Here is a 72,089-nt window from a genome sequence, read left to right as displayed (position 1 = left end):
CAACCCACTCCATCCCATGATCCACTTCCTCTTTTTTCACAGCTTTAATGAGGTATAATTGTTATACAAAGAACTACATGTACTTAATGTGTACAATTTGATGAACTTGGACACATGTGGACACGTGTGGTACCATCACCACAGCTGAGAGAACAGATGTCTCTAACACCTCCCAAGTGTCCTTGTGGCTCTTTGGTTTTTGTGGTAAGAACACAACATGAGATCTCCCCTCTTAACAAATATTGAAGTTCACAACACTGTATTGTTAACTGCAGGCCCTGCGCTGTACAGCAGGTCCCTGGAACATGTCCATCTTACATGAGTGAAACTTCACACCAACTGAGCGACAGCTCTCGACACCCCTCCCTCCTCCACATTGACACACTCCTTAGACCACATGTACCAAATCCTCATGGTTTAGCTGAACGGAGAGCTCTAAAAATTCTCTGCTGCTTATTTACTCTTAACCAGGATTATCCAGAGCCAGATATATTAACCAGCAAGGCACTGAAGGTCCCAGAGAACCTAGGGAAGAGTCTCATGGACAAGGAACAAATGAGTCTCACTTGTTACACCACCAAGTAAAACGCTACCTCTTACCTCGCACTCCCCCTTTCGAGGGTAAGTAAAAAAATGCATGTCAAGTTCATCCACCCCAGAAATCCTTAGTGAATGAATAGATTGGAAGGTGACTCTGTGGGGTGGGGGCTGGAGCAGTGATCAACAGTGAGGACAGGCTGTGTTTCCAGAAGATGCTATGTGGATGGCTTAGGCTGCCCTACCTGTCAGAAAGGTCATAGGGGGTCTTACAGTCTCCTCTGAAACTGGATTACTGAAGGTCTTGTGAAATGTGAGAACATTGGGAGGCTGAGAGGCAAAAGTATGTGAGGCCACATCTCTGACTTCACACAAACCCAATACCAATAGGAGATGATACTGAGTAAGACATCCTCTCCTGCCAGATTGAACCCTACTCCCTTGGCCTTGGAGTTCATTCAGTCTACAGGAATTTGCTAAATACTTGCTATACGCCAGGTGACCAATCAAGGCTCAGGGAGTGCCTTCCGGGGTGGGGTGGCAGAGGAGGGACAGTGATGTCAGGCTACTGGGATGAGGAGGAATATAGGGAAGGATGAAGAACAAAGAGCCCAAGGCCACTTCTCTGGTCAGTCCTAAACCCCTCTCCAGGCCAGCTTCAAATCCATAAGGACCCAGAGGAGACAGTACTTTCCAAGCTGTCCTTACTCCCAAACTCATTCCTGACCCTAAACACGGAAAATGAGGCTAGAAGCTGTGTAGGCAAGAACAAGGAGGACAAGAGAGTGTTGGCCAAGGATAGCTAGAAATTAAAGTCCTGACGACTATAATCCCTGCATTATCCTAGCCTCTTTTCCATCCCTTTGGAAGTGACCCTTGGATCCAAGGGATTCATCAGTTTTGTTCTCCTCCCAAAGGAAGGGAAAAAGAAAATTCAGTGACAGTGCAACAAATACAAACAATATGAGGCAATGTCATTTAGTCTAACAGCAAATCTATGAGACAGGATTGTTATTCCCATTTGGTTACTGAGGGGACTGAGGAGATGTGAAATAATTTGTCCAAGATCATGCAGCTAGTAAATGACAGAGTCAAGACTTAAACCTGGGTCTTCCTAAATAGGAGATGCAAAGGAGATGCTGTTGCTGCTTTGGAATGGGCCTGCATTCCTAGGGATTTGGGGTGGGGAGACCGTGTACTTTCTGTGGTCCAGATTTCAGTCTCACACAGGAGTCCTTTTGGTCTTGTTGAAGAGGGACACTGTTGAGGCCATGAGACACCAGTGACAACTTGCTTTAGATGTCACCAGAAAACGAGTGGCTTAGGAAGGAGTATGCCATGAGCTGGAGTGGAGCTGCGTTCTCCTGCCAGCTGACTCCAAAACACAAAGTCAGCTTATAACAGAACAAATCAATAAGAAACTCTGCTCTCCGTACTCATCGTCCTCCCTCCTCTATTATAAGGCTAAGAGGTGTCAGAAAGCTCAGTAATCCAGGCAAGGGAAGAAGAGTATAAATTTCAAGGAACACAGCCTGTTGTTGACCACATTCCATGCCCTGCCTGCAGCAGCACTGAGCAGTGAACTTCAGGGAAGTTGTGTGAGCTTCCTGGGGCTCTGTCATTGTGTCTTTACAACATAAGGGTTAGCTCGTACAAAGGAAAAAGAAGAGTGATAGAATTGTTCTCATTCACATATCTTTGTAAGTATGTATGTATGGGTGTGTGTGGGGGGTGGTTAGTTAACAGGGATGTTTCCTGGAGCTGCAGGAGGGAAAAGGTGGAGGAACCAAGGCTGGTGCTACAGGAGGATGCTGTTGGCAAAATCACCAAGCACAGGGAAGGGAGAAGGCATGTGAGCCATAAAGAGAGGCATGACACAGAGACAATTGCCTTGGAGATTGACCTTGAATGTTCTCAAGATGGTCCATTGATTGTGACCCACCTGCTGGACATTCTGGACCACACAATTTCTGTGTTTCCTTCACGCTCTGCCTGAGTCTCTACATCAGCATGAAAGCTTGTGGGAAATGTAAACCTCAGCAGAGAATAAGGTCCAAGAGAGCAGGGGTCAACTGCTATGTTCACTGTGCAAAGTCAGAAATCTAGAACAAGACTTAACATATTATAGGTCCTCAATAATGATGTCTTGAGTGAATGATCAGATAAATTGGTTTTGCTTAATGAGAAAATTGTGCAATGGACAATATTTTTTTATGAACTTTATTGTCTTTATCGCAACATGAAATTCATAACATTAGATCATTATGTCTTATGAGTTACTGTGCCAATCCATATGACTAAGACATTATCACAAGTAATAATGATAATAATAATAATAATAATAATATTTATACACAGCTCACTTTGTGCTTGTCTGTTCTAAATGTTTGCCATAAATTCATTTAATCTTCACAATAGCCTTCGGAGGTAAATACTATTAATATCCCCACTTTGCAGATGAGTAAATAAAGAAGGCTCATGGACTTTCTCCAGGTGATGAGAGAGCTAGTTAAAAGCTAGGCCAGCCAAATGGTCTCCAAAGACTCTACAGTCTTTCTTTTTATTGTTCTTACTGACTTGCTAGAAGATTCTAGGGACAGAGACTTCTAAGACCCAAGTATGTCCCAACCAATTTAATTGTTACAATAATTATTGGCATATAATAAACACCTACTGTGTGCAGGTACTTTGCTAGACATCATACAAATGTAGAGCATGGGTTTTATCATCTCTACTTGACGATCAAGGAGTGCACAGATCCTTGAAGAACAGCCTTCTCTAAATCACACACCACCTAAATAGCAGAAAAACTGTTTGAATTCAGAATTATTTTCCTCTAGAGCCTATAATATAACCCCCTCTCATTTCAATTCATGGTACCAATTTTATTAATTGTTTAGAATTAAGTTTAGTGGCTAGAGATGCAGATTGACAGGGGCTCGAGGGAAAATCCTGGTTTGGACTATGTGTAGCTGCAATAAGAATGGTCTCCTTTTGTTGGTGGAAAGTATATGTTCATTTCTGTTTCCCATTGGAAGAGGCCTAGATAGGAAACCAGAAAATTATGAAAATCTATGTTAAAATAACTTTAAAACAAGTGAAATATGTAATCATGAGACAGGAATACTTAGGGGGACACATAACTCCCTTAAAACACTTAAGAGCCATTCCTTAGTCAACAAGCAGGAAGACTAAGCAAAACCAGACAGTTTATAAAGAAGTTTTGAATACTAACAAAAAAAGGATTCTTAACAATGATTGTTTTACAACTTTGGCACAGGATGACTAGAAAAATGTGAAAGTTATTAACAGTGTTTAGATGATTTTGGGTTCATCTGCCAGAGATGGCATAGAGGAAATAATTCCTGCATCATGTTGGGGATTTAACTAGACAGCTAATAGGCCTGAATAAAGAATCACTCTCTTGGAAGAAGCAGAGCTATACATATGGAGTTGATTTTATAGATTTTAACATGAAACTCTGAATCATATGAGATTTCTAAAATAATCAAAGGTATAGGGGTAGAAAATAGAATGGTGTTTCTAGGGGATAAGTGGTGGGGGAAATAAATGCGGAGTTGTTGTTCAATAAGTATACAGTTTCAGTTCTGCTACATTAATAAATTCTAGAGGTCTGCTGTAAGATATGGTGCCTATAGTTAACAATGTGGTATTGTGCATTTAAAAATTTGTTAAGAGAGTAGATCTTATGTTAAGTATTCTCACCATAAGAAAAGCAAAAACAAAATGAAACAGAAAAAAAACAAAGAGATGAAAGGAAATTTTTGGAGGTGATAGATATGTTTATTACCTTGATTGTGGTGATAGTATCATGGTAGTATGCATATCATGGGGGTATATAATCAAACTGTATACATTAAATATGCTCTGTCTTCTGTATATTAAAAGGTCAAGACTATTGGTCAGAGATGCAGAGATAAGAAAATAATTTTGGGTGAAAAAATATTAGGAAGAAGGCCATGTGTTTTCTCATTTAACTTGTCTGAAGATAAATCTCAAGTCAGTGACAAAGCCTATGATAATCAGAGCATCCTTGGCATGGTGTTCTATCAGAAGTCTTCCTCAGCCAGACAGTTATCACTAATTCTCTGATATCATGTCTCTGCTTGCATTGTGTTTTTCTTTTTTTTCTTTTTTTAATGCTTGCCCCTTTCCATTTTCTATCAATTGTTATCATAAGAAATGATTTAGGAGAATAATTAATGTTTAACAATTTCCTCTCTTGAACTCTAGAGAGAGAAACAATTTCACATTACTCAAATAACTTGGCACATGTTAAGACCCAAATCGTCTTCCAGGCACTCCCTCATAATGAAGGGGAAAAATAAATAATTTTAACTCTTTAGAACTCTACCCTCTGCTACCCTTTTTCATATGACCTGCCCTAGAGATCTTAACTACTCTCCAGCAATGGCTCAATCCACCACCTCAGAGGACCACTGCACTTCAGTACACATTTGTTGGAGACATATCACTTCCCAGTTTATCTTAGAGAGTACTTATCTGTCCCCTTACACAATGTTCCAAATTACTTTAAGTGAAAAATTTGTATCATGACGCATCCATCACCATTTCATTTCCTAATTGTCTCTAAATTAAGAGTTCATTTCTCAGGGAAAGGGAAGTGACCTTTAAGTCAAAATCACGGGTCTGATTTTTATACCATAAGATGGTTGCATGGAAACATTAGAGATCACATACAAAAGAAACCTGTTTCCTATCCATTGGCATCGCCCACCATATCCCTTCAGGTAAACTGACCACTGTTTGATTCTGGAGATGACCTTAAGAGGCTAATGTTGGATATTTCTTTATACAGAACCTGAACCAGATTTCAAAATTGTCAACTGCAGGAGGAGTGAAGGCTACTGTCAGGAATACTGTAATTATATGGAAGTACAAGTAGGCTACTGCTCTAAGAGAAAAGACGCTTGCTGTTTACATCAGAACTAAGGTTGCTGACACTGGAGCCACAGCTTTGCCCACCTGCCTCTTCTCTTGGGCTGTATCATCAATCCAGATGCAAGTTGTTGATAGAAAGGGCCAAGCAGAGAGGAGCTCAGGCATTGTCATCTATGTCAGAGAATCTCAACACTTTATTATAGCCAAAGAAAAGAAGAAAACTGGCTACACATGATCTTAGAGCAAGTGATTTAGCTTGACGTGTACAAAATCTTCAAAATCACATGATTTTGCTGGTAGAAGTGATAAACTTTCATAGGAAAACGTTGAATTAATTTGTTCTTTTATTTTAAAAATATTCTTTGTGTAGCTACTTTTGTTCTAGGCACTGAGGAATGTAATGCATTGGAAACATGAATATATAGGGAGATGGACATCGAAAAAAAATAAAAACAATAAAATGCTACATATTTTATAATGTGGATATATCCAAAGCAATATGTGGAGAAGATAAATATAAAAGAATTAAGAAATGATTCCTGGGGAAAGTTGAACAGGATTTTGGAGTGACTAGGAGTTTGTTAAGTGAATGAGAGGCAGAGATTTCCAGGCAAAGGGTACAATTTATAGAAATTGTATGAATGAATAGTTTTCTAAGTACATGGGGAGAAATTCATCATAACTACAAAAGAGAAGGACTAATTATAAGTATGAAATAACACTGGTGTAGGAAAATGAGGGGAAATTGTTGAATAAAATAAATATTGTGCTAAAGACCTTAGACTGCTAAACAAGAGAAGCTTATCATGTGCTCTAGGGGAGTGACATAAAAATATTTTCAATTTTAGAACATTCGTTCTAACAAAAGAATTGGGGAGAGACTGGAAATGTGTGAGACTGAAGGCAGGAACACCAGTTAACAGATGATGACAATGGGGAAAGCCCAAGTGACTAAGGTGGAGATGATGCCTATGAAGCAGGAACAATTAAGGGGGTTCTAAAGACCCCCTTAATTGAGTTTATAGGGTTGGTGATGAAGAAGAAAGGAGAGCATGGGGTAGATGAGTCAGGTTAACCAAGGCAATGCCCTCAGGATGAGAGGGAGCAGGAGGAGCACGGAGAGGAGTAGATTGGCCTTGGATACGTTGGATTTGAAGGCTGTCATCCTGAATGGGAGGTAAATGGACTTATGTGGATTCCAGGAGAGAGGGAGAGACAAGAAACAAAAAGGTAGAAGTTATTTGCTTGAGGTGGTAACTGAAATCTTGAAAAAGTCTCATAATTTGTCACCCAAGGACAGCTTTCTGGGGGAGCAGAGGGACAACACTAAAGAAGGCTAATGTTTAAGTGAGGCATGGAAAATGAGGAGTCATTGAGGGAGATGATGAGGGATCTGAAAGATGAGGAAGAAGGAGGTTTGATGTAATAGAAGGTAGTCCAGGAAAGAAAGTGGAGCCTGAGACAACAGGATGAGATACTGGGAAAAAGTGAAGAATGCCATCTGTCTCCATGTTATCTCAGCTATGTCTAGCTGAGGGATTGGGCATCAGGGCACCTGGGTCCTAGATCGAGTCCTGTTGGCATGTAGCCTGGGATATTTAGCCTTAGGATGTCAGTGTCTCCTTCTAAGTGTTGAGAATAAAAATTTACTCAAGGAAGCTTTTCGTTTGTTTCTGGTGTAAGAGTTAAAATAGTGATTGAGTATGAGAGTGAAGTGGGTGGAACGTATGTTTATGTGAGGAGATGTTTTTAAAGAAAGCATAAAGTTGAGTGACTGAGAAGGAGATGGAGAAAACTAGAGCCCGCCCCTGCCAAAAGCACATCTAAATATATCACCATTCTCCTCAAATCTCTCTAATGGTGTCCCTGCCCTCTTGACTCGTTCATTCATTCAACAAACATTTAGTAAGCATCTACAATGCCCCAGGTATTGTTATAGATACAGGAGATCCAATAATGAGCAAAATCCCCCATCTTCTTTTAGCTCACCTTCTAAATCCAGAGACAGACAATAAGCAAGATAAGTAAGTAAAATACGTGATATATTAGAAAGTGATAAATGATATGGAATAAGAAAAAGCAGGAAGGGAATACTAATGGTCAGGCAAGGGTGTAGGAGTTAGAGAAGGCCTCGCTGAGTAAAGATTTAATGGAAGTGAGGGAGTGGGCCCTCCATATGCTGTGTTTGGTGGGCAGTGCACCCATCTCCAAGGAGAGGAAACCTCTCCTCCAAGGAGAGGAAACGACAAATGTCCTGAGGAAGGCACGTGCTTGGCATATTTGAGGACCAGAAAGAGGTTGCCAGCCTGGCTGCAGTGAAGGAAACTAGGAGCAGCGTCAGCTTTGAGGCCAGAGGGGTAGCAGGGTCAGGTAATGAACTCAGAGGTCAGAGTAAGATTTGGATTTTCACTTTAGGGAAGATAGGAAGCCATCTGGAGTTTGTTTGTTTCTTTGTTTTCCTGTGCTTATAAGGAGCATTTTATAGACAATATTGGGAGTACAGGGTCAAGATCAGACCTGGGCTTTCCCAGGGAAATGACCTTACAACTCTCTTCAGGTTTGTGAGATGAAAACACTGTGCATGTCTTATCTTCTGTCCCTTTAAACCAAGTAAAAGTCACACTGGACAAAGGCCTATTGTGTCATGTGACTCTGATTGCCAATGTGAGCCTGTGACCACTGCTGGTGACTTAGACGTATATTTATTATGATAATTCTAAATTTTCATTTTTCATGTGAACACTGTAAATATCAGCAACTCCCACACTCATTCTTTATCCTTAGTTCCTCACTGGAATCCCATCTGAGTATTTCTAATCATCTCTTGAATAGTTTCTCGTGGGAGCCCACACAGACAACTGCACTTCAACATCCTCAGCCTCATCCTCATTCATATTTGCCCCTAGGTTCCTGATTGTAGTTAACACCACCCAATCGCACAAGTGCCCCTCCTAGTTCAGATCCTCCTCACTCTCTTTTGGCCACTGCACAACCATGCCCCATGGCATTCCTCTCTTCGTTCCACTGCATCCCCTTCACTGCCTCCATTGTCAGGTCCCATTGTGGGTTCAGGAGGATACTTTGCTGCTAGGTGGAGGGTAGAGGAGCAGGAAAGGCAGAAGCAGAACACTCATTATGAAGTTTTTGCAATAAGTCAAGTGAGAGATGATAGTGGCTGGGCCATGGAGGTGATAAGGGGTTAAATTTTGAATGAGAAAAAGTAAGAGCCAAGCAGATTTGCTGACACACTGGACATGGGGTGTGAGAGCAAGAGATGAGTCAAGAATGACTACTGCTCCTACATCCCTAGCATCACTTCTAAAGCCTAATGACACCTCCTCTCCTCCTGACTCCCTGAGTTCCAGGCATGAGGGCCTTTTGTTCCTCAAGTGTCACGTGACCCTTCTCCCTGACATTCTTTGGCACGAACTGATCTTTTGTTTTGAATTCTTCTAGGCTGCCATGCCCCTTCATTTGACCTTCTAACCTTCAGAGGGAGGTTAAATGCCCTTGCGAAACCACAGTTAAGTAATGCAGGATTGTCAAATGTCTAATTCCCCACACTACAAGGTAACTTCAGTGCAGGGAGCACATCTGTACCCTTCTCTGCCATACTGCAGTGCCCAGCATGTTTTATACATCATATTCGTTCAATGAGTATTTGTGAATGAATGAAGGGACGGAGACAGAAGGGCCTTTGGGGCAGAGGGAACTTCACGAGAGATCTCCAGGCCCTTCCCTGTCCTGTGTCACTCTCCCCATAGGCTGGCCTGATTCCCCGTCTATGGTCCTCATGAGTGCTCTTAACTTTGCTAATCTGACTGAGGGAATTTTTTTTCATAGAGAGAAGTTAGATGCCATATTAACATACCCTGCCACCTCCAAACCACTGTACCGTGCTTTGCCTGTGTATTTCAAATGCAGTCCTGGGCAGGAATGCAGTGGGAGCACTTTCTGTGGTGGACAGATCATGAGGTTACTATGATGTAGTAACCGTCCCAAGGATGTTAGGAGTAAAAAGCATGGCTGGAGTCACAGTTTGTAATAAGGGGCAACTAGACAGGCCTCACTTCCCCCTTCTATCCTATGGCTAATAATCGTAAAACATACCCCAGATTTTACTCAGATCTTGAAGGACAGGGAAGATCCACAGCAACATCTGCTTTTCAAAGTAACCCACCAACAAAAACAAATCTGGGTAAACAGGCGCCGGGTCTTCCTGTTGTTAGATAGAATATTGTAAGCAGTGAGGTAATGGGAGGATGACCTCCATATGCAAACAGAAATATTTACTCCAAGTGACAGTATAGAATACTCTACTCCTCAATAGTAAGACAGTGATCCTGAAGGAGTTTGGAGTAGGATGACAGGAAAACCTTGGCTCTGCCGATGGAGACGACCCTAAACTCTGTGGAAAGGGGAATTCCTTCTCTTAAGGCATTGGGAAGAGGGACTGATGGTGCTCCTGTTGAAATGGACTTTCTTTGATGGACAGAACAGAAAATGGAGCCAGGACCATGAGCGCCCCTCTGGTCCACCCCTCTTCTCAAATGAGTAATCAATAATCCATCTATTCTTTCCTAACCAGCTCCCCCAAACCTCCTGAGCCATGAGAAATAGGGCAGTGGAGGTGGAATGGAAGGGGTTAGGATAGGCTAGGTGTCACCCGTTGCTTCACTGCTTCATTGTGTGTCTTTCTTTCAGAATTAGTCTTCCACTACCCACAGTTGATCACACTTCATTTCTGCTACTCATATTCCAAGGAGCAAACAGTAAACTTAAGGAAATTGTGCCTAGCTGTCACTAGGAAAATGGCATTTTCACTGTAACTTTCATTTTTTATTTAAAATGACATCTATGAGATCTCTATAAGCAAGTGTATATAATTTCACCCTTTTTCTTGAAATGGCTGTATAATATTTCTCTGTATGGATGCACCGTGCTTATTTTATCACTCCCCTGTTGACAAACACATTGCTACCATTTCTCTGACATTGTAAACAATAATGCAGTAAGCGTTTTAGTTCATCCATCTTTAAGAAAATGTATAAGGTACTGAGAGTTGGCATTGTTAAATTAGAGAGTATATCTGTTTAAAATCTTAATCTACACTAATTATCCTTAAAGAGAGTATATTTATTTGTACTCCCATCAGCAGTATATTAAAATATCTGCTTCTCCACACCCTTTTCAACCTCTGATATTATTAAATGCTAAGTAACTATCTTCACTCTGTTGGCTGAAAAATGATAACTCGTTTCTATAATCGGCATATCCTTGATCACTGTAGCTGAGGATTTTTTCATTCATTGATCATTTGTTCCCTTGTGTAAGCTTTAATAACCATATTGGGTTACAACTTCATTCTTATCTATGTATATCTGCTCTTTCTCTATATGGGTCATTTCATCTTACGTATTCTTTCCTTCATTGATTCTCTTCCTTCTTTCTGGAATGCCTATTGTTTAAAGCTTAGTTATCCTGGGAATAGTTTTCTTGTCTATTATCTTTAACCTGTAATTTCTACACCTTTCTCTTTTTGCTTTCTACTTTTCATATTTATTTTTTCTTTTAGATCACTAGTTTCTCCTTTAGTAGTGCCCTTTTCACTATTTTGGGATTTTCAAGTTCAGATATTAGATTTCTATTTATTTTTAAATATTCCTATTTTTACAAATAGTCTTTCTCTTCCTCAAAGTATACTTTTCTCATGTGATCCAGTTCTCATTTTATTGACCAACTGTATCTTCTCAAATTTCATTAAGAATAAATACATATTAAGTTAAAAAAATTCTCTGCATTTTCTCCTTTGAAATGACACCTATTCCAGTTCAGTTCAGTCTCTCCCACCTTTTTAAAGTGTTGATTCCTGTTAAACTTCTAGTAAGTTTATACTGACTGCTAACCCCTACTTTCTCAATTACCCCAGCTAGGGATATCTTCTTGTGGGGGAGGTAAGGAAGTGCTGAGGGGAAAGGATGAGTGTGTTCCAGGGACAGAACTGATCTGTTCTTATCTTAGAACTTTGTGTCAAGTGTCTCTTCTCAATGGAAGTTTCAGGGATATCTTAATAGTTCCATAGTGAGGAAATAGTAGATTTTAAATAAACTTGCCATAAAATATTTACACGTGGTGATTATTTTTAGGCTCAAGTTAATTATTAGTAAACTGTAACTCATGTTACAAAATTTTGAGCCCATCATTCTCTCTACATCTTTCTTTAGCTCTCATTAATTAAAAATCCTTTCTGCTCATAACAAGGAATAAACCATTTTTTTCTTTTTCTTTTTTATATCCATGTGAGATGATGGATGTTAGCTCAACTTACTGTGGAAATTGTTTCACAATATATGTAAGTCAAATAATCCATAAGCAATCTATAAATCAAAATTGGGGTGAATTTATCATGAGCCAGATTTGAAGACCATATAGCTCAGGGTCTTCCTTCCCAAGGAAGGAGGGGCATCAAAGAAGTGGGGTGTATACAGTGGTTATATACCATCTTGGAACAAAGAGCATACTTCACATGTGGTAGGAATGTCCCTTTTACAACTGTCACAAGATACTTAGCTGGCACAGGATTTCACACAGCAATTGATGAACACTGCATGTAGCAGGTCTGTGGTCTCAAGCTGGGTGGTCACAGCAGGTCAGCAATCAATTCCTAGCCTAGACATAGATGCTTATCCTTAAGGAAATGACAATGTGGGGGAAGTTACATCTTTCTTTATCTTAAAAGGCTTTGTTCTTGTCTTTGGGTTGTAGTGAATACTTAAAGCAGATATACAATGCATGCCCAATGGCCACATCAGGCTCTTTTGGGACAAAAAGTTCAGGCCAAATTAGTTTTACACCAAATGGCTTCCTCATACACTTCAGTATATCCTATTGCTTGCCATTTATTTATCAAATCATTATGTTGTAGGCCTTAAACTTATATAGTGCTACATGACAATTGTATCTCAATAAAACTGCAGAAAGGAAAAAAAAGAGAATCCTTTCTGATGTCAATTATATCTCAATAAAACCAGAAAAATAAAAAAGGAGATGCTATGAACGTAAAAAAAAAAAAAATCCTTTCTGATATTGTTATGTATGCATGTATGGGTTAAAATCAGGATTCCAGAGCTCAGAGTGACAAAACTAGGTACATAGACCTCTTTCCAGAATGCTGCCTTTCCAGTCTCCTTTCTGAATAAATATGTTCCATACTTAATTCACACATGGCACATTCACATGTGGCTCATACCCAGGGATGATGAAGATATGATGAAACTAGTACTTACATACAAAAGCAGAAGCATTGCCAACTTATAGAACCTCTTTCTGAATCAATTTTAAATGTGTGTGCAAGACAGCAAATACTTGTATTCATTTACTCAGTTATTCTGCTTCTCAGAAAATACTCTTCAATGGGTATAAAGTTCCAATTATATAAGATGAACAGATTCTATAGATCTGCTGTACAACATTGTGCCTATAGTTAACAATACTGTAAAGGTACATGCACCCCTGTGTTCATTGCAGCGTTATTCGCAATAGCCAAGACTTGGAAGCAACCTAAGTGCCCATCAAGGGACGAATGGATAAAGAAGCTGTGGTATATATACACAATGGAATACTACTCAGCCATAAGAAACGATGAAATCCAGCCATTTGTGACAACATGGATGGACATTGAGGGTATAATGCAAAGTGAAATAAGTCAGAGGGAGAAGGTCAAATACCGTATGATCTCCTTCATTAAGTAGTAGATAATAACAACAATAAACAAACACATAGGGACAGAGATTGGATTGGTGGTTACCAGAGGGGAAGGGGGGAGGGAGGAGGGTGAAAGGGATAATTCGGTACATGTGTGTGGTGATGGGTTGTAATTAGTATTTTGGTGGTGAACATGATGTAATCTATGCAGAAATAGAAGTACAATGATGTTCACCTGAAACTTTTACAATGTTATAAACCAATGTTACTGCAATAAACAAAAATTAAATACATAAAAAAATAAATAAATAAAATAAAACAAAATAAAATGAAAAAAAAAATTTGTGAAGAGGGGAAAACTCATGTTAAGTGTTCTTACCTTATATAAATTAAAAAGAAAAATGTAAAAACAAAATTATTCTCAGAAAAATAAAATTATCCTCAGTTTATAAAAATTAAAAACAAAATTCAATTTAAAAATTAAAGTAAAATTATCCTCAAGAAATAAAAATATTTGGAGAAACATTTTGAAAAAAAATCTAAATTTTCAAAATGGAGCAATACCTTAGAAAACTATGGTACACCTACTTAAAGGGGTGTTCCATATCACTTAGGTATAATAAACATAAAAGCAAATAAAAATATAAAAATGCATAATAAAAATTTCAAGATAATTTTCTATCTTAGAAATTATAGGTGAAAATTTTCATATATTTGATGTTAAGTTAATTGGGGAAAATATGTCCAAAGGGAAAAAAAATTATTTTCTAAACTTAAGATTATAGGTGATTTTTTAATTATTTAATCTTTAAAAATATCCTGTCAAGTTATTGCATTACTCTTAAGTTTTAGATATGCCTTTAAAAAGATGAAATTGATGTGCCTAAGGACAAATATACATGCATATACAAAGACATAATTCCATCCTAGGGAAAGACATTCTATAGTAGCCTTAAGTTGCCTCCAGGAAGTCACATATTTAACATAAGAACTTCCTGGGCATTAAGATTGTAAAACATTAAAGCATGTTACCCACAGAGATTTTGGAACTTACTTTGGGATTCATAAGCAAAGGTAAAAACTGATTTTTTCCTACCACTCTGTGGTAATTTTTGCAGTTCTGCTTGGATACAAAGGACTGAAGATGATGGCCTCTCGAGGTCAGTTCTGAGCCAGCAACTCTACTACTTATACCTGTGCTGTTGTTTTCACAGAAACCTGCTTAATGCAGGACCCTGAGTGATGATGAGCCTTTATGGACACCAGTTGTACCCGTGGTGGGAAGACATCCTTTAGCCAGTAGGTTGTTTCAGGTCATTACAGAGCCAGTCATAACACACCTGACTGCCTCCCTTTCTGCTCTCCACACCCACCATCCACACACAGTGTCCTGCCCTCCCACTGCACCCCTAGAAGCCTCCATGTGCTTTGATCTCTCTGACTCATCCATTCTCCAGAGATTCCCTTTCATCAGGAAGTTTACTTCCTCCTCAATGCCAAGGTCTGCTGGGGCAGGGAGGAGGCAGGGGGCAGGCTCAGTCAGTCATAACCCCATTTGTCTTTCTATGACTTTAATAATGGCCTCACCCAGTCATTTCTTCCTGTCCACACATGTGGCGGTCACCATAGCCCTGTAGTCTTGGCCTACTCTGACTTGCTTACCCTTATCTCTTTGGTCATAGAATTTGACCTTACTGGACCCAAGGAATCCCTTATAAATAAGAACGAAATTTAAAATTAATATGTCAAAACGAAGGGAAACTGAATGATTGTTAGCTGTACAGGGGGTCATAATATGGAGGATTATAGGAAGAACCTAAAGAATTGAGTCAGGACAATGGAAAGAAAGCCCCAAAGGAGTTTCCAGGGTGAGGAGGAAAGGAGGTTGGGTATGCTGATTAGTCACTTTTTGTCTTTATTTGAAACTACAGAATAAAGCAAAAGGAAGCCACTGGAGAAAGAAACTATGTGGATTCTAGGATGAGAGGAAGTCAGTGGGAAGATCAATCCAAAGGTATATTGTGGTAAGAACTCTTAGCCAAAGAATAAGAACAACTGCCCCCAGCCAGAGTCAGGTGATGGGGAACCCATTTTAGTATTTCACTTGGTCTAAACCCAAGGTCTGTGTTGATGTAATTCAGATGGTTGGGAACCAAGCACTGGATGTAAGCTTATGAAGAATAGAGAAACTGGTCTTATAGACAATGAAGACACTCCTCCATGGTTTTTTGGAGAATTTGAAATAATTCCACTGAAACAGTGAAGGCTGAAAATTCTGCTTATTTCTCCAGGAATGAAAATGAGGACATGAAATTCTGTATGTGGTGAAATGGACATATCATGAGGTAAGAAATGCTTCGGTCAAGGTGAAGAGCCAGTTTGGTCTGAGGAAATATAAGTGTGAATGTAAGTATGACTTTGAGATGGGAAAGAAGAATTTAACCAACCACCAGCTGCTTTTCACTGGCAGATGTAACTTCTGGAATCAACAGAATGGCAAAGCCATAGAGTTTTAATGCTGAAGGACACAATCATGCTTTTTGTCCACAGAATGATGAGTATCTTTTGCAACAAGGACACATGAAAATGGGTTTGAACATGGCCAATTTAAAAGAAGAAATTAGCATCTGACAATCCTTTTCTCAAAAAAAAAAAAAAAAAAGCAATGTGACATAAGAAAAAGTAAATTTTATGATATTTTTAAGAATGACACTTGGGTGAAATATTTTTTGATTCCTTGAATATTTCAGAATGATTTTCTCTTTTACCCACAAAAGATAATGAGTCATGGAACCAAGTCCTTGCAACACAATTTTCCTCTTAAAATCTCAAAGGCACTATTCCTCATAATGATGTAGTGTAAGAGACACAGAAGGCAGATCTACTTTTGTTCTTTCATAAGATGCTCAATTTTTTTTTTGAGAAAGATTTGTCCTGAATTAATATCTGTTTCCCATCTTCTTCCTTTTGATTGAGGAAGATTGTCCCTGAGCTAACATCTATGCCAGTCTTGATCCATTTTTTGTACGTGGGACGCCAGCATAGCATGGCTTGATGAACAGTGTGTAGGTCTGCACCTTGGATCCAAATCTGTGAACCCCAGGCAACCAAAGCAGAGATTGTGAACTTATCCACTAAGCCACCAGGCCAGCTCCAAGGATACTTGATTTTTCTAGGTTACTTTTTCCTTTTATTTATGCTTCAAACATTTCATTAAGGCATATTTAGCCACAATTCTCATTTTACTGGTTTTATCTGAAACCTAGAAAACCTATTAACTGGCTTATTCTGGTAATTTTATAATTCATAAATGATATTAAAATTGTATTTTAACATTATTTTAAAAAAATTTAATTATAATGTGATAAGAACACAGCATGATATCTAGCCTCTTAACAAAATTTAAGTATTGTTGACGATAAAGTACAATGTTGTACAGCAGATCTCTAAAGCTTATTCCTCTTACTTAACTGAAACTTTACACATATTAATAACTCCCCATTTCCCCTCCCTCCAGTCTTCAGTGACCACCATTCAACATTACTTCTTCTTTGAATATTTTCTATTTTCTTCTCAGGAATACCATGGACTTTAGGTTGACTCTCCTTCCTCTGACTTTTGTCTTACCTTCTCCAGTAGCTTTCATGTTTGTGTATTTTCCTCCTCAATCAGGAATGCCAGCTCAAGTTTGATCCTCACATCATTAATTCAACTTCCAAAGTATCAATTTTTCCTTGCTACCATAAATTTTTCTTTACTTTTCCTCTTAGCCTGCTATTGTTTTATTTCACCCTGTTTTGTCCTTATAGACTCTTGCTTATAATTAGTATAGGTTTTGATTTTTTAAATACATGAAAGAGAACTGTCTTCTGATTCCTGCAGTGCATCTCTTTCATAGGACAGCTCCTTTGCTGAGTCTTCTTAATAATATTCTCTTCCATTTATTTTGTGTTTTTATTTTCCATAAACTCTGTGTTCATTTGAGTTCTATCTCTTTTGGCAAATATGTGAATTCATTCAATACCTATTTATTGAGCTTCTATTATATGCAAGCACTGTTCTAGATGCTAAAGATACAGTAAAGATCCAAACATGGAACACTAAAGAACCAAACACAGAAAACACCTGCCTGCCTGGAGCTTACATTCTAGTGGGATAAATAAATTAGTGGAAAGAGTAAATGACTTCACTCACTATTTATTTGAGAGCAGTAGAACCCTATCTTGGAATCACCCTGATGGCAGGTGGGAGGGATTCCCAGCCCAATTCTATCTGTATCCAGTCACTTATTTAGTGAAATAGACTGAAATTGGTAATAAAAACTCTATAAAACATTGGGGAACAACAGCACAGCCTTGGGATTCTTCCAGCAGACCCTAATGGAAACTGGGCAAAGACATTCTCCCTCCTTGTGCCACAAAATGCTGCATAGGTTTGGCACCTGGAAGCTCCAATGCCCTTGTGTTCATGTCTGTCAGAACAAAAATAGCATCTTTCAGGAGACTGGAGTGGGGTTCTGGTTCACCACACTGTCTCCAATAGAAGGCTGTTGTTTAGCAGATAAACCTGATTGAAAACATGGTGCTTGGAATTTTACTTACCTTATTTATAGTCCCCAATTAATCCTTTGAGGCAACTCTTATTTGCGAAGGCGAAAATCAATGGCCAAATCAATGCTTGGCTTTTTAGTGAATGAGAATTCTCCTTACAGGCTCTAAAGTAATATCAAGATAACTGAATTAAGCTTATCAAAAAGGGGCAGTGAGGTGATTCACACTTTGTATAGTCTTTTATAGTGATTGTGGGTCACATCCTTAATGATATATAGATCATTGACATCAACCAACTAATGATATAGCTTCTCTTGCCAAGGAGTTCCAAGATGCTTGGCTACCAGTATTGAGGGTCTGTGAGTTAAGTGACAGACTAAAATAACTATAGTATGACAATGCATGATTAATGTTTATAAAGGAAGATAGATTTAAAATTGTGAACAAATATGAGGAGACAAAGAACATTACATCAGGAACCAAAAATCGCCAAGCTACAAGTCAGAGCTGTACAATCCTTATAACTTCCTACCTCCCTCGGCTTCCATTTTCTTAATTATTAAAACTGGGAAAATGATAAATGGCCTGTCTAGATTATGGAATTGATAAAGAAGAGTAAACCTTGTGAAAGTCAATTTTTTTTTTTTTTTTTTTGTGAGGGAGATCAGCCCTGAGGTAACATCTGTGCTAATCCTCCTCTATTTTGGCTGAGAAAGACCGGCTCTGAGTTAACATCTATTGCCAATCCTCCTCCTTTTTTTTCCCCAAAGCCCCCCAGTAGATAGTTGTACGTCATAGTTGCACATCCTTCTAGTTGCTGTATATGGGACACGGCCTCAGCATGGCCAGAGAAGCAGTGCGTTGGTGCGCGCCCAGGATCCGAACCTGGGCCACCAGTAGCGGAGTGCGCGCACTTAACCGCTAAGCCACCGGGCCGGCCCGTGAAAGTCAATTTTTAACTGTAAAAAATACACAAAAGCAAGATTTTATGATTAAATCAGTCTATAAAATAAGAAATAAAAAGTTTTCTATTTGGTCATCATCATCTAATTTCTAAGTTCTGTTGCCTCATATTTCTCACAAGGTCAAGTAAGAAGTGCAGAAATGTCATGGAAATATGTATCATTTCGGGTTCCACAGCACAATTTCATTATGATGGTCTTTTCCCAAAGAGAATTTTTCTGGCAGCTAAAGCATAGGTCAGTTTCATTTTTATTTACTATCATTTATTATTATTAATGAATTTTAGAGATAGAATTAAAGAATTGAATAACTTTCAGATTCTAAACGACTTAAAATCACAATGCTTTGCTCTACAGATAGAAGAATCAAACCCCCAGAGAAAGATGAAGAATCTGGCCTCAGAACCTATTGAAGTTTATTAAGATTTTAGAGATTATTGCACTGGTGATTATACAGTCTCTATTTTATAAGATTAGTGAAATATTTCTCATTTTGTTTGGAAATGTTGTGGCTTCACGCAGTCCTTTTTTCTCTTCATGGATTTCTAAATAGTTGTCTCAGATAGGCATGTGTCCCAAGGCTAATAAGAATCACGTATTGCCACCTACAGACATAAAGCTGAAGTTTTATCTTGGATTCCACAAGTAAAATCAGATTTTAGTCTATTTTACATGGTGGGTGTAGAATAGTTTGTGTGTGCATGTTAGTATTACCACTCGTCACATTGACAGAAACACCTCCTGGCTGTTCAAAGATCTGTTTCCTGGAACTGTAATTAACCATCCCTGTGTCCTCAGCTGAGTCAATTCCTCTAAAATGAAGGGGGAATTTTAACAACACAATCATTAATGGTTCCTTTCTGTATTGATACTATATGATTTCTAAAATCTTCAAGGTTTTCTTTTTCACTGTAGTAAAATATATGTAACACAAAATTTACCATTTTAACCATTTTAAAGTGTACAATTCAGTGGCACAAAGTACATTCACAGTGTTGTGCAAGCACCACCACTACCTAGTTCCAGAACTTTTTCATCACCCCAAAAAGAAACATCCATTAAGCAGACACTCCCCATCCTCCCTCTTCCCAGCCCCTGGCAAGCACTAATCTACCTTTTGTCCCTTTGAATTTGCCAGTTCTGTACATTTCATATAATGGCATCACACACTACGTGGCCCTTGGCGTCTGGCTTATTTCACTTAGCAGAATGTTTTGAAGGTTCATTCATGTGATACCATGTATCAGTACTTCATTCCTTTTTATAATTGAATGATACTTCATTATACAGCTATACCACCATTTCTTTACCCATTCATCAGTTGACGGACATTTGGGTTATTTCCACTTTTTGGCTAATGTGAATAGTGATGGTAGGAGCATTCATGTGCAAGTTTTTATTTGAATAAATAAAATACATATTTGCTAGGTCATATGATAACTCATTTAACTTATTGAGAACTACTAAACTTGTCTACAGTGGCTAAACCACTTCACATTCCCACCAGCAATGTATGAGTGTTCCAATTTCTCCACATCCTTACCAATACTTGGTATTTTCTATTTTGTTTCTGCTATAGTTTTGCCTTTTATGGCCATCCTAGTGCACGTGAAGTGATATCTGTTTGTGGTTTTGATTGCATTTCCCTAATGACTAATGCTGTTTAGTATCTTTTCATGTGCTTATTGGCCATTTTTATTTCTTCTTTAGAGAAACGTCTATTCAAATCCTTTTATCATTTTTAATGGGTTTTTAAATGGGATTGTCTAATTATTGTTGAATCATATCAAAGTTTTCTTTTAATATATTAAAATGTTTTGCTACTATCAAATGTTTGCAAACCCAAGGGCATCATTTGTCTCTCCTTATACTATCTTCTTTTCACAAAGTATAATGCACACCAGAATAATTATCTTCTGTATTGGGACAAACTAAGCTTTAGTTCCTTTCAATCTTATAATTATACAAACCTATGAACCTGTGACCACATTAATGAGATTATTCATTGGGCTTGATTTTCTAGTTGGTCTTCCTTTAGAATGGCATGCTTGACTTTCCAGAACTATTTATAAAATTCTTCTTTAGTCGTTATGTTCCAAGACTGTGACTCGGAAATAGATTCAGGTATGGAGGAAAATGTAGATTATAAATCCCAATACTGTTAATTTATTTCTCCCCGAAATGAACTTATTTTCCAACATAGCTCATAAAATTTCAAAACTATACAGAACACTATTTCCAAACTTTATTTTCACAACTATTGGTCAGCGGCTGTACTGCTAGAAAAAATATACCATCTAATTTTACCTTAAACCCTTTCTAAATCAGGTCAGTATAAATAGCAAGAATGAACACAAAGTATAAAACATACTTTTTTTTGTCTAATCTACCAAGGTGACTTTTAAAAAATGGCCCAAACACTTGGATATATACACTGTAGTGTTTTTATCAAACAATAATTCTTGTATCTTATAATTACACTTTCTCCATCCACAAAAGTGCATTCAGAATTACAATTATTCAATGAAACTCTTGACATTAGGATGCGTTCTTGATGTAGAAGTAGGTTTTCTCAAGGGTCTAATCAAACTTCTTTTGCATTTTTTTTTACAATGGGAAATTTCAGAGATGTGATCAGAACAAATGCTTCATAGAAAAGAATTTCAATTTTTAACAGATTTATTATTTACTGTTTCACCTTCACACATACACACACATCTTTATATCTATTTTATAATTACTTAGCTCATGGTTACCTGTAGGGTGACCTTTTTGTTGGCAAAGAGAGAAAATCACCTTTTAGTCCCCAAATAATTTCTCCCAAAGTCCTATTTTCATAAGTGTTTTAGAAGGTACAGAAAGGCAAGTGAATCAGGGTATCCTTTGCTAGGACTCACTGTCTGCTTAATATTTACAAACCTGCAATTTCCAAAATGAACACCTGGCCCTCACCTCTTCTGGTTGCCCACATCACTCATCTGGGCCTTTGCTCACCTCCAGAAGTCTGGGGCCACCACCTGGCTTCTCTTTGTCAAAGTCCATTTTCTAGGTTAAGACTCATGGTCAAATACATTTGTTGCAGACTGGTTAAATAAGGCAGGAGACCACCTACAAGAAATATTATGCAGTTGTTATAAACAATGAGAAAGCTTTCCATGAACCTACTTAAAAATCTTCAAGATATATCATATTAAAAAAAAAGTCTAGTCCAGAATAAGATGCGTAGTCTGTTATTATTTATACAAAAAGGGGGATATAAATTCCTATATGCTTATGTATACATAGAAAACTTCTGGAAGGACTGATAAGAAATTAGCAAGCTCTCATGAAGGCCTGGGGGACAGGATGGAAAGATTTGCTTTTCACTTCAAAGTGAATTTTAGAAGATATAAATCTAGTGATGCTGGGACTAAAATCAAACAGGGTAAAAATGTGTAGCTATGTCCACTGAGCACTTTTGCCTTACCATTGTATAAACCTACATGGAAAGCTGTCCTTCCACACCCTGCTCTATTGCCCCCTGTTATGAAGACTTGCCTTGTGTCCCCCTCAGGCGGCTCTCCATCCTGCACCCACAGCACCCTGTAGAGCTCTCCCAGCGCTCCCTCTGGTTGGGACTCCCTGTATCTCCACTGGACTGCCACCTCCTCAAATCAACAAAGATTTGGTTAGTGAGAGAAGAGTCCCTCTTCCCCCAAAGTAAACTCCCTGACCTTTAATACATAGATTAGACTTGACAAATTTTTGATATAGTGCTGTATGTCGTATCCAGCATTTTTTCCTCTTTTTTTTCATTCAGCATGTTTGTGAGGTGCATCCATGTTGTATGCATCTGTAGTTGTCCTTTTTGTTTTCATTGCTGTGGGGGAATACATTATTTCTTTCATTATTATGTTGTAATAAACTATTTGGGTTGTGTTGTATTGCCAGCTGTAATGAATGATACTACAATGAACATTCTTGTACACGTCTCTTGGTGCACATGGGCCTACATCTGTTGGGTATACACCTGGGCATGTATCCATGTGTTCAACTGGTAGATACTGCCCAAGTGAAAGCTGTTTTTTTTTGTGGGAAAGATTGTCCCTGAACTAACATCTGTGCCCATCTTCCTCTATTTTGTATATGGGGCACCGCCACAGCATGGCTTGATGAGCGATGTGTAGGTCTGTGTCCAGGATCTGAACCTGCTAACCCCGGGCTGCTGAAGTGGAGTGCATGAACTTAAGCACTACGCCCCCGGGCCAGCCCACTGAAAGCTTTTTGAAGGCAGGGAACACGTCTTTCACGTCTCTCTCTCTATCACCTAGCACAGCATTTGGTGCTAAGTACACGTTCACCACTGGTGGATCTGTTTTTTCCACTTCAACCTCAATATGCTGAGTTATTGGTCAAGCCCTACTTCTCTGAAAATCAAGACGCCTGTCTATTTTTAGGCAGAAAGGAAGAGTATCCAGTACCTTCTGCCCACAGCCTTACTCAGTAGACCAGATAAATGTGCTCATTTCTGATTAGTGTTCCCAAAAAAACTATAAATGTCCCATTTTTGCACCCTCTCCTCTCCACTCCACTTCACTCTTTGATCAGAATTGCTTTTCGGCACAGGAGGGCTGGGAGATCCAAGGGAACGTTGAAACATGAAGGTTCTCTTTCTTGTCACTGTTCTCTTCTGCTTGGTTCAAATGAACTCAGGTAAATGTCTCCCGTCCAGTGTAGGAAGCTGCTCCCAGCCAGTCGAGTTGAACTGGGAGAGACTGGGCAAGGTCGTGCAGGAATTTCATTGATGTGTGTGTCTGTGTGGCGGGGCTGGGGATGTGTCTGTGGGTAATTAGTGGGTGCAGTTGGGCTCAGCTCTGGGCCATTTTGATCTTCCCTGTGAAGAGTTTTTTAAAAGCTAAATATGAGTTCTCAGGGTCACAGCACAAGACACAGGGTCATCTTTGCTCTAATACAAATAGGAAGCATTCACTGAAGTCTGAGAAAAGTTTCTAAAAGAAATGACAGTCACACAAATGTCAGAGCTGGGAGGGAACTAGTGATCTTCTACGGCAGCCCCACACTCTACAGGGAAAGGAAGCCAAGCTCTGAAGAGAGCATAAGGTACTGCTGTGCAATTAACAATTACTGTCACAGGAGCTATCCACACTCCTCATGTATTCCTTCAGCTCCAAACATAGCCTATTTTACACGTGAGAAAATGAGGCATGACCAGTTAAACGAATTGTCCAAGGAGAAATATTTAGTTCTTGGAAGAAGTAAGACTAGAACCCAAGGTCTCCAGATCCCTAGGCTTGTGGTTCTTCTACTTCCATTGAATGGGGCACCCATCTCTTCACTTCACCGTCCTCTCCAGACCACAACAGAGCTGGAATGATAGAGGGTCACAGAGTAGGCCCCATTCATTGCTGAGATATTGTGTAAGGTTGTTCTTTCAATCGTGCAAGACCAATGCTGTGGGTGTTTTGTGTTTCTTTTTTTTTTTTTTACAAAGCAGATTCAGAAAGTTTATTTTTTTTAATGTCTTGTTTATTGCAGTAACATTGGTTTATAACATTGTATAAATTTCAAGTGTACATCATTATACTTCTATTTCTGCATAGATTACATCATGTTCACCACCCAAATACTAATTAGAATCCATCACCACACACATGTGCTGTATTATCCCTTTCACCATCCTCCCTCCCCTCTTCCCGTCTGGTAACCACCAATCCCATCTCTGTCTCTATGTGTTTGTTTATTGTTGTTATTATCTACTACTTAATGAAGGAAATCATACGGTATTTGACCTTCTCCCTCTGACTTATTTCACTTTGCATAATACCCTCAATGTCCATCCATGTTGTCACAAATGGCTGGATTTCATCATTTCTTATGGCTGAGTAGTATTCCATTGTGTATGTATACCACATCTTCTTTATCCATTCGTCCCTTGATGGGCACTTAGGTTGCTTCCAAGTCTTGGCTATTGTGAATAATGCTGCAATGAACACAGGGGTGCATGTTTCTTTATAGATCATTTTCACGTTTTCAAGTTCTTTGGATAAATACCCAGCAGTGGAATAGCTGGATCATATGGTAGTTCTATCCGTGATTTTTTGAAGAATCTCCATACTGTTTTCCATAGTGGCTGCACCAGTTTGCACTCCCACCAACAGTGTATGAGAGTTCCCTTCTCTCCACATCCTCTCCAACACATGTTTCCTGTCTTGTTAATTATAGCCATTCTGATGGGCATGAGGTGATATTTCATTGTACTTTTGATTTCCATTTCCCTGATAGTTAATGATTTTGAACATCTTTTCATGTGTCTGTTGCCCGTCTGTATATCTTCTTTGGAGAAATGTCTGTTCAGGTCTTTTGTCCATTTTTCAATTGGGTTGGTAGTTTTTTTGTTGTTGAGATTCATGAGTTCTTTATATATTTTGGAGATTAAGCCCTTATCAGATGTATGGTTTGCAAATATCTTCTTCCAATTGTTAGGCTGTCTTTTCCTTTTGTTGAGGGTTTCCTTTGCTGTGCAGAAGCTTTTAAGTTTGATGTAGTCCCATTTGTTTAATTTTTCTGTTGTTTCTCTTGTCCGGTCAGACACGATGCTTGAAAATACGTTGCTAAGACCAATGTTGAAGAGCGTACTGCTTATATTTTCTTCTAGAAGTTTCACAGTTTCAGGTCTTACATTCAAGTCTTTAATCCATTTGGAGTTAATTTTTGTGTAAGGTGTAAGGTAAGGGTCTACTTTCATTTTTTTGCATGTGGCTGTCCAGTTTTCCCAACACCATTTGTTGAAGAGACTTTCTTTTCCCCATTGTATGTTCTTGGCTCCTTTGTCAAAGATTAGCTGTCCATAAATGTGTGGGTTTATTTCTGGGCTTTCGATTCTATTCTATTGATCTGTGTGTCTGTTTTTGTACCAGTTCCATGCTGTTTTGGTTACTATAGCTTTGTAGTATATTTTCAAATCAGGGAGTGTGATACCTCCAGCTTTGATCTTTTTTCTCAGGATTCCTTTAGCTATTCGGGGTCTTTTGTTGTTCCATATAAATTTTAGGATTCTTTGTTCTATTTCTGTGAAAACTGTTGTTAGAACTTTGATAGGGATTGCATTGAATCTATAGATGGCTTTAGGAAGCATGGACATCTTAACGATGTTAATTCTTCCAATCCAAGAGCATGGAATATCTTTCCATTTCTTTGTGTCTTCTTCAATTTCTTTCACCAATGTTTTATTGTTTTCCATTTACAGCTCTTTCACCTCTTTGGTTAAGTTTATTCCCAGATATTTTATTCTTTTTGTTGCAATTGTAAATGGGATTGTATTCTTAATTTCTCTTTCTGTTACTTCATTGTTAGTGTATATAAATGGAACTGATTTTTGTATGTTGATTTTGTATCTTGCAACTTTACCATATTCGTTTATTACTTCTAAAAGTTTTCTGGTGGATTCTTTAGGGTTTTCTGTTTATAAAATCATGTCTTCTGCAAATAATGACAGTTTCACTTCTTCCTTTCCAATTTGGATCCCTTTTATTTCTTTCTCTTGCCTGATTGCTCTGGATAGGACTCCCAGTACTATGTTAAATAGGAGTGGTGACAGTGGGCATCCTTGTCTGGTTCCTGTTCTTAGAGGGATAGCTTTCAGTTTTTCACCATTGAGGATGATATTAGCTGTGGGTTTCTCATATATGGCCTTTATTATGTCGAGGTACTTTCCTTCTATACCCATTTCATTCAGAGTTTTTATCATAAATGGATGATGTATCTTGTCAAAAGCTTTCTCTGCAGCTATTGAGATGATCATGTGATTTTTATTCTTCATTTTATTAATGTGGTGTATTACGTTGATTGATTTGCGAATGTTGAACCATCTCTGCATACATGGAATAAATCCCACTTGATCATGGTGTATAATCTTTTTAACGTATTGTTGTATGCGATTTGCTAGTATTTCGTTGAGGATTTTTGCATCGATGTTCATCTGTGATATTGGCCTGTAATGTTCTTTTTTTGTGTTGTCCTTGTTTTGTTTTTGTATCAGGGTAATGTTGGCTTTGTAGAATGAGTTAGGGAGCTTCACCTCCTCTTCAATTTTTTGGAAGAGTTTGAGAAGGATATGTATTAAGTCTTCTTTGAATATTTGGTAGAATTCACCAGGGAAGCCATCTGGTCCTGGACTTTTATTTTTGGGGAGGTTTTTGATTACTGTTTCGATCTCCTTACTGGTGATTGGTCTATTCAAATTCTCTACTTCTTCTTGATCCAGTTTTGGAAAGTTGTATGATTCTAAGAATTTATCCCTTTCTTCCAGATTGTCGAATTCGTTGGCATATAGCTTTTCATAATATTCTCTTATAATCTTTTGTATTTCTGAGTTGTCTGTTGTAACTTCTCCTCTTTCATTTCTGATTTTACTTATTTGTGCCTTCTCTCTTTTTTTCTTGGTGAGTCTAGCTAAAGGTTTGTCAGTTTTGTTTATCTTTTCAAAGAACCAGCTCTTGGTTTTATTAATTTCTTCTATGATTCTTTTAGTGTCTATTTCATTTATTTTTGTTCTGATTTTCATTATTTCCCTTCTTCCACTGATTTGGGGCTTTGTTTGTTCTTCTTTTTCCAGTTCCTTTAGGTGCATTGTTAGATTGTTTATTTGAAATTTTTCTTGTTTGCTGAGATAGGCCTGTATTGCTATAAACTTCCCTCTCAGAGACACTTTCGCTGTATCCCATAAATTCTGGCATGTCGTATTTTCATTTTTCTCCAGGTATTTTTTGATTTCTTCTTTGATTTCTTCATTGACCCTGTCGTTGTTCAGTAGCATTTTGTTTAATCTCCACGTATTTGTGGTTTTTCTGATTTTCTTCCTATAGTTGATTTCCAGTTTCATACCGTTGTGGTCAGAAAAGATACTTGGTATTATTTCAATATTCTTAAATTTATGGAGACTTGTTTTCTGACCTTATATGTGACCAATCCTGGAGAATGTTCTCTGTGCATTTGAAAAGAACGTGTATGCCTCGGTTTTGGGATGGAACGCTCTGTATATGTCTACTAGGTCCATCTGTTCTAGTGTGTCATTTAAGGCCAATGTTTCCTAATTGATCTTCTGTTTGGATGATCTGTCCATTGGTGTAAGTGGAGTGTTAAAGTCCCCTACTATTATTGTGTTACTGTCTATTTCTCTTTTGATGTCTGTTAATAATTGCTTTATATATTTAGGTGCACCTACATTGGGTGCATAGATATTTACAAGTGTTATATCCTCTTATTGGATTTTTCCCTTGATCATTATGTAATGCCCTTCTTTGTCTCTTTTTACAGTTTTTGTTTTAAAGTCTATTTTGTCTGATATGAGTACTGCTACCCCAGCTTTCTTTTCATTGCCATTTGCGTGGAGTATCATTTTCCATCCCTTCACTTTCAGTTTGTGGGTGTCTTTAGGTCTGAAGTGTGTCTCTTGTATGCAGCATATATATGGGTCTTGTTGTTTTATCCAATCAGCCACCTTATGCCTTTTAATTGGAGCATTTAGTCCATTGACATTTAAAGTAGCTATTGATAAGTATGTAGTTACTGCCATTTTTTACTGTTTTCCCTGAGTGTTTTAGTAGTCCTTCTCTGTTCCTTTCTCCTTCTATACAGAATTAACGGTCTCTTTAGTTTGACCTCTGTCTGAAAGTTCTACTCTTTAACTCCCCTCTTCCCTCATTTTATGTTTTTGATACATATCAAAGCTCTTTTTTGTGCATTTGTGTCCATTACACTCTTATCATGGAAATAGATAATTCTTCCTATTTGTGGTCTTCTCTTTTCCCCTTAAATCAGTCCCTTTAACATTTCTTGTAGCACTGGTTTCTTGGTGACAAACTCCTTTAATTTTTGCTTGTCTGGTATATTTTTTATCTCTCCTTCCATTTTGAATGATAACCTTGCTGTGTAGAGTATTCTTGGATGTAAGTTTATTCCTTTTAGTACTTTAAATATATTGTGCCACTCTCTTCTAGCCTGTAAGGTTTCTGCTTAGAAGTCAGCTGATAGCCTTATGGAGCTTCCTTTATATGTAACTTGTCTTTCTCTTGTGGCTTTTAGGATTCTCTCTTTATCTTTAATTCTGGACATTTTGATTATGATGTGTCTTGGTGTGGGCCTCTTTGGGTTTATCTTGTTTGGGGCTCTCTGTGATTCCTGTACCTGCATGTCTGTTTCCTTCCTAAGGTTAGGGAAGTTTTCATCTATTATTTCTTGAAATAGATTCTCTGCCCCTTTGTCTTGCTCTTCTCCTTCTGGGACACCTATAACATGGATGTTAGTGTGCTTGATGTTGTCCCAGAGTTCCCTTAGACTGTCCTCACTCTTTTTAATTCTTTTCTCTTTTACCTGTTCAGCTTTGGTAATTTCTTTCGTCCAGCTTGCAGGTCCATTCTTCTGTATCCTCTACTCTGCTTTTGAGTCCCTCTAGTGAATTTTTCATTTCCAGTATTGTATTCTTCATTTCTGATTGGTTCTTTTTTATATCTTCCATTTCTTTTTTGACATTCTCACTGAGTTCATCTGTTCTTCTCCCCAGATCAGTGAGCGTCCTTAACACTCTTAGTTTGAACTCTCTGTTGGGTAGGTTGCTCATTTCTGTTTCACTTAGTTCCTTTTCTGGGGTTTTGCCCTTTTCCCTTACTTGGAATGCATTCCTTTGCCTCCTCATTTTGCATCTTTCCCTGTGCTTCTGTCTACATATTAGGTAGGTCAGGTACGTCTCCTGCTCTTGGATAGGTGACCTTATGTAAGTGATGCCTTAGGAGGCCTGCAGTGTGCTTCCCTCAGTTCTCAATGTTCCAGGGGTGACCCCTATGTAGGCTACGTGTGTCCTTCTGTTATGGCCTGTTTGCCTTTCCTGTAGGTGCCCAGGGAAGCCAAGTTTTGTTCCTGGCCAGCTGTTGTAATGCTCAGCTCCTTGTAGTTGTTGTGGGCCCTTCAGTCTCTTTATCAGGTGTGGGGAGCCCCAGCACAGTTGGCTGCAAGCTCTAATACCACATTTGTGTTGCAGTATTTCTTTTAAGTGAGTAGGTCCCCAGCGTAGCAGGTTCTTAGGCTCAGGGCCTTACAATTGCTATAAACCTCTAGCTTTTAGGTCTCTTGTCAACTCTCTGAGGATTGCAGCTGGGTGGGGCTGGCCTCAAGCACGGGAGCACCCAATTGTTTCAGGCTTTGGAAGGTGGGGCAAACCCCCTATGTGGGTCTTTGAGAAGCACAAGTCTTCTGCAGCTGACAAGTCCTGCTGCCCACAGGTCCACACACATAGTCAACACAGTCCTGCCTCGTGTGGGTGCCCAACCTCCCAAAGCGGACCCAGTCCCTCCACGGCCGGAGCCCCACACACTCCATCACTGCCCCACACTATCCACCTGCTCCTTGTGCACACCCTGCCCCGCTCAAGTCGGCTCAGTTGCCAGGCTGCAGAGAATCCGGTCACCAATCTATGCAGGCCCACAATTTGTCTGAGGGCTTGTTGTTGTGTGTGGCCAGTCTCTAGGGTGGGCTGCCTGCCCTCGCTGAGCTGGATTAAATCGATGCTCTAGTGGGTATGGCAAACCCTGGGCTAGCAGGCCTCAGGGAGGACTCCAATGGTGTCTGTGTCAGCACGCCCACACGAGGCCACAACAATGGCCGCCGCCAATGTCCCAGTCCCTGGAGAGGTCTCACCTCTCACCGAGACGCACTCAGGGCCTATCAGGTGAGTCTCTTTTCACCAAAGCACTGTGCACCTTTCTTTCTGGTGATTTTAGGTTGCTTTCTGAAACTGGTGAGTTTGCACGTGGGCCCTGGAAGAGCCGGTTTTAATGTCTTTGTGAACCAGCTTTTCTGGGGGTACTCGCCAATGTTTTAGTAGCAGGCAAAGTCAGATATTCTGCCACTCATCTCGATTGTGCTGGGTCCACAAAATGCCCACAGCGGGGATGCTCCCCGGCTCAGGGCCCCACTCCTCCAAGGAGAGCTGCATACCTTTGGGCTGCTCCCGGGCGGCCGTGAGGCACTGTGGCTTGTGAAGGCAGTGTTTTTACTCTCCAGAAGGGAGTTTCTGCCTCTTCCACCTCAGGACTGTCCGTTGTTGCAGGAGTTCCTCTTATCCAGTTTTCAGTTCTGTCTCAGGGGTAATTTTTCCACGAGTAGTTGTAAATTGGCTGTGTCCACGGGAGGAGGTGAGTTCAGAGTCTGCCTACGCAGCCATCTTGACTTCCTCTCCTGTTTTGTGTTTCTTTTGTTTTGTTTTTGTAGTCATGATAATGGCATTTGCAGACTTGACATATGAACTTTCTTTCAACCATCTCATTCCAAAATGGAAAACATTTTCTTTTTTTGTTGAGATATAATTGACATATAACATTATATTAGTTTCAGCTGTACAACATAAGGATTCCATATTTGTACATACTGCAAAACGATCACCACAATATGTCTAGTTAACGTCCCTCACCACACGTAGTTACATGTTTTTTTCCTTGTGACGGATAGAAAATGCTTTCCCTATGGGATCCTTAGGGGGTTGTGCTTGACCCACAAGTCCACAAGTCACGTTGAGGAGAAAGGCTTTATTTTCTTCTTTTCACTGTAGGATATAAGACTGAAAATTGGGCCACAAGCTGAGAATCAGCACTCTTTCCAATTTTCCTAGAGACAAGGACCCACCCCTCCACCATTCCACTCAGTTCTCCAACACTCTCTTCGCTTTCCCCAGTTTATTAATTCTCGTCTATCACCATGAAGCTTGAGAACTCCATTAGAATATAATAATATAGAAAAAAAAACATATATCCTCCTGGCAACATTTTGAGGTGGAGATTACTGCTTCTGTTTTTGTGTGTGTGTGTGCAAGGAAGATCAGCTCTGAGCTAACATCCCTGCCAATCCTCCTCTTTTGGCTGAGGAACACCAGTCCTGAGCTAATATCTATTGCCAATCCTCCTCCTTTTTTTCCTTTTTTCTCCCCAAAGCCCCAGTAGACAGTTGTATGTTGCAGTTGCACATCCTGATAGTTTCTGTACGTGGGACGTGGCCTCAGCATGGCCAGACAAGCGGTGCGTCGGTGTGCACCCGGGATCCAAACCCGGGCCGCCAGTAGCTGAGCACACGCACTTAACAGCTAAGCCACGGGGCCGGCCTTATTGTTTCTATTTCAAAGCTAAGAAACTGATGGTCAGTTAAACTGGAACTTGTTCAAACACAACTTTGTAAGAGTATAGTAAACATTTGGAGTTGGGCTGGGCTGGGGTCATCCTTTATACTCCATACTATATGAATTAAATGTCAACTCTATTCTATTGTATCAATAGGGGATATTCCGCCTGGAATTAGAAATATTATCTGCCTTATGCAACGTGGAACCTGCAGACTTTTCTTCTGCCATTCTGGGGAGAAAAAGGGTGAAATCTGCTCTGATCCCTGGAACAGGTGCTGCGTACCTAATGCAAAGGAAGAGAGAAAAGATAAACCAGAGATGGATGGCGAGTCTGGCACCTAAAACGTAAGATTTCGGAAGGCAGGCGGGATCCTGAAGTGTCCCAAGGGCTTAGAATAATGTGTGGCTGGAGCAGGTGCTTAATAAACACTTGTTGAATGAGTCTAGCACCAAGGGTGGAGGTCTGATGAAAGAATTTTCCTAAAAGCTTATTTACTTTATCTTTTTCTGTTTTTTTTTTTAAAGAGTCTCAGAATTCTGTAATATTCCATCTCCTTTTCCTGTTCCAAAGAGCATCACTTACCTACCCACAGACGGGGGTGGACCAGAAACCAGGCTTCAAACTGATCTCATCTGAGAGAGACAGAAATGCAGCCAATATACTGGCCTCTCTTCCACTAAATGACATCTTTCTTCTCATCAAATCTAACACCAGCCTCATCCTACTTATTCCCAGGCTGTAATAAGCCTTGTACCTTTTCCATGGCCTCCTCAAGTAAATCACAATAGGTCACATGTAATTAGGATTTGATTGTTTTTAAATATTTATGCTTAGGTTATCTCACCTGATTAACACCACAATCTTATGGCGTATGTAATAAGGTATAAGGAGTTCCGTTTTAGAGATGGGAGGAAAGTGAAAATCAGAAGGTTAAGCAAACTGCCTCAGGTCAACAATCCATAGTGGGAGTCTTGGTATGCCTAACCAGCTAAGTGCTCCTTGTTCTTTGTCACTTCTCAAGAACATATTTCCGAGCAACTAAAGCAAAGCGGGGCTCCTGTTCATGAAGATTCCCTGAGCTTACAACCCTTTGCTCTTTGCTTTTCTTTGGATCCTGTTCAAACATATTGTCCCCACCATATCTTTGAGCCAGTCATCCCAAGAGTAGTGAATATTAATTACAGGTGAGAAATGTAAAACAAAATAATAAAAGTAAAATGTGCTGATGTATGAGACCATATGCCAAGGTTTTTCGAGACTAATAGCTTGATAAGATACTTTGTTTCAGTATTTTTGTTCACTGCCTGAATCAAGTTTGCTCATGAATAGCTGAACTTACTCCAAGAGTCACCAAGAAAATAATGCTTCTGGGTCCTGTCTCTATTCCCAGCTCAAGTTTCAATGAACACTGCAGTAATGCCTTGGGCTTTTCCCCAGTCTTTTCTAAACTCACTCTTGTTTTTTATTTTCTAAATATAATCAAATAGACCCCTGGGATTTATGCAGTGGAGCATCTTTTAAGCACAGGAATCTCTATGGAGCCCTCTCTCATGCCCTCAGAGGGCAGAGGACCTGGTCCAGACCTGGTGTGAATGCCTGCCTGGGAAGGGGATTGGCCTTGGGGTTTTTTTTTGCTACCAAGTGAAACACAGCAAATCTTCATGCTTCAGGTCAGGGAGACACATACTCTGCCAGAAGTGTCATCACTCCATGTCCAGTGCCTCTGTCCACCAGACATGAAAGGATGGGCCAGTGCCCAGAACACTGCAGAACTACAGTCTGGTTCCACCTCCTTCAGTAAGCATGTGCCATTAGCCAACCAGTCCCTCTCTTGGCCTCACGTCCCTAAAAAACAAAAGGAGGTCCTGGTCTAGACCTCCGAGACCGCATCACAGCCTATCATGTGGGTGTACAATCAGTACCTCATCAGTGATCCCAAGTAGGGTCTCTATCAAGTGAAACAAGGATAGGGAACCCGTCCCACCTGCCTCCTCCCTGGCATTGTCAGGGGAGAGCCTGTTGGGAACCCACAGCAGAGTCCAGGGCAGGTCAGCAGGAGATTTGCACAAGGCCCCAAACTACACTGTTAACATTTTTCTAATGGAAACATTTTCTAGTAGAAATTGGGCCTGGTCTGGCCTTCATTGTGGAAAATGGGAAACTTCTCTGAAAGGAGTATTTGCATACCCCAGCCAGATATGGTAGAAAAGAGGGAGTCACAGCATTGTCTGGCACAAAACATGCTCCACAGTTTGCTGAGGCTGAGGAATGCAAATATGAAGGGAAGGGAAGGAAGACCAGGGTGAGGAGGGTGTCCAGGGTGTCTTTGGTGGCCAGTATTGGAGTTAATCTGATCCTTTATTGCATCCTATGAAAACCCCCCCTATGAGGCATGGGGAAGACGCCGACTGGGCCAGGCAGAGACCTGAAGGTCCCAGGGACCTGGATTCAGGTTCTTGCTCCGCCTTTCTGAAATATTGGGCAAGTTACTTCATCTCCATAGCACCCATTTCCCCATTTTTAAAATAATCTGGTCGAACATAGTCCTAAAAAGCGCCGGTATGGTTCTCAGATGATGTGCAGCGCCAAACGCTGACCGTTTTTGAAAGCCAGAAAAGACCTTGGCAAGGCGGGCAAATGTCAATACCAACACTTACCACCAGAGGGCGAGCCGCCACCCTCAATGCCTGCAAACTCGGTTTTGTTAAGGGATTGCGACGGGGCTAAAGAGAGCAGCAGCTGGGAATAAAAGCCAGGCGGAGAGCAAAGGGAGCCTGAATTTTCCACACTTGTAGCCTGCCTTTCTTGGCATTAATTAAATTATAGTGTCTCGTTCATCTCCGCCCTCCTCAGAGTACTACTATAGCTTTGTGGAAATGCACCGAATTGAATCCAGACAGAATCGACCAGCATATTTATTAAAGCATCCGTGTGCCTCTCTTCTTATTTGGGGGGAGGTCCGGGCCAGCAGCAGAGCTGTGGGTAATGAAAGCTGAGCCTGCCCGCTTCCTGCTGCTGCCTGTCTTCTGGAGTGGCACGGCGCCGAGCGCCCTCAGCTGTAGGGAGGCGGCTCTGAGCTGCAGAAACACAGCAGGCTCAGAGGAGGATCTGTGGGTTCTAACCCAGGTCTGCCACTCAGCTGTGCTCGGTGCACTGCCTCCCCCGGGGGCTTATGTGAGCGACTCAGACAGGATTGTAAGCGCACATACGAATAGAAAGCAGTGCCTGCGTTCACTCCATCCTGCCCTTGGATCCCAGATCTGTTTTCGACTTGGGGATTTACCTGCCCTTTCCTTGCTCTGAGATGCCTCCAGCAAGCGATCAGGGGCAGCTGAGAGGAGGCGCCGGCAGACCCAGGACTTTGGTAAGCTTCTTTTCTCGGTGGAACTGGCACTAGGAGCATGAACCCTCCACTGACCCAAGGAGGGGTTGGTGGTGGTTTGAGGCCCAGGGCAGCCAGTGGGAGCAGAGGGACCAGGCTGGGTCCAACAAGGGTCCAGTGTTTTATACTTGGGAAGTGTTTACACTCCTTCATAGCTCCTTTCTCTGAGACAAGAATAATTATCCCCATTGTATCTCTCCGAACGTCCTCTGCTGAGATGACTCAGGAAGTAACTAGGAATGACAGAGGCGTTCCCTCCCTAAATTCAACTGGGCGCGAATGTCCCCTCCACTTGTAACTTCCCTACCCCTCTCCCCTGTGCCCTGCCTGGCAGATCAACTGCTGTAGCTCTGTGCCCCTCAGGTGCTTTGGTGCCTTCCTATTATAGTACCTGTCCCTGGGCCGCCACTGTTCACTTACATGTCTGGACTAGAAATCCTCAAGGCAGTACTGGCTCTCTCTCATGTTTATACCTTTAGTGACAGCCAAGCACAAGCAGTATGAATTAGGTGAAGGAATAAATGAATTAATGCAAGCCTCATACACAGATCTTCTTCAATCCATCACTGCCGTCCCTTCTGATCCAAAGGCAGTATGTGGGGCTACCAGAGAACTCCAGACACTCCACACTGACCATTGCCACATCCTCATCACAGCCTGAAGCCTGCACCCCAGACTCTTCTCTCACGACCCTCTAGGAAGTGGGACCTAGCCCAGGCTAGCTCTGCGCTATTACAGGGCCTCACAACTGAGCCTGTAACCCGTTCATTTTCAGGGAGTTTAAAGGCTCCCACCGCTGTCCCCTTCCTCACTGGGCAGCAGAAGTAAAGGAGAAAGGGTTGGAGAAGCCATGAAGAGTGCCCCTGGATGCAGAGTCTCAACAACAAGCATTTCCCTGCTGTCCCCTGACCCTCAGTCACAAAATCTTAGACAAAAAAAGGACCCAAGAGATCCTTTAACAAAACCATCCCCTCTGACAGGCAGCACGTTGTCAGGGAACAACTCCAAACAGGAGTCAGAACTCCCGAGTTCTAGTCCTGAGCCGCCCATCCTGGTCAGCCTCATTGAGTCTCAGGCATCTCATTTGTAATTTGGGCGTAAGTTTTGTATTCGCTGGTTTCAAATGACAAAGCACCCGTGAAATTCTTTGTGAATGATAGAGTACTGGAACCATATAAGTGATTAATTTTATCTGATGTTTGAAGCTTCTTAATTCAAATGAGATGTAGCAAAAATGATTTGAGATTGGTTTTCAGTGTGGAAATAGTTTGCAATATGTTTGAATACCAATAGGTGGAGTGATTTAGTAATCAAAATACACACATACGCATGCATGTACACATTTACGTAAGGTCTTTTCTCTACATAACTGTAGCCTGAATGGGTTTTTCAATCACCTATGGGTGAAACAGTCCCTCACATTAGTCCGATGTCTATTATCTTTTGGAGTTCATCTGGACTCTTCAGACAAAGGCACCTGCCCTCCCCATGTCTTGGAATCTTTGAGCCCAGGTAGGCTGTGGAGAAAGGTGAGATTCTTGTCCCATCACCTGCCTCTAAAGATCTCATGACAATACCATGCTGGGGAGGTGAGCATGCTAATATCATTAAGAATTCCTCCAGGCCAAACCCTATATCCTCACACTAGGCATAGTTGGGCAGCATAGCCCTCCCAGAGCAATTATCTATCATCTAAAAATCATACTTTCCATGGAGACACTGCATCAGCAAAGGGATGAGGTGGGTTTTTAACAAAACCAACAAGAAAATCCTTCAAAATAGTCCTTTTGGGAGACCATAGGCCACATGCTTTAACAATCATGTTGCAATAGCTCAATCTATTAAAATTCATCTTTTGGAACTGTCATTGGACTCTTCCTCCATGAATTACAAATAATACTGTCTTCACAGAAAGAACCTAGTTTAGCACGATCGTGTATTTAGCAGCTGAGGCCCCTGGAAGTTCAGAAACCCACCCATGGTCCTGGGTCCTGGCTACATCCCTTACTCAAGGGATAAGTAAGCATTCTCCAGACTCAGAAGACCAAGAACAGCACATCTACGATCCTGACCATCCTCAGGCTGCTGGACGCCAGACGAAGCTGCAGTTTCCAGGTTTCCTCCCTGTAGGATGCCAAGTGGTAGCACCTCACCTGCGGGTTATTCCACAGGTGACTACACTGGAGACAGTCACACTTCTCACCTGCAGGGAAACATGTACCTGTCCTGGGTAAGTCAGAGCATTCACATGGGGGAGTGTCCTGCACCCTAACAGGCCAGCGAGGGCTTGGTGGTCACCATGGGCTTCGAGCTGCTAAACACCTAGGGACCCAGGTACGTTCTCAAGATATACCTGGAAATACCACCTCTACGAGCTACTTGGTGCTTACTGAGTGCTTCCTCTGCTTCAGCTTCTGTGCCAAACACTTCACATGCATTTATCTCAGTTAATCTATGCAGTAAGCATGAGTATGCCCATAAACAGCTGAGACTTCTAAGGCTCAGAGATGTGAAGCTACTTACCCAGAGCCACACAGCATCTAAGGAAGCAAGCTCTGTTCAAATCCGCCAGGGAACCAGCAGAGACTTTTATTATGCCTATTTTAGGGTTTCAGAGGCTTGCCTGAGGTCATGCAGCAAGTTGAGGGTGGACCCAGATAGGGCCGCTGTCTGACCCACTTCCCCATTCCACATTCCCCCATCCTATAAAATATAGAGAAAGCAGTGTTCACGTGTAATATCACTTCCAGCTCTCTCTTTCTTAATAAATAATGATGTGATAATCAGTTTGGTCACAGTAATGGTAGTAGAAGACCACAAATTATGAATTGCTTTTCATATTCTTCATGCCACACACTTGATCTGTAGTGAGGTGTGTATCAATATCCAGGTTTTGGAGACAAAGAAACTGACATTTACCCAAGTAAAGAAATCTGCTGAAAAGCGCACAGTGAATGAAGTGGCAGGAAAGGGCTGCAATCTGCACTTTCTTCTGCCCTTGAGTGGGAACATGTGAAAGGAGTTTGGGGTTTCTGCCAAGTCTCCTGCATTCCTAGATTTGGGCCTGGAAGGAAATGAGTTATGGGCTTTATGCTGCTACAGCACCCTGGAGGAGGATCACCTTAAGGTATGAAGGAGCTCACCCCAAGACTAAGAGGACCCCTAGGTGATGAAGAACCACTGTCCTACCGTGGAAGAAGGAGGCAGATGAGCTCTGACAAGATGGTCCTGGGAAATTGGGGAGATCCACTTCCGCTAGAGCCTTGGGTGCTTCTGGTGATTAATCTTTACATTTAAAAATGTCCATTCCTATGCCCTGTGTTAGCATGAGCAGGCTTCATCCTCTTCCACTAGAATGTTCAAGGAGAGGGTTGAATCTCTTGTTTGTTTGTATTTCTCTAATTGCAAACCTGAAAGGACCTGGAGATGCAAAAACTCTGGCTTAAGCCAGCTGTAGAGGCCTTGACTGTTGGGCCTTCTCATATGTTGGGACTCCTCAGGGGTCAGTGTCCCACTGCAACAGAGGGCAGCAAAGGGAGAAGATGAGGTTCAAACAGAGAACCATCCCCTTGGGCAGCCAAGGCAGAACAGCCACTCACCTGGCCACGTCTACACGGTGCAGAAAGGTGGAAGAGGGAAAATTCAAACTTGATGTAGCCAGGTTGATGGCTCTGGGTCCCGGGGGGATGGGGCATTCATCCAGCAGGTAGCTGGTTCCCAAAGCGGGTAGAACAAGTGATGGGGAAAGACAGTGAGAAAGAGTGTGTGCACGCTCGGAGAGCACAGGGCATCTGCAGTGAGCAGAGCTGAGCCAGCCCCTGAGCGGGGACTCAGCAACAGGCTTGGGTATAAGAGAGGGACAGAGAAGACAGGACGTAGGCCAGCTGGCCTTTGGGGAGAGGCAGGAGCTCCCAGCCTCGCCACTGCAGCCAGACTGGATGTTCTGAAACACTACCCAGGATGGACTGCCGATGACTCATCCATGGCTGCTGCTTATCCTCATGGTGAACCGTGACCCCCCTGCTGTGGTTTCAGGATCCCTCACATGAACCCCCTGATAAGCTCCCGGGCTGCACCCACCTCCTCATTAAGCTCCAACCACCCGAGCTATCTTAAATTCTTCAGCTCACTTGGTCCTTTTAGTTCTCAGATCTTGCACATTGTGTTTCCTAGGCCCAGACACTGCTCACCCTTTCGCTGGATTAGCCCTTCAGGTCTCAGCTGAGGCTACGTTTGCTCAGGGAGGCTGGCAGGATCCCCGTGTGTGGACGTGGGTGCCCCTCCCGTGCTCCACTAGCCGCCAGTGTATCACCTGCCCTTCAACCGCCATCCCCTTGTCTGTTACCCCCACCTGCCTCCTTGACAACCCAGGACCGGTGTCTGCACTCCATTTTTCTTGAACATTGACTTCCATGTCTGCTGTATATCTGTGGAAAGGAGGGAGGGGGGAGGGAGGGAAAAAGGAGGAAGGAAGGAAAAAGTTGACCCAAGATCAATGGGTGGCATCTGGAAGAGTGGCTTAGACCAGCCCCTCCCAGAATATGGGGGAGCTCAAGGGACTCTGTCCTCCCCCCGCAACTCAGTTGGTTCAGGGGTGGAGGAGCAGGGGTGAGGGCCTGTGGAGGGAAGCACCAGCTCTGTGGCCAGGTAAGGGGCAGCAGGAGGCAGCAGGACTGGCCACCAATGAGACCTTCAGACTCTCCACGGGGTGGTCCAGGGTGGGCTTTAGCACCCCGGAGGCAGGAAGCCTTTCTGTCATCACTGTCCTTCTCCATCCTGTTCCTTGAATGACGAGCTGTCTCTCTATCCAATTCCATCCCCAAGACTCATGGTGTCCTCCCTCCACGTCAGCAAAGCACCGCAGATGCCAGAATGACTGAGAGAAAATGCGGGAGGAGGACAGAGGCGCCAGGGATGCAAATTCATATGGTGAGCGAGAGCAGGGGCCAGTCTTTTCCCAGCAGACTGAGGCCACTGGATGAACCACCCTGGGGCCTCCTGGAATTCACATCTGCCGGACCAGCTGATAGCAGAGTCATGGTGACTCATGGAACTGGATGTTCAGGTGTGAGGTTTGAGGCTAGGTGTGGTGCACATCACAAGTGAGCATGACAGAAGGAACTGGAACTGCACATTTCACTTTATTGGTGTCACTGTGTTGCTATAGGGAGGAACCTGGAGGAGCACAGACAGTGAGCAGTTCCCGGGCAAGGTTTATGTCTCTAAGCCAAGTCAGTGTCCTCACCTGCGAGAAATCATTTTTCTCTACTCTTGTGGTTCTCAGTGCCATCTTGTCAGCTTTTCCAAGAATTATGTATTATTCCCAGCCAGGGCACCACCTGTAGGGATCTGACTGACTTGTCTGTAGTGGATCCTTAGTTGTTTTTGTAAAGGTACCTGAGTGAAGCTATTGTGCGTCCAGAGCTGAGAACCACTCCCTCAGGTGGAGCCTCAGGGCTCCTCCTGAGCCCTCTCCAGCAGCATCGTGAGATTGCCCCAGCACCGCAGCTCTGCTGTGGGCTGTGGCCTCCGCTGCTGTCACCTCCACGCAGTAGGTGATGTCCTCTCTCCAGAAGCACAAGACAGGGGTTGCTGCAGACTTCGAGGACCTCCCCTTATCCACCACACTCCTGCGCCAGACATTTCAGGTACAAATAGAATGTTTTACTGAAGTTTATGGAAAATTTATCAGAGAAGGACAAAAAATGAAAGTCTGGCAAATAAATGCTTTGCCCAGATTCCAGAAGGAAAGTCCCTTTGCTCAGATCATTTTAAAAGCTGATCTTTCCCCAGTGTGTTCTTCCTGTTCCTGCCTGAGTCTCTTACCCGCACTTGGCCTCCTACTGACCCGCCACCTCTTCCGGTTCAACCGAAGGCTGGAGCATCCACCTAGGGTAGCAGGATAATCCAGGGTGTCTGATGACACTCCAGCTCCAGAGAACATCACACTGGGAGGGGCTAAGCTCTCCAAGGAGCCCTTTGCAAGGATGGGCATGGATCCAACCCCTCATGAAAGCTTCTTTCATGCATGCTCAGCAGAGCGAGTGCATACAAGCTCATCTCTTTAGCTCTTAAACCTGTTAGATGGGACATCTGTGCAGCTCCCCAGTGCAGGCATCAAGTTTCCAGGACTGTGCAGTCTAACTCATAGTGAGGAAGGAAATACTTCCCTAATTACTAAGATGTTTCTCACTTCCCCAAGAGTTAGGAACCCATTGTTCAGCAAAGTAGCATTTGATTTCTTTCCTGCTCCACCTCAGTGCCCGCTGGGATCACCTCACCTCCCTTTGTATCCCAGGAGGGGCTGAAGCTGGCTTCTTCTGGTTAGGATTCAGTCAAATTATTGTGTCTTCCTGGAAAAGATGAGCATGGTAGGCAGGGACATTGGGACCTTCAAATAAGAGCAAATAAAATATGGGGTAGAAAGATACATAGCCATCTTCTTTATTTGCTTATATAGAAATAAAAATAGATCTCTCATACTAGAGAAAAGAGCTTTTCCCTTTGTAAGAGACTGTCCCCAAAGGATAGAGAAATGCCAATAGCAACCTCTGTGCTCTTGTTTGTATGGAAGATAGAGCTGGAGAAGAGGGGAAGGAGATATTGATTTCCACTCCCACGACCTTCCACTTCCAAAAAACAGATGATGAGATTCCAATATCTTTTGGACTAAAAATCTGAAATACATTTTTGGCTAATAGCTTGACTTAAAGAAGACACCCAATTTTGAGGCTGAATTAATGCGCAACTATTTGATGGTGTTGATATTCTTAACAATACTCTGAGATCTGAACCGCAGAAAAAGAAAAAAATATTTCATAAACTTTAGAAATTTTAACAAATAGATTTCTTTTTCTATGCACATGATGATGTGTATGTTTTCCCCCCCAAAGATGAGAATCAGTCTTATCATTATTTGCAAATAAAAATTGAATAATTTGTTCTAGCAGAATCTCAGTTCTAGAAGGGAGATGAGAGAGGTCAGAAGGATAAGAAAGGATATAAAGAAACGAGGCAGTGCTTCTTGAATGTCTACTACTCAGAGACTAAAAGTGTAAAATGACTAGTCATTTTCTTAATTTTTCTACTTTGCAAAATGAGTATCTTTTTTCCCACGATTTCCCTAATGGCCTATTTCAAGCTTAGAAACCAACGTAAGAACATAAAGTACCACATAGAAGTTTTGATTGACTTTTCGAAGAATCCAATATCCATAACAAGGAAAATTTTGCGTATATATATTTGCATTTATTTGGAAAACACAAGCAGGCAAATGCAGGGAAGGGGGATGGAGGTTGTGGATGTGCTCTGCCTGTGGTCTCTAGGGTGTCCTGGCTTTGATTCCCACCCAAAAGCCTGAGCGACCTTCTCTGCATCCACTAAACTTCCAACACAAATCTATCCCAGGGCTGCTTTCCCAGGAGTTGAGCCACCATATATCATAGATTCTCAGATATGCACTTTTCTTCATTTTCATATTTTTGAAATAGACACACGTCTTACAGACATTGTCAGCCAGACAGCAGTTGTAACATTTGTCACCTCCTGTCCACCTGCAAACTCAGCTGTTATTCCAGGTGACATGGCTGAAAAACAGCAGCTCTTCAGTGCTCCATCCAACAGCCATATAAGGGCCATTTGGGGAAGGAGGTACAGGCTCTGGAGTTTGACTGGAAATTCTCTGTTGACACTTTGTTTTAAGATCAAGAAATGATTATCATTAAAATTTGCATAATGGGTGTCAATGTCCTTGAAAAAAGTCAAGTTAAGCCCTCTTATAAGAATGGCTTCATTAACAATGCTCTCAATATGGAAACTTTATTTACCCTTTTCACTTATACAAAAGCATAAAATATAATAAGCAATTATGTCTAAAGAAGTCTCAAAGAGCTCATTCAATAAGTATAAAGTTAAAGTTCCATGTGATAAAAACACTTTGCAAATAGTGTAATTTTTGTTAATGCATTAAAAAATGCATTTTATATTTGATGGCCTCTGTGGAGGCAAGAAGAATGAGAACAGGAACCAGTGTCTAATGGAAGACCCCAGCTCGGAGCCATCTCTCAAGAAATCTCCGCTCTATCTCTTCCAGATAATTAGTTTTTGTCTAATGGGCGGGATGTTGACTAAGTGTTAGCATTTCAGGTCTGAACATGAACCCAGACCAATTTGCTCAAATGTTCATTCCTCTCTGCCAGGAAGTCCGAATGACTGGAACCCTCTTCCTATAGGCTGCCCAAGGAAGTCTAACCCCAGTTACTGGCTTGTGTCTCTAGTCTCCTCCAGAAGATTTCAGGCAAAAATAAAGGGCTTTAATCTGTACTCAAAATAAATATTCTGCTGAAGGTGAAAATTCTTGAGGAAAGTCAGCAGGGGCAGCCCAATATTTCACTTCTCTCCAGAATCACTGCAGTCTGAGCAGCTGGTCCTGGGTCACTGCCACGCTAGACAAGTTTGAAATTTGTGCTCAAGGTTAGAGAAAAAGAAAGGAAGAAGATTATTCCCAAGAAAAAAAAATAATGATAAAGATGTGAGGTGATGGGTGTGTTAATTAACTAGATGGAGGGAATCCTTTCATAATGCACGTGTATATTGAATCATCACAGTGTGCACTTTAAATACCTTACCATTTTATTTGTTAATTATACCTCAATAAAGCTAAAAAAAATTTAAAATTCAAAAAAACAAAAAAAATAAAATAGAGGCCGGCCCGCTGGCACAAGTGGGTAAGTGCGTGCGCTCTGCTGCGGCAGCCCAGGGTTCACAAGTTCGGATCTCGGGCAAGCACCGACGCACTGCTTGGCAAGCCATGCTGTGGCAGCGTCCCATATAAAGTGGAGGAAGATGGGCAGGGATGTTAGCCCAGGGCCAGTCTTTCTCAGCAAAAAAATGAGGAGGATTGGCAGATGTTAGCACAGGGCTGATCTCCTCACAAAAATAAAATAAAATAAAAATAAAATAGGGAACACCATCTAATTAATAAAGAAAGAAAGAAAGAAGGAAAGAAGAAAGAAAGAGAGAGAGAGAGAAAGAGAGAAAGAGAGAGAGGGAGAGAGGGAGGGAGAGAGAGAAAAAGAAAGAAAGAAAGAGAGGGAGAGAGGGAGGGAGGGAGGGAGAGAGAGAGAGAAAAAGAAAGAAAGAAAGAGAGAGAGGGAGAAAGAAAAGAAAGAAAGAAAGAAAGAAAGAAAGAAAGAAAGAAAGAAAGAAAGAAAGAAAGAAAGAAAGAAAGAAAGAAAGAAAGAAAGAAAGAAAGAAAGAAAGAAAGAAAGAAAGAAAGAAAGAAAGAAAGAAAGAAAGAAAGAAAGAAAGAAAGAAAGAAAGGCAGAGGGAGGGAGGGAGGGAGGGAGGAAGGAAGAGGGAAAGAAGAAAGGTTTTTTGAGAACCAGGAATAAGATAGGAACAATGAGACAAGCTTTAGGGAAGCAATTTTTGGCTCAATATGGGGAAAAGTAAAATAATGATCTTTGCAGCTGAAAATGGAATGGGATCCCTTTGGAAACAGTGAGTTCACCAACACCAGAAGTGTTCAAAAAGAGGCAGGATTCAACAAACACATAAGATATTTTATTACATGACCTTGAAGATCCCTTTAAGTCTTGAGATTCCACTGCTATAAATAGCAGAGCTAGAAAATAGTCACTTTAAAAAAGTGAATAAACTAGGGCCCGGCCCGGTGGCATAGCAGTTAAGTGTGCGCGTTCCACTTCAGTGGCCTGGAATTCGTTGGTTCGGATCCCCAGCACATACCAATGCACCACTTGTCAAGCCGTGCTGTGGCAGTGTCCCATGTAAAGTACAGGAAGATGGGCATGGATGTTAGCCGAGGGCCAACCTTCCTCAACAAAAAGAGGAGGATTGGCGTCAGATGTTAGCTCAGGGCTAATCTTCCTCACCAGAGAAAAATAAAAATCATAGAAAAAAATGAATAAACTCCCCTCGAAAACATGGCTTTGACCGTTTCAGTATTTGGTCATATTTGCTCATATGGAGACAAGACACACTCACCTGCCCTCTGCCTCTTTCATTGATATTTAACAATGTTTGGTCTTAGATAATATCTGAACCCCATTGAACTCTTCTCTCCATGGAAAACAAGGGTTGGTTCATATCTCTGTTACTTTGTTCCCCATGAATCTTCAAAGAAGCGTCACTGCTGACTTTTGCGGCAAGGTTTGTTGACAGAAGTAGGACTATGTGTCCTGGTCCTGCTCTCCCAAAATAACCTGGAAGTACGTGTGTGGTCAGAAGAAGAGTTCCCAGTGAGGAAATTCCCTTGGCAGGTGGAGAGAGTGGTCCTAAGAGCTGGAAACACGCAACATGTCAGGAAGAGATTTCCGATGTGGAGAGACCCCGGGACCACTGCATCCTCCTCAAGAGCAGAGGTAGAGAGACCACCAGCGAGAACTCACATGCGTGCACACACCACACACACACACACACACACACACACACACACAGTGATAGAAAGAGAGAACATGGTGAGAGACAGATAATGACAGACACAAGAACACAGAGACAGAAATAGAGGCAGAGAGAAACCAAGAGCAAGACAGAGAGAAGGACTGAGTTGGATCTGCCAGGGGAGAGAGATTGGAAAAGATACAGATGTGAGGGGTTGGTAATAGAAAGAGACAGACCATTCAAGAGACACTGAAATGAAGAAAAATATGTGGGCACACGTTACGGTTTTTCCTCAATGAAGCAAATGAGTGTGGTTTTGCACTGGGTCTGCAGGCTGATATCTGGAACTTCCACAGCTCCCAGGGAAGAGGCACATATCAAAAGAGCCCATGAAGTGAGACTTGCAGTAGAAATTTCTGGTAACTGAGCAAGGCAGCGTGTGACACTGAGCACCACGATCTTGAAGAAAATCCAGTTCTGGAGAGGCTACAGGTACCAACTGGACGGAGACAACTTTCACCCCTTTGGAAAGCAGTGTGCCCCATCCTAGCCATCCTGAGGTCTCTCCTGCTCAGTGAACCATGATGTTCATAACAACATGGACACAACAGGCAGGTGGTCCCAAAACATCAACCTCCAGAGAATTAAAACACAGGCCCTGTCAAAATTATTTTTCTAAAATATGTACTGTGTTTGAAAGCATTTAGATATTCTGTTGCTTTCTCCCCCAGTTTTTATAGGTTGTCAGCAGGTAGACAAATTCCATGGCTGGGTGCGCCACTCTGAGCAGGTGTGGGAAGTTATGCATAGCTGCACATAACTAGTGTGCTAAAGACGAGATGTGGCACCAGGCCAGTGTTTCCTAAAACATGCATATCCTGTGAATACTCACAACAAAACACAAATATACCCTCGTCCACACAAAGTAAACTTTAAGTCATAGTGATTTAAGTACACATATACATAATACATATATTACACATATATGCATATATTATATGGATCATATCTTTCATGAGCTGATAATTCTTGGCACTCAGAATAATTAAAATACAAAAGCCAATAACATAAAAAATTGAAAAAATGTGTCCAAAATGACTGGAAAGGGGGGAGGGTGAAGAGGAAGGAAGTAGAAGGAGAAAGAATGAGAAAGAGAAAAGGATTCGTAGGGATTGGGTTAGAGAGTGATGACATCAGGTAAGAGGAGCAGTGATGTCTTGCAAGAGGTGGAAAAATGTGGAGTTTTCCAGGGCTTTTATATATCTGGAGCAGAGGAAATATAAGACAAATATAGGTTCTATCTGAGCTAGTGCGAATTCTATAATTCTGAGTGTGTGTCTGTGTGTGCGTGTGTGAGCATGTGTGTGAGTTCAGAAGTGAGTGTGTGTTTTCCTGTAAAGATGGAGTGGGGGATGTGAAATCTTCTAGATGCATGGCGGGAGAGGGAAGAGAAAAGGAGCTTTGGCAAATCAGAGGTAAATCCTGCCCACGCTCTCAGCTGGGGTTTCCCTGAGGTCTGTGGCACAGAACTCATGGGTGCGGATTTTATGACACAGCTGGCATTTCAAAAAGGGCAGATTGAACCCCAAACTGGCAAATGTCCTGGACTCAAGTCATAACTAGAAGGTAAGAGAACACCTTTCCTCTGTTTTAGGGAAGATCTCAAAGCAAGATCAAGTATCATTTAAGTGGCCCACAAAAGCCCTTCAGAGCCAGGCCTTTTGAAGAAGTGAGACAGGCCAGGGAAAGATAGTGAGTGGGGCCACTGTAGTGTGTTAGGGGGCTCACATTCTGTGTAAAGGGGTGAGAGATCTTTGGATACACTTTGGTGGCACCATGTAGAAATGTGGATCTTAGTGGTTAAATCATCAAATTTTTTTGAAGAAGCCAAATCTTTTTATGCAGAATCTTTACTTTTATAAATGTTGGCAATTAATATAAAAATTAAGTTGGTGGGCTATATTTTACCCATGGGTTTGCCATTCATGATCTGGTTTAGATGCAGGAGTGAATTTGAATCAATTCAATAAACTATGTAGATTTAGACCTGTAATAATTTGGAAATTCATGATACTTGTCTCTTTGGCAGGAAGATAAGTAAATGGAGGGCCCAGAATGGGTCAGCAGCTAGCCTAAATTCACACAATAAATTTGTCAAAACACTGGTATCAGAATGCAGGTCTCCAAATCTCTTGTAGAATATTGTTTGTACTACATGTCACTATAGTAGTTATCCACTGGTGCATAACAAATGACCCCAAAACATAGTAGTTGAAAACAACAAACACTGATTATCTTGCAGTTTCTGTGGGTTGTGGAAACCATGCTTGGCTTGGCTGGGTGCTTTTGGATCAAGGCGCTCATGAAGTTGCAGTCAACCTGTCACTCAGGGCTGTGGTTTCATCTGAAAGCTCAACAGGGAAGGATTCACTTCTCTAAGCTCACTCATGTGGTGGTTGGCAAGAGTTGGTTCCTTGGAGGCTGTTAGATTAAGGGTCTCAGATCCTCACTGGCTGTTAGCCAAAAGTGTCCCTCAGTTCTTTGCTACCTGGCCCTCTCCACAGGGCAGCTCAAAACATGGCAGCTGGCTTCCCTGAGAGTCAGCAGGTGAGAGTGTAAGAGGGCACCCAAAATTGAACCCATATTCTTTTTATAACCTAATCTCAGAAGTGGCATCCATCACTCCTTCTACGTTCTATTTGTTAGAAATGAATAAGTGAGGCCAGTCCACAAGCAAAAGGAGGGGATTGCACAAAAGCGTGAATACTAGTATGTAGGGGTCATCAAAGGCCATCTTAGAGGCACCTACACGCTCGCTGTGTTACGAATATATGCCAGGGGTCAGCAGTCATGGCCCACTGGCTAAATCCAGCTGCTCTCCGTTTTTGTTAACAAAGTTTTATTGGAACAAAGCCATGCCCAATGTTGATATATTGTTTATGACTGCTTTTGCATGACAGCAACCATAGCTGAGTAGTTGCAACAGAAACTGCATGACCAGTAAGGCATAAAAATATTTATTATCTAGCTCTTTATAGAAAAGGATTTCTGGTCTCTTATGTATGCAGTCATAAAATATTTCTTTTTTAAATATGGAAGAGGAGATTGAGATTCATTGTTTGATTGAATTTATCTTGGTGCTCTGGCATCATAAATATCATTGTGGGCACTTCCGAAAGGCAGTTATCTGAGAATTCTCAAAACAGTAGCAGCTCTGGGGTCTGGGTCAAGTGGGTGAGGTACGGCTTCAATTCCCTGAGTCATCTCCTATTCATTTTCCACTGCATGTGGTCATTCACCTTGCCACTGGAAACTCACTCCCAAAGCTTTTGACAAAAAGATGGGTATAAAACATAGTTATAACGACCTCAAGTAGCAAAGTAAATACTTAGCATAATCTATGAGCCTGATGGACCTGGACTCCAAACTTCAATTTTACCAAGTTATTTCATTTCTCTTAGCTTCAATTTCATTGTCTTTAAAATCCAGAATACAATACTGACCCCATACTGTTCTGCCACAAAAATGCAGTAAAGCACCAATTACAGTGCAAAGTACATCATTGCAGCTCAGTAGATGCCAGTCATCATGTGTAAAACATTTGATGGTTTCCCATTGCCTATTGCAACAACAGCCAATAGGTTCATTCCAACTACTAGTCTGACTAAATAATAGTGGCAGAAGTCCTATGATTTAAAAACTTTTCCCTGGGTTCCCACCTCTTGCCTTTGGAGACATCACTTCCTCCACCCAAGTCCCCAGTCCATTGATGAGTTGACTACATGATTGTTTTGTAAGAGTCACACACCCTAAAATTCCTGTCCAAGGGAGCAGCCAGGAGACTCTATAGGCTGGTAACAGGAGTTGCTGTATGATGAGTTTTCACTGAAGCTTACCATGAAATGCAGTCCAATAATCTCATTAGAGTGTAAAAGTATAAACAGAACATCATGAGGCATCATGAGCACTTCACTCTGAGTGAAAATATCACTGTCAGATAAGCAGGAGGATGCTAGAGTAGCTTTAGATGAATTTTTTCTGCACTTACTCCCTTCTTGATTTTGACCTCAGGAGTCAGGAGAGTCAGCCACCACCTTGTTGGGTATGATTTTTAGACTCTCGGAAAGGCACACAGTCCCACATCACTGCTAGGGCTTCAGATTCGTAAACTTGTCTGAGCCTGTTGAAAGATGTCATAACTTCAGCCTGACTCTCTCTCCACAGCATGTCTCCCTTCAGATCCTGCTGGCTGTCATCACTTTGATTCTCTTTCCTCATTAATGGCACCATGATTGACCCTGTCCCCTGCCTGAATAGAACCCTGACAGCCTTCCTAGTTGACTTTTTCACACTCTTAATTCCTTCACTCTTGTGCAATCATATCAACTTTTGATTCTACCTTCTAGGTGGCTCTAGTTCTCAAGTCGGTCTGTGTCTTTATCCCATTGTCAATGAGAATGTAACAGCCCTTAATCTCTTAGTTCATCTCTTCATTTCCTGGCCTTGAACCTCATAATCCTCTAATCCATCCTCTATATTATATTTGCTGTGAATTTCTTCTAAAACATAAATATGTTCAGATTGTTCTCCTGTTGTAAATACTTTGTTGACTTTGCATTACCTGCTATGTTCCCTCTTTATTTCCTAAGTCTTCTGGGATCATTTCGCCTTGATGATATTTTTTCCTAAGTTTGCTAGTTTGAAAATATCTCCAATTATTCAAAGGATGAAAGCAACATAGGAGTTGAATATCTATTTCTCATTAACACAAGGACATGAATGAAAAGACACCATCCATTAAAGGTCATAAGAAATGTTCACAGTGATACTACATGACATTCACTATGGTGTTGGGTAATAGCTCCAAGTACGACATAAAATATGCCCTGCACAAATGCAGAATCAGGAGCAATCACTTTCAACAGGGCAAGGAGTTGGTATTTGGGCTGGGCTCTGTAGATTGTGCAAACCATTGTGTAGAAATGGATGCAGTAAGTGATTGCATTGGAGCAATTAAAAAAAGAGAAGTATCAGAAGTCTAGTTTCCAGCATGGATTACCAAACAACTAGAAAGTGAAGGTGATATTTACAAAAAGCGGGAAGACAATTAAAAGCTGAGGTGAGGGTAAGGTGCTAGATGTTATCAAGATGGTAATGGTCTCTAAAAGGTTGTAAAGATCAGTCAGGAAAGTTGGAAAAGTGGCCCAGGTTAGTGATAAAGATGGAAGTCATCTTCATAGAGGCATAGATAACCCACATCTCAAGGATTATGTGTGGCAATAAGAGGACCAGGAGTAAGAATTTACTGTATAATTAAGAACATAAGATATGTTCTCTAGCCCCTCTAAGTCTTAATTTCCTCATCTGTGATGTGCAGATAATCATATCAACCTTATTGAATTAGGCATGATTCAAATGAAGTAAATGCATGTAAATTGCTTATGCAATTTGTATTTATACCATTTTAAATTTCTTTCAGTGTATGGCACATGGTACGTGGTCAACAAATGTCAGCTGTCATGATGATCATCATCCTTATTATCATTGTTATGATAATGTTAGATTCTTGAAGATGTCCCCTTTTAGGGGCTAAGGGGAAAGGAGAAGGATGAAAAATTCCAGGATGAATCAAAGGGAACAATCAGAAGGAGAGGTGGACAAAATGCAAAGTCTATATCTTTGATATTATGCGCTACCATGTCAGTGTCTGTGTCTATTCCACCATTAGACTGAGAATAGTGAAGGTAACAGAGCCCAGAGGCTAAATACCGTTCATCTTTGTACCATTTACAGCATCAGGTCCTAAGATCCTAATGTGGAGCAGACAGCCACAAAGTTTTCTGGATGTTGAATTCAAGTAGAGGGACAGGTTGTAAGATTGAAAATGACCCCTCAAGTCACATGTGGCACAGAGGTCATGTCAGAATATTATGGACAAAGAGGCCATTGCATTAGACACTTAGAAGTCATTGCTGAACTTAGAGAGTGAAGAATTTCTTGAGTCAGATTCCAGGAAGCAATAAATTGAGGAGTAATGGATTGAGGGAATAAGAGAAATTTGGTAATGAATGAAAGAAGAGAATGAGGAATGGTTTGAGGTGAAAAGAAGGGTCAAGGACAGGTTATTTTTAAATAAAGAGTTGAATGCAATTGTAGACCATAATGAAGGGGCCAGTGGAGAAAGAGAAAGAGAGGAAGAGGATAAGTAATTGCACACAGTTAAAAATGCTGGATTTGGGAGTATTTGAACTTGTGAACTGAGTAGTGACCGAGAGGAGATCTCTGTGTAGAGTTAGTGCAGAATATGGACATGGAATCACTTTTCCAATTTATTCTCCCTTTCCCAAAGCAGAGTTTATCTCTGTCTCTGCTAGACCCATGAGTAAACTTCTGAGGGATACTCCATCATCATGGGCAATAGTAGGGAGTGAATGAGTCTGGCTAGATTAGAGTAGTCTACTTTTAGAAAAATGGAGAATGACTTTATGAAGGTAGGATGTGGTGGGTATGGAGAACCTTGAAAAGCAGCCTTACTGAATTAGACAAAGAGGAGCTTAAGCATCATCTCTTCAAATTAATTTATTTTACATATAAAGAAATGAGGATTAGAAATGGTAATGTAAGACTATTTTAGTATTTGAATGATACAGAGCCTCAGTGACTCTTAATGTGAGACCCCTGAGAAGATATGCCCATCATCCTCCCCAACAGTGTTGAATTATAATTTTGGCACAATCTCTTGGCAGAGAAAATGCCTCTACCATGAGCTGCTTCCCTCTAGACTGTCTAGTTGTTCTGAGGACCACATTGCTGCTGAGATGTAGAAGAGTAGAACAGAGTGGCTGTGATCCAGTGAATGTCCCTGGGCATCAACAGCATGTCTCACAGTGGTCAAACTTCCAGAGTCATCAATTGACATCACTTGCCAGTAGATTATGTAAATTGTTTTTAAAACACAAAGATGGTTTAAAGAGTAACCACTAGGCTCATTGGCCCAATCATATCTACAACTTTCTCATCCCTTGTCCTTAGCCTTTATTGAAGGAGTTGTTGGTGGTGGTGTCAGCATGTTACATAATTTAAATCTTAGATCTAGTTTTTTCATCAATTCATGGCATGGCCCTCATTTGTCTACCAAATCAAATGGAAACTTGTCCCAATTCCTATCCACCAGACGTTGGCCAGACTAGAGTATTCATTGATTCTAAATTTACTCTGTGCTCCCCCATCTCTGTGCTCTGGCCCCTGGTGTGAATGAGTCTGTCTCTGACTGTGGATGCTCCACCAGATCAACCAGCTCTCGAATCCTATGACTCGTGCTGAGCCAGGTATCACTCAGGCCCAACTCTTGTCCCTTCTTTGCATATTTCCTGTTTTCTTTTTGTTTTTTTGTTTTGTTTTGTTTTTGTATAGTGGATGGAACACAATATCAAATAAAGTGTTTACAAGTCGAGGATATTTGCAGGATACTAAAGGGCCAACAATGATTGTTCATGCCTGGAAGATGCAAAAATCCCAAGAAAACTTGCTGCCTGAAGATGATATTAAGTATTTGTCCACACTCAGCTAGTTTGGAGGAGACAGACAACTCACTTACCCTATGTTCCCTCTTATCCACTTCCCCGTGTTGAGCAGCCTCTCTAACTTGAGTTTGCAGGGAAGACAATATCTTCTAAAGCAGGAATTATAGCTCGGAGGCCTACAGTAGATGCAAGCATATAAGTGCACAAAGTAGGCAAATGAGACGAGGTGCTAAGCTGATTTTTAAAACTTTCTGGATACCTAATACACTGACAGAACAAAATACTTTCATAGATGGTCCTATACTAAAGGCCTACATTTGCCAGCCTTCCAGAAGAAAAGGTCTTCTGTGGTTACAGCTGGGAAAATGTTGTTTCTCCTGTTTCTTTGTTTACATTCCTTTGGAGAGAAACAAGTAAGCTAAAATAACAGTGATAAATCGGAATGCTAGAACCTGCCTCACATACGCACCCGCAGTTGAAGCATACACAATTGCGAGAACATGTAAACAGGGGGCCACAACAAGGTGATAGCTACTGGCAACTCCATACCATTGTTTCAAAGCCCCTGCTCTATGCTGAATCTTATGATGTTGGTAAAGTACACAGGAAGGCAGTGTGTAGCAAAGTATTACTGTAGCTGGTGACAATATGGTAATGTCCCTGCAAGGAAAAGAATGTACAGAACGTTAATATTGTGAAGGTTTGGAGCATAGACTTTGAAGACAAGGGCCATGAAGTTAATTTAAGCACCTTAAATGGGGGGAATTCAATATAAGCAATTGCCTATATAGGTGACAGGAGAGCTGAGAAGCTAAAATGTATGGTGACTCACCTTGGAATTACAACAGCAGAAAGACACTACTATCCCTAGGCCTAGAGGGATAAAGAGAGGAAGGAGGTAATGTTCCCAAAGCCTAGGATACGGACCACCCAACATAAGCTGGGGTCTTGGCAGACCATGGATGAAGTGGCCTTCTGGTAGGAACTGGAGGCACAGAGGAGATGTCTTCCAAAGTACAGGAAGAGAAATATCCTGGCTTTGCACCAATTTCTGCCCTCCCATATTCTGCTAATCTTCATCACACACACACAGTGCATCCCTTTGGCCAATCCATATGGTACCTGGAGGGCAGGGGTGTCTGGGAAATGTCAATGGTCAATTCCAGTTCAGAGCACTGCCAGCTACGAACTGGGTGGCCTAGGACAAGTCACTTGGCATCTCTAAGCCTCAGTTTCCTCAGCTGTAAAACTGAGACGATGCCTATCTTTGCCTGTAGAACTTATAAAACAGCCGTGAGAACAAGAGTGAAATAGTGGCAAAGGAGAACGGCTGAGCCACCTGTACACTGTGTTAAGATAAAGAAAAGAGTTGAAATTCTGGATCCCCTTGCTGTGACTCCACATCACAATATTTACTCTGCCTTGATATTGCTCACCACCCCTCACTGGGTATTCTTCTCCAGGGCCAGACAGGCGATACATGGGTCAAATGGTCATCTGCAGTTTACAAGTCAATTTCACATCATAAACTCGTAGGCTTTCACTGTGAGCTGAACAGGACATGTGATACTCTCTGTGCTTTATTGCTGAGATACAGATGCTCAAAGATTAAGGAATTTATCAAATAAGCACAAATAACCAATGATAGGGCTGAGAGTTAAACTGGTAACCTCTCACTCCAAACCTAGTGTTCTGCCCTCCACATAGAGCTGCCCCTCAACCAAAAACTTGGACCAACCCAATCTCTGCTCTATATTTTAAAACCATAATTATAAAAAAAAAAAGAGGAAATTAGAGGAAAGTCTGACATGAACAAAACTGTTAAATAACTTTAGTCTCTCCTCTCTCAACCTAATCAACACTGAAGCCAACACTGACCCTTAGAGCTGAGAGGAAACTTAGTGTGTCTAGTACAATGGTTTGCAAGGTCTGCATTTCAAGCCCTGGTGACCCAAAGCCGTGGGCCAGGGCATGACAGCAGCTCTCATTAGTGTCCTCAGACTCCATAGGCACACATTTATCATCAGACAATAAATGTGCAACTGCTATTACTTGAGAGGATAAACGTATTTTTGACATTATAAAAAAGGTATAATAAGCCAAAAAGAAGATAAACCACACATACCAGTGGTTCCCCAAGGAGAGGAGATGTGAAGAACACTGTTTCACTCTTCTATTGTTTGAATATTTTACCACAAACATGCATAACTTGTATAATATTTTTAAAATATAGACATCCTCCTCAAAACTCATTTTGTGAGTGGGGTAGGTGCCACGGCCATAGTTTAATCCTCAATCCCCAGCTTCTAAATTATCTGACAAGAAAAGGAGGCTTTTATTCCCAAAGAACCTCTTATGAACTAGTGGTGTTGCCTCAGAAATGCCTCCCAGTCTTTGAACGAGTGGAGGTCTCCACTGTGGGGGGTCTGTTCCCCACGTGGAAAAGTGAATCCTCACCAGTGGCCTGATGGACTGATGACTCCAGCCTTGCGCCTGGGCTGAGACCTGGTTATAATACTCTACAACGTCCGGCTCACCCTCTCTCTTTTATCCTGTGTAGGATAGAGTAAGACTCTGCACAGTCAACATCCATCCCACCCAAACTCACTTCCTTCTCATTTAAAAATATATGCTTTGTCTCAACTCCTGAACTGTAGAGGAAAGTTAGATTTTAAAATGATGAAGTGCGGGGGCCGGCCCGTGTCATAGTGGTTAAGTTTGCATGCTCCGCTTCGGCAGCCTCAGGTGAGCAGGTTTGCATCCTGGGTGGAGGCTGACGCACTGCTTGTCAAGCCATGCTGTGGCGGCATCCCATGTAAAGTAGAGGAAGATGGGCACGGATGTTAGCCCAGGGCCAATCTTCCCCAGCAAAAAGAGGAAGGATTGGCATCGGATGTTAGCTCAGGGCTAGTCTTCCTCACACACACACATACACATATATATGTGTGTGTGCATGTATATATATGAGATGAAATGTCTACAATTACAAATTCTGTTTTTACAAAAGACATACTGTGCCATTTGCGACAACATGGATGGACCTCGAGAGTCTTATGCTAAGCGAAATAAGTCAGACAGAGAAAGACAAATACCCTTTATGATTTCGCTCATATGTGGAAGATAAACAAATATATGGATAAGGAGAACAGAAGAGTAGTTACCAGAAAGAAAGGGGGTGGGGGGAGAGTGAAAGGGATAAAGGGGCACGTATGTATGGTGATGGATAAAAACTAGACTATTGGGGCCAGCCCTGGTGGCCTGGTGGTTAAGTTGAGTGAGCTCTGCTTCAGCAGCTCGGGTTCAGTTCCTGGGTGTAGACCTACACCACTCATCTGTCGGTGGCCATAGATGCGGTGGCGGCTCACATACAAAGTAGAGGAAAATTGGCAATGGATGTTAGCACAGGGTGAATCTTGCTCAAAAAAACTAGACTATTGGTGGTGAACATGATGCAATCTACATAGAAACTGAAATATAATAACATACACCTGAAATTTACACCAAGTTATAAGCCAATATGACCTCAATAAAATATATTTTTTAAAAATCTGCTATCTAAACTCACATTCAGGATGAATTACCTTTCTTCTGCCTTTCCACAGCCCTGTGCTTAAAACTTTATCATAACACTTACCAAAACCCACTCCCTATGGTTTATTTGACTGTATGTCCATCTATCTTTAATCACATGGGAGCTCCTTGAGAGAAAGGACCAACATTGGCTCCTCTTTGTTTCTCACCCCCTTCTATCCCCCTACCAACACCCAAGCACAAGGGACTCGTCTCTATCTATAGTAGGAGTTCAGAGTTTGCTTACAGAATCCGATAGGTGCACTAGGATACTGAACACACACCCCTAGAACTAACACACCCTGGAAACTCAGTAGATCCATTATAATTGCATACATTATTATAACTGCAACATTATTATCGTTGCAACAGCCAGGCAATGCCATGTGACTTCAGCTCCCACTTAAATAGTCTATTGACCAATATAACCCATTGATTGGACGCCTTAAAATTTGTCTAATAATTAAAAAAATTTTAAAAAACAAGCAGTTGGCCCTCTATACTGAATCTGTATCTATTGGAAATCACCTGATCCCTGGACTTCCTTGAATGCTCATGAGCCATGAGTGACCAGAGGTCCTAAATGTATCTTCTGAAGCCACTCATTTGCATGGGGAGTGTCATCCACAAGGAAGACATGCCTGTCAATCAAATAGATCATCCCAGCATTTTCTTCCTCTGATGAAGGAAAATGAGACACCTTCTTGACTCATGAATTTGGTAGTTTTCATGATGACGGCACTTTATGATGAAGTTTCACCAGAGTTATAGCACCCATCATGGCCAAGGGACATGGGGTCAGGTGCTCTGCAACGTAACCCATTCTACCTCCCTTTTCTTGCCACCTAAAAGACAGCACTGTTTTATCTCAATTTCGGGGATATGTGTGCAGGCTCAGGGTGTGACCCAGCCCCAGTTCACATCTAGGTTCTGAATATGTCCAAGGCTGGACTGATGTGGTTCTCAGGCGGGTCTCAGGTTTTTCCAGGACTTTAGAAGGAAGGCAGAAAGCTTAGAAGTACCACAGTGGGAGCAAGCCAGCTCCAAGCTCCATGCCCTAGAACTGCTTCCAAAAGGAGGCAGATCTTTCCTATCTATGTCTACAACCAAATCTGATCCAGACCTGGACAAGCTCCTGGAGCCTAGAGGGCATCAGGATAACCATATGCTCATATCAAACTTTGCTTCACTCATTAAGTTTGTCACTAAATCCTAGGTGAGTGGGCGTGGTTTGTGTGGTAAGAGACATTGGTATGAAGCATCAGGAAACACGTCATATTGTCATATTACAGGAATTGCAGCCATTGCCTACTTCTACTCATGGCTGGAACCTTTATAAACTGAACAAGCACATCTCTCCATCCAGTCTCAGCGTGCTGCGAAGACTGTCAGTCATGAGGATCCATTACCTTCTCTTTGCATTGCTCTTTGTGTTCTTGTTGCCTGTTCCAGGTAAGATGGGTGGGGATATGAGAAGGTACAAAGAATTGAGAAATTACAATTCAAAGTCAGTCCCTCTCCATTCTTCAGGGAACTTTAGACCAAGTAGATTTGTCCTATGGGAAAGAGACAACATTTTTTTTTTTTTCTGACAAAGATTATCAAGGACCTTAAAGCAGGTTTCCCAATCTTTCCTGATCCACTCTGAAGAGACTAAACAGCCCACAGAAGCCACCTTTTCATGGGAAGGCTGTTATATCTGTTAAGGAGACATGAAGAAAGTGATGTAAACCTTTAATACCAAAAGGAAAGATTGACATAATCTGAAAACAGAAGCACAGACTTCCATTGTATTAGCTTAGTGGTCTCTAAAACTTCCCTGTGTGTTCTGTTTCTTTCTTGCAGGAAATGGAGGAATCATCAATGCATTACAAAGGTATTACTGCAAAATAAGAAACGGCCGGTGTGCTGTGTTTGGCTGCCTTCCAAAGGAGGAACAGATAGGCCACTGTTCTCGGGGAGGCCGAAAATGCTGCCGAAAAAAGAAATAAAAAATCCAGAAACATGATGAGAATGTTGGAAAGTGCAAAAAGGACTCATTGAAATTTATAGAAGCAAAATCAAATTAAATATTTTTTTCTGAAAACTTAGAAGCTTGTTTTTTTTTGTTGTTGTTGTTCTTTTTTTTTTCCCCCTTATTCTGGTTATTGTGCTAGTTGTTACCCAATAGGTAACTTAGAAAATGTCAAAGACTAGCCTTTAATTCAAATAAAGTATAACCTTTAGAGTAATCTACAAGGGACCTAAACTGATTTTCCAAGGGTTTTCAGATTTTATCCCTCTGGTATAAATTTTATACTCAGTGAAATTGGAATTCTTGTTCTTCCTGAAATAATCCCTTTGCTATATAATTGAGGAAAGAACAGCCTGTTATTTTCCAAATTTCATGAGACTATTAACCCACAGCTTTAGTACTCAAAGCAATTCAAGCAGAATACACATAAAGAAAACCACACTGAGCACATCATAATCAAATTATTTTAACCAGTGATGGAGAGAATATCTTAAATGCAACCTGAGAGAAAAGACACATTAAATACAGAGGAATAAAAAGAGGAAATACAGTAAACTTTTCATCAGAATCTATATGAGCTAGAATAAAGTGGAGCAATACCTACAAATATCAAAATAAAAAAATGTCAACCGGAATTGGAATATGGAAGCAATTCCATAGTAGCAAAAATATGTTTAAAAAATGAAGGTAGAATGGACTCTGGGTGATAATGATGTGTCCAGGTAAGTTCATCAATTGTAACAAATGTCCCATCTGGTGGTGAATGTTGATAATGGAGGTGTGCACGTACGGGGGCAAGGGGTACATGGAAATCTTTGTATCTTTCCTTCAATTTTGTTATGTACATGAAACTGCTCTAAAAATAGTCTATTTTTTTAATAAAAAAGGCAAAAACATTTTAAACAACAACAAAAACGGTAAGAAAATTCCTCTCCAGCTAACCTGCAGTATAAAAAAATGAAGAAGAAGGAGAATTTCTTCAGTCAGAAGGAAAATGATACCAGATGAAAATTTGAGTCCACATGATGGAATGAACGTGCTGCTAAGATTCTGAACACTCTACCTTAAAGGGAGAGATTGTCAGCTCAGTAAAAAATAAGACTCAAACACATACTGTCTATAAAGAACCCACCTGAAACATCAAATATAAAAACCAAGACAGATTAAAAACAGAAGGATGGAAAGAGATATACTACGGAACCATTAATTGGGAAAAAACAGAATTGGCTAATTGACTGTAAATCAAGTAGATTTTAGGACAAGCAGTGTTACCAGAGATAAAGAGGGGCATTTTTCCTAATGATAAAGTGGCTAATTCACCAAGAATATATACTACTATATAATACTAAACCTGAAGGTAACTAATAACAACAGTATTTCAAAATTCTTAAAGAAAAACCTATAGAAATGAGAGGGGGAATAGACAAATTAAGAATTACAATTGGATATTTCACCACTTCTCTGTTTGTAATGAAAAGAAAAAGCAGACACTATATCAGTAAAGACATAGCAGATTTGAACAAACAGAAAGATATATAGACTTATTTCACTTTGCATTATACCCTCAATGTCCATCCATGTTGTCACAAATGGCTGGATTTCGTCGTTTCTTATGGCTGAGTAGTATTCCATTGTGTATATATACCACAGCTTCTTTATCCATTCGTCCCTTGATGGGCACTTAGGTTGCTTCCAAGTCTTGGCTATCGTGAATAAGGCTGCAATGAACACAGGGGTGCATGTACCTTTGCAAATTGGTGTTTTCAAGTTCTTTGGATAAATACCCAACAGTGGAATAGCTGGATCATATGGTAGTTCTATCGTTGATTTTTTGAGGAATCTCCATACTGGGTATAATGCAAAGTGAAATAAGTCAGAGGGAGAAGGTCAAATACCGTATGATTTCCTTCATTAAGTAGTAGATAATAACAACAATAAACAAACACATAGGGACAGAGATTGGATTGGTGGTTACCAGAGGGGAAGGGGGGAGGGAGGAGGGTGAAAGGGATAGTTCGGTACATGTGTGTGGTGATGGGTTGTAATTAATATTTTGGTGGTGAACATGATGTAGTCCATGCAGAAATAGAAGTACAATGATGTACACCTGAAATTTTTACAATGTTATAAACCAATGTTACTGCAATAAACAAAAAATTAAAAAAAAAAAAAGAAGTAAATTAAACTAATTCCTTAACTACAAAAAAAAAAAAAAAAAGAAAAAGAAAGATATATAGAAAAATCTCCAAATATGTTGAAATTAATCAACATGCTTCTAACGAGTCAAAGGAGAAATCATATGAGAAATTAGAAAATATTTTAAACTGATTAAAATTGAAAATACAATAGAAAAATTGATGGTAATGCAGCTAAAGCAGTCATTGGAGAGAAATTTATAACATTAAATTCTTTTATAATAGAAGCAAGAAAGGCCAAAAATTAACAATCTAAATTTCTACCTTAAGAAACTAGGACAAAGGGAAGTAACCCAAAGTAAAAACAATAAAAGTGGATGAAAAGAAAATGGACCAACAATAGAGACAATTAAAAGTAAATAGCTGATTCTTTGAGAGAATCAATAAAATTGTTAGAGCTCTCACTGGATTCATTAAGAAAAAAAAATAAAGAAATTACAAGATACCTCAGGTATATGCCCACCCTCCGGGCAAGCAGGAAAAGAATAGTTCTGCCTCTTCGGGTGATGTAGACAAACAGACACCACAAGATGGCAGTAATTCACACCCTCATTCATCAACTCCTAAGTCAGGCCATGCTCATTTTTTTATTCTTATATTTAAGGTGTATTAAAAAAAGCAACTATGGTTTCAATACAAGGCCAGTCAAAATTTCAATGGCCATTTTTATATCTTCTTTAGAAAAATGTCTATTTGGGTCCTTTGCCCATTTTTGAATCAGATTGTATATTGTTTTGCTACTGAGTTGTATGAGTTTCTTATAGACTACAGATATTAACCCCTTATCAGATATATTGTTTGTAAACATTTTCTCCCACTTCATAGGTTGCCTTTTAATTCTGTTGTGTCCTTTGCAATGCATGCCAACAGGTATATGAAAAGATATTCAACATCACTAAATCATAAGGGAAATGCAAATCAAAACGACAATGAGATATCACATCACACCTCTTAGGAGGGTTATTATAAAAAAAAATATAACAGATATGGGCAAGGATGTGGAGAAAAGAGAATCCTTACACACTATTAATGGAAAAATAAATTGATCCAGTCTTTATGGAAAACGGTATACAGGTTCCTCAAAAACTAAAAATAGAAATACCATGTGATCCAGTAATCCCACCTCTGAGTATATACCCAAAGGAAATGAAATCAGGATCTCAAAGAGATATTTGCACTCCTATGTTCGTTGCGGTGTTATTCACAATAACCAAGATATGAGAACAACCTAAGTGTCCATGGATGGATGAATGTATAAAGAAAATGTATATCTATACAATAGAATATTATTCACCTTAAAAAATGAGATCCTGCCATTTGCAAGAACATGGATTCACCTGAAGGATATTATGTTAAGTGAAATAAGACACACACAGAAAGAAAAAAAAAACTGCCTGCTGTCACTTATGTATGGAATCTAAAAGAGTTAAATATATAAAAGCAGAGAGTAGAATGGTGGTTACAAGGGGCGGGAGGTGGAGGAAATGGGGAGATATTGGTTAAGGGGTGCAAAGTTGTAATTATGTAGGATGAATAAGTCTAGAGATCGAATGTATTGCATGTGACTATAGTTAATAACACTGTATTGAATACTGGACATTTGCTAAGAGAGTAGATTTCAGGTGTTCTCACCACACAAACAGGAGATGGTAACTAAGTAAGGAGACAATATTTAGCTTGACTGTGGTAATCATTTCGCTGTGTATATGTATACCAAATCATCATTGTGTACACTTTAAATATATATAATTTTTATTAAAAATTAGCGTAAAATAAATAGATTTGAGAACTATGAACTGGTGTTAATAAATGCGGAAGTCCAAGCTTACTGAATAATACATTCTGAAGCATTAAAGAGTGCTTTTAGGATCAAATTATCATTCAGTTCTATTTGCAATTTTATCTAGTTAATGTTAGTGAGAAATTTAGTTGGCTCCAACCAAGTTATTATTCTTTTTCTTATGAATAATATGAATTAAACTTAAAATGATAGTCTAAAATTATCCAACGGCAGTTTTCACAGATCAAAAAAATCAGAAAATGTTTATGGAACCTTGAAAGACCTTGAATAACTAAGGTAATCTTGAGCAACAAGATCAAAAGTGGAGACATCACACTTCCTGATTCCAAATTAAATAACAAAGCAATAAGCAAAACAGTATGGTTCTGGCATGAAAACAGACACATAAACCGATGGAACAGAATTCAGAGCCCAGAAATAAACCCACACGTATATGGTCAACTGATCTATGACAAGGGGGCCAAGGATATGTTATGGGGAAAGATCACCTCTTCACCAAATGGTGCTGGGAAAACTGGATTTCCACATGCTGAAGAACGAAATTGGACCCCTATATTACACCATACACAAAATCAACTCAAAAAAGATAAAGACTTTAACATGAGACCCAAAACCATGAAACTCCTAGAAGAAAACACAGTAGAAAACCTCCTTGACATTGGTCTTGCCAATGATGTTTTTGGATTTGATGCCAAAAGCACAAGAAACAAAATCTAAGATAAACAAGAGGGACTACCCCAGACTGAAACGGTTCTGCACAGCAAAGGACACCATGAAGGAACTGAAAAGATCATGCTACTTTAATGCTTTAATCGTCCCCCGAGGCTGAAAGGATGACAGTAGCAGCACAAGAGACTGTCATTGACAGAGCATTAGTCTAGCCTTGGAGTTGTAGGAGAAGGTCTGGGGACGTTCTCATAACACCCTGTTGACTGGTTGGGGGTAGTTAGGAGCAAGGACTTTGAAGAGAGTCTGAGTTTGTTCCAAGTTACATCTCTGCCCCTTGGTGGCTTGTGGCTTTGGACATGACTTTTAACCTGTCTAAGTCCCAGGATTATCTTCTCTGAAACTGGATAACGCCTCGCTGGCTGGTTTGTTTATGAGAATTAAATGAGATAATGTGTATGAAAGTGGCCATGAGGAGGGCCAGCAACTGAGCATGGCTCAGTGCAAAATAAAAATGTAGGACACTTTGTTGAAAGGGCAGGAAAAGAAAATTGTTGTTAAAAGGCACAGAGATATAAAGCTTTTTTCTCTAAAAATATTTTATTAATTACAAAAATGTAATAGGAATAATAGTTGCACAGGAATAACATACACACAAATCGCAAAAAATTATTTTCAGTATCACATTTTTAGTAAAATAAATAATAATACCTGACAAATGGGATATCTTGATGATCATAAAATTTTCCCGGCCAACTTTTCTGCAAAGTCATTTTAGACTATCAAAATTTATACTTTAAGCAGCTTCATTTTTTACCCTAGAAGAATCTGCTGATGAAACTGCTACTGGAGTTGAGTGTTTTACAAACTATGACAACACTGGGAGAAATTATTTTGAAATATAAATTTTGATATATTGAGGGCTGGTGATTCTTTTCCTATTTTTACATTTTTTTATTGAATTCTTCAGAGCTGATGATTCTTGTGAGACAATTTTTATAAAAATGATTTAACTCTTTACAGCAATAAGTTTGGGGTAAGTTTGAATTTAATTTTAATTATAAATTTATAGAAAGGGATTTTGATCTTTCTTCTGACATTTCCTGTAACTTGGAGAGGCCCACAAGAAATTCAAAGTGGCTTCACGATTTGCATTTAATTAATAACTCTTGTTTATGTGTTCTATTGCTTTGTCTTCAAATAACAAGGAAGAATTAACTCAAAAATTGTCTTCTTGATCACTGATTCATCTGAAGCTTCCTATTAAAAGAATACTCTTCTCTGTTGAATGAGACTATCTTCATAGGTTTAACTTCTATTTCTAAGCCTGATTACTTCTTAACGAATTCTAAACTCTTGGAAGATGTCTGAAAACTCCTTGGTATGCTTTCTTGCAACGTCCATGGTCACATTTTCACTTTGCAATAATTTACAGAGCACAGTTTACTGCCTGAGTGTCCACGATTCCTGTCCAGGTGCACCAGGCCGGGAGTTACTATTTGTGTAGATGCACCAGGAATGGCTCTGACGATGGATGGGCCCAAGTTCTCAGGGTTGCCTCCAAACAAAGACCGCCTTTTCTTCCAGGGCACTGGCCACTTCTGCTGAGGCTGCCATCATCTCTGCCAATTCTGGTCCCGCCCTGAGCCCTCAGCCCCAAGGTGTCCAGGCTGCTCCAGGGATGTGGGTGCTCTGGCAGCTGAGCCAATTGTCTTCACACACACTGTCTTCTGTGTTTGAGGGCCTGAGCCCACCATGCACCCTGAGCATATCTGCTCCACCCAGGTGGAGGCTCCCTTGTTCCACCAGACTTCACTCACAAAACACAAGTTCAAAGAAAAAACTATTAGTAATGTCAGTGATGGCAGCAGAGCATTAAACCAAGCACAGGGCCCTTCTTAAACCAGGTCCCTATGTGACCGTCACAACCCGTGAAGCCGGCCCTGGCCACAAGATATGGGAACCAGTAAAAACCAAATTTGTTAGTTAACATCGAGGACTCTGTGCTAAGGAAGCTGTTCTGTAAAGTTGTAGATACGAAAGACTTCACTGTTCAAAAGTGAATCTGTAGGAATAGGACACCCCACTCTTTTCTGGGGAGCTGAGCAACTTTACCACAAAGACATTGCCTCAATTTCCTACTCAGTTACAGGTAAAAAGGATTTGGGGACACAACATTTATCTTCCTTTAAGGAACAGGACCATGAGTCTCCCTCTCAGCCAAGGCTTGATGGAAAGCATTTTATGCACAACCTTGTTTTGGTTTGAGCTTCTGAAAACTACTAATTCATTTAGATTTTACCTAAATTCAACCCTTCCCTGAGTCCCATAATAGCTACATCTCTGATTTTTGGTGAGGCATCCCATGGTTTCACTGGTGGTGTCCTTGCTGAAGCAAGATAATAACCCTAACTTTGATGGACAAATGTGCCCACAGGCTTTTTCTCCAGGATGAAAAAGGCTGAAAAGGAGTCTCCCTTAGACCATGCCAACGGAAAAGAAGCAGCTGCAATCACAGGAATTCCTGATGGGAACACTCAGCCCCATGTCCTTAGGCAGCCATGCTCATGCTACCTACTCCTTCCAGTAGTCTTCCTCAGTGACATATGAGTCATACATTCCACAGTGATTTTCATATTTCTCACCAAATTTGCATTCTCATCTAACAGGGCCTTCACAAATGCCCTAGGGTCTGGGCAGGGAAAAAGTATATAGAAAAAAATGCTATTATCCAAAGGAAATGAAAACATTAACTCAAAAAGATATCTGCACCTACTTTTTCATTGAAGCATTATTCACAGTAGCCAAAACATGAAAATAACCTAAGTATCCATGGATGGATGAATCAATAAAGAAGATGTGGTATATATACACAATGGAATACTACTCAGCCATAATAAAGAAGGAAATTTGGCCATTTGTGACAGCATAGATGAACCTTGAGGGCACTATTTTAAGCAAAATAAATCAGAGAGAGAATGACACTCATGAGGTCACTTATATTTGGAATCTAAAACAAAAACAAAAAATCAAAAACTGAACTTATAGACACAGAGAACAGATTGATGGTTGCCAGAGGTGTGGGGTGGGAGAAATGGTTGCAGGGAAGTTTGTCAATAAGTACAAACTTCCAGTTATAAAATAAATGTCACAGGGATGTAATGTACACATAATGTAACATGGTGACTGTAGTTAATAATACTGAATTACAGATTTGAAAGTTGCTAAGAGAGGAAGTCGTAAAAGTTCTCATCACAAGGGCAGCCCCAGTTGCCTAATGGTTAGGTCTGGTGCATTCCACTTTGACAGCTCAAGTTCCGTTCCCGGGCATGGACCTAACCCACTCATCTGTCAGTGACCATGCTATGGCGGCGGCTCACATACAAAAAGAGGAAGACTGACAGAGGAGGTTAAAAAAAATATTCTCATCACACACAAAAAAACTTGCAACTGTATGGGGATGGACGTTAATTAGATTTGTTGTGGTGATCATTCCACAACATATACAAATAGCGAATCATTATGTTGTACACCTGAAAGTAATAGAACTTCATATGTTGATTACATCAATGATAAAATGCTATTGGTGGTTCTCTGGAATTGGAAAATGATTGCATGAAAATTCACCCTTTTCTATGGATGAATTTTTAAATTAAAATTTATTGGTTTTGTAAAAATAATGTTAACCAGTAAGAGTCGGGATTGATATCAAACATAGAAAAAGATAGACATCACTAACTTACTTCAACGTCTTCAAAGCACTTGACCAAAGTGCGGTATTTTTTTAAGAATGCTTAATCTAAAATCTCTAGAGACATAACAACCTAACTCAATGTGTGAATCCAGATTGAAAATGAACTAGGAATAAAATAAAAAACTATAAAGCACGTTTGTGGAAAAATTGAGGAAATGTGAATATTGAAAAGATAATAAATGACATGAAGGAATTATTGTCATTTGTTAGTGTATGTAAATGGTATTGTAACTTATATGGGAATTTTTCCTTCTTCTTAAGAGATGCATGCTGTGATAATTAGAGTGAAGTGCCATGATGTTTCCCTCTTCCTTTGAAAGATGAAATAACTATAGCAAATATATATATATATTTTAAAGATTTTAATTTGGGAAAGCACATACAGTTAGCCCAGTGTATCCTCCAATGTGGAACCTTGGAGATGGAGGGCCAATGAAGGGACTCAAGCACCCCTGGATTTTGGTGTCTGTGGATGGTTCTGAAACCAGTCCCCCGTAGATACCACGGGAGGACTGTTTAGGTAATCTTTCACATTTTTTTTTTTAATAAGCACAGGTTTTTTCCCTGTGCTTATTTACCATGGAAGAAACAATTTTAGGGTCAGGATTGATGAACATGCTCTGCAATGCAAGCCTGCTTACCACACAAGGAAACAGAGTCACAACAAGGCACGAGACCCATTGGTGATTACACCTAGAGCCTTGGATGAAAACTCCTTTAGAACTTCCTACAGCATCCTCGCCCAGTCATCCTCCTCACACCCCGTCAGAAACTTCCTCGTCTGGAAAGTCCTCACTGGTCTTACCTACACAATAGCATCAACAGCGGCCTTTTGAAACCATCTCTGCCCTGCTGCAAACCATGGATCTTGCAAACATGACATTTTAAATGACGAGATAAAGTAGACCATGACTAAATTCTACTGCTTTCTCCAATGTTGTCTTGCAACCCTTATCAAAACTGATCATGCATTATAGATTTTTACCTACAAAGTCCATATATAAATAAATATATTATCTATAGATAATTATAATATATTTTAATATATGTTTGTCTCTCTCAAACTTCATTTAGAGCTAAAGAGGAAGGAACTATGATTAATACACTTTACATTCCTTCAGAAAAAACCTCTCTCCTGAGCCCAGGGCACAGGCCTCTGTCCATTCCCAGTGACCACCATATGTTTTGCAGCGTCTCAGAAGAAAGATGAGGATCCGAGTGACACCAGGAGACCTCATACAAGCCTGAAACATCGTGGGCTCCTTCAGAACTGGGACCCACAGACAACAGGGAAAGAGTGTGGAGGACTTGGAGGTCCACTCAGTGCTTCACCACCAGATCCAAATGGGAGGTTACATGCTTAACTTTAACATCTCTGAAAAGCAAATAAACCCCCAGCTCTCAAAGCACAGAAGTTATGTAGCCCTGAATGTTTCCTGAGTCACTGAGTAAAGTGAGGCTACATGTGTTGTCCTCCCTTTGTCCTTCCTAGACTCTCAAGAGATGCGTCTACTCACAAGTTCATCCTCCCATTCTTTCCCTAATGAAGAGAAACTGAGCCCCTATCTGTCTGATCATCTGTCACACTGGGAGGAACGTGAATTTTAGAGACTTTTCACATGAATGTTACCATTAGTGATAATCTATGGAGGGTCAGGCTCACCACGTCCATCTTCCCTTAGTGGCCAAAGCCCTCATTTTGCTGTGAGAAACCATGACTACCGTTAGGGATGCTGGGCTTGAACAAGACTGAATGAGCACCACAACTGAGCAAGTCAGGAAGAAGTTTCTGGTCCCAAAGGCAGGAGAGGTTTTCATAATTAGCAAAGCTTCAGCCAACACTAAATTCTGTCAGTAGCCTGGAGCCTTTATAAGGTGCAAAGCTCAGCTCCCTCTCCAGCCTCAGCTTGCTGCTAAGCTGGCCAGCCATCAGCATGAGGATCCTGTCTCTCCTCCCCTCAGTGCTCCTTGTCTTCCTGTTGCCTGTTCCAGGTGAGGGGGGCCAGGGGGACAGAGGGCTGAACTAGTGGAAAAACAGGACAGAATCTCTCTCTTTCTCCCCTCTCTCTCCTCTCTCTCTCCGTCTTTCTCTCCCCCTTCTCCTTTTCTCTCTCTTTCCTTCTCTTTCTCACTCTCTCTTCCTCTTTTATTCCTTCTCTCTCTCCCTCCATCTCTCTTCCTTTCCTACTCTCTTTCCCTCTCCCTCGCTCTTTTTTCCTCCCCCCTCTCTCCTTCTCTCTCTTTTCTCTTTTACACACATCCTTAGGTCCGGTAGACTATATGGATGGCATATGAGAACCAGGCACCGTGTCTTTCCACGTGGAAGGACTTGAAGAACCTTACTGCAGAGTTCACAACCTTTCCTCAGCCAATCCGTTGGAGCTGGATAGCTTGTAAATCTAAGCTTCTTGCTGCTCTTCATGCTAAATCTGCTGCATAACAGAGGAGACCTCTGTTAGTTGACTTTTCTTTTTTCATAAAAGCAAGAAATTTGATTGTGTACAAGGACAGAATGCAGAATGTCACTTTATACATCTTCTACTGAAAGTCTGGAAGCGCTGGGTAATGGAGAATCCCAGAGAATATCAAAGCCCAGCCTGCACTTTGGGATCTTCCCTTGGGGAGCAGCCCTGTGCCTCTGTCTCTTCAGCTCTGAGGTCCTAGAGCACACACCCATGAGAGCCGTACACTTGGTTCACAGCTGGGAGACAGACCATCGAAAGCAGTTTCTAAAAATTGATGCCTAACTATTGTTTTATCCTTGGCTTTATGGAAATAAAATAAAAATAAAATTAAGGAAGGAAGGAGAGAGCCAGGGAGAGATGAAGAGAGGGATGAAAAGATGTAGAGAGAGAGAGAAAATATGAGGTTGGGACCTGAGATAGCTGTTAATTACAAATTATATTGAAAGACTCTTATTTTACCAATTTTGTTTACAACTATATTGCAACACTTAGAACAGTAGCGGGGGGCATATGGAGGAGGGAAAACAAAAAGTTAGAAAGACAAGAAATACAAGGAAGATGAGGAGGCAGAGATGATGGAAGGAAGCAATGAAGGAGGGTGAAGGGCATGTGAGACCCAGACCACACTTGAGATAATTCTTAGATATTAGAAACAATATTACAAAAAGTATTTTTAACCTTTGTGATTTTCCATTGTAGGTTACTTAGATATTAAGTTCTCATTAAACAATTGCAACCCTTTAATCTGCATTTATTCTCCCATCTCAGCAGAAATACGTAATCAACTAAATGATTTGGAAAACAAAACAATAAAAATAGACACAGGCTGGCTGTTTCTGATTTTTAAACCACAGGCCTGTGTGTGAGAACCGACTTAGCACAGTGTTGAGGAGATTCGCTCCCATGGGGGAGCTGAACTTGCACGGAGCCCTGGCAAACCACAGTCACTGGGCCACAGAGCACAGCATTCTGATTCTAAAAGAGCAAGGCCCCACTAGAAGCTCCGTGGTGCCAGTCTCTGCCTGAAAGCTGCACATCTTACTATCTGACAGAGTAACCGCAGCCTTGGGAAGGAAAGCGCTGAAGATTTGCTCAAGTGGACACAGTGCACCTTCTGGACAGTGCTGTGATTTCTGACACTATTTTGTCTTTTTTATTTACTTCTTAGGTTATACCCAACGCATAAGAAGTCCTTTTAGCTGTAGTCGGAATGGAGGCATATGCTTTCCCCTTTTCGTACATTGCAAGGATGAGACAGATTGGCACCTGTGTGTGGCCCATTTCAAAATGATGCAGATGAAATTAATAAGAAAGCAGAGAAACTGCTATGACAGATGGGGCGTCAGATACTTCTCCCCTTGTAAACACATGTAAAATTTAAACCACATTAAACCGCTTTGTGCAATAACAAAAAACCCTGCCTTCTGGTCATTGTGGTGTGGTGTTTGATCACACAGGCTGATCTCCAAAATCCTTGAGGACTCCCTTTAAGATCCCCATACTGACCATGAGGGGCACCAAGTGGGACCCTCCTGTGTACTTCAGGTCACCTGACCTTCCCCAATTACTGCCTGTGCTGTCTTGTAACATGCTGTTTGCTCTTCCTGCCCTCACCTGCTCCCATAACCCCCAACCATGGGCCTAATTCATCTAGTCCCCACTGGAACACCACCTCCTTCCTTCAGGAAACCATAACTGATCCTCACAGGAAGCAGCCCCTCCATCCTCTAGGCTCCCCACTTCCTCGCTTCCTTTGGTTTGAACTTCTTACTCAGACCTGCCTTGTACACATGTTGGGCAAACTTCTCATTCTCTGTGGGGGAGTACAAACTCTACGGGTATGGACTCTCTATTATTAATTTATGTGCTGGTCATCAAGGGGAGACATTGCTTCATAAATTACTATCAGTTGGATGGCTAAGCTGAACTGGATAAAGCATTTCTCTCCATATGGCCTTCATAGGATGCAAGTATGTGCTGTGGAAAAACAAGTCCTTACAAAAGCAAGATTAAATGAAGACAGTTATGCATGGAACACGGGGATTGGTGTCTGAACGCCAAAAGAAAGAGACCATAGGCAGCCAGGGAACAATGCGGATGCTGCCCTCACCCTGCTGTCTCTTCCTTGGCAGGGTTTGGTAGTTAAATCTAGAGTTGGGTAGGGGTAGCCTGTGTGTGTAAGTAGCTCTCTGTCTCTCTATATTAACTCTTCTCTCAACATTCCTATAATTTACTTCTGGGTAAATGCTCTTTAGCTCTAAAATAATCTCTTGGGTTCTCTAGAGACTCCAGATTGAAAAGAGTAATCAGGCCTTGTTTGAATAAAAATATTTTTCTCCAGATAGAGATACGTGATATTGGGATCAAGACTGGGGTGAAGAGAGTGAAGACCTTGACATGGGTGCAAAACTTAAAGGGGCTGCCAAAAATGTGTAAACATGATAACTCATATAATGCAATATTTTTAAATTAAAAT

General features: G+C 40.8%; 3 protein-coding genes across 3 annotated transcripts in view; all 3 read left to right on the top strand.

The window, feature by feature from the left end:
• LOC101396763 (sperm-associated antigen 11B-like) overlaps positions 1–5,511 on the top strand; it is a 6,042-nt gene extending 531 nt beyond the window's left edge. Inside the window, exons 2-3 of the mRNA XM_004440573.2 lie at positions 472–621; positions 5,378–5,511. Of these exons, the coding sequence (XP_004440630.2) occupies positions 472–621; positions 5,378–5,511 (284 nt within the window). The remainder of the gene's footprint in view (positions 1–471; positions 622–5,377) is intronic.
• Positions 5,512–23,313: 17,802 nt separating this feature from the next.
• Positions 23,314–32,183, top strand: LOC147913296 (sperm-associated antigen 11A-like). The gene is made up of 2 exons (XM_087418648.1): positions 23,314–23,368; positions 31,996–32,183. Exons 1-2 carry the CDS (start codon positions 23,314–23,316, stop codon positions 32,181–32,183), a joined length of 243 nt encoding a protein of 80 aa, XP_087274774.1.
• A 25,838-nt stretch (positions 32,184–58,021) lies between these two features.
• LOC101397209 (beta-defensin 103A-like) lies at positions 58,022–58,767 on the top strand. Its single transcript, XM_004440574.3, has 2 exons — positions 58,022–58,170; positions 58,564–58,767. The coding sequence occupies exons 1-2, from the start codon at positions 58,113–58,115 to the stop codon at positions 58,707–58,709; spliced, it is 204 nt and encodes a 67-aa protein (XP_004440631.1). The 5' UTR covers positions 58,022–58,112; the 3' UTR covers positions 58,710–58,767.
• The last annotated feature ends 13,322 nt before the right edge of the window (positions 58,768–72,089 follow it).

This window comes from Ceratotherium simum, chromosome 28 (assembly GCF_057802395.1).
Source record: "Ceratotherium simum simum isolate JZ-2026a chromosome 28, ASM5780239v1, whole genome shotgun sequence".
NCBI lineage: Eukaryota > Metazoa > Chordata > Mammalia > Perissodactyla > Rhinocerotidae > Ceratotherium > Ceratotherium simum.
This window is presented reverse-complemented; position numbering and strand designations above follow the sequence as displayed.

Excerpts from the sequence above, each read along its gene's own strand:
- LOC147913296 (XM_087418648.1), top strand. The coding sequence starts at position 23,314 with ATGAAGGTTCTCTTTCTTGTCACTGTTCTCTTCTGCTTGGTTCAAATG. Across the intron at positions 23,369-31,995 it reads CTTGGTTCAAATGAACTCAG|GGGATATTCCGCCTGGAATT; the intron begins GTAAATGTCTCC and ends TTGTATCAATAG.
- LOC101397209 (XM_004440574.3), top strand. The coding sequence starts at position 58,113 with ATGAGGATCCATTACCTTCTCTTTGCATTGCTCTTTGTGTTCTTGTTG. Across the intron at positions 58,171-58,563 it reads GTTCTTGTTGCCTGTTCCAG|GAAATGGAGGAATCATCAAT; the intron begins GTAAGATGGGTG and ends TCTTTCTTGCAG.